At 37.5% G+C, this 72,089-nt stretch overlaps 2 protein-coding genes across 3 annotated transcripts; both read right to left on the reverse strand.

The window, feature by feature from the left end:
- Positions 1–4,162: 4,162 nt before the first annotated feature.
- On the reverse strand, positions 4,163–33,213 carry LOC127976920 (protein FAM214A). The gene is made up of 12 exons (XM_052581499.1): positions 32,409–33,213; positions 10,906–11,090; positions 10,336–10,538; positions 10,125–10,250; positions 7,706–9,230; positions 7,443–7,559; positions 6,994–7,082; positions 6,708–6,804; positions 6,316–6,474; positions 6,059–6,127; positions 5,237–5,427; positions 4,163–4,986 (listed from the first exon to the last, which is right to left on the reverse strand). The coding sequence occupies exons 1-12, from the start codon at positions 32,518–32,520 to the stop codon at positions 4,833–4,835; spliced, it is 3,027 nt and encodes a 1,008-aa protein (XP_052437459.1). The 5' UTR covers positions 32,521–33,213; the 3' UTR covers positions 4,163–4,832.
- Positions 33,214–37,072: 3,859 nt separating this feature from the next.
- On the reverse strand, positions 37,073–47,518 carry LOC127976985 (hepatocyte nuclear factor 6). 2 transcript variants are annotated; one of them, XM_052581587.1, is made up of 2 exons: positions 46,207–47,518; positions 37,073–42,306 (listed from the first exon to the last, which is right to left on the reverse strand). In XM_052581587.1, exons 1-2 carry the CDS (start codon positions 47,279–47,281, stop codon positions 42,014–42,016), a joined length of 1,368 nt encoding a protein of 455 aa, XP_052437547.1. In that variant the 5' UTR covers positions 47,282–47,518; the 3' UTR covers positions 37,073–42,013. The 2 variants fall into 2 exon arrangements, with proteins under 2 accessions (XP_052437547.1, XP_052437546.1); XM_052581586.1 differs by having other exon boundaries at positions 46,192–47,518.
- Positions 47,519–72,089: the final 24,571 nt, after the last annotated feature.

Genomic DNA, 72,089 nt, shown 5'->3' on the forward strand with positions numbered 1-72,089 from the left:
GATTGTTAAAGCTGATTTCAGATGTATGATTTAAGGTTTGCTATTGTGTTTGTATTTTATTAATGGTTTTGTTTATGGGTTTTAGAAACCAACAATTACCATCACTGCCATCTGTGAAATGTCTACTCCTATATGTCAGCACAAATAAACTGGGAAAAGTACTTGATGACTGAATGAGTTTTAATGGACCCACCATTCCAGTAACAACAGCCAAATCATCCTAAATTTCTACATATATATATAATTTAGTTATTTTAGCAAACTTTCCGATGTTTAACAAAATAATTGAAAAATTACACGCATGCGCAGTATCATCAGTTCATCGGTTCTTAAATCGGACGTGTCCGAAAGAAACGGTTTTTGGTTTAGTGTAGGCTACTGGTGATCCGAAAACCGATGCAACCGAGTACCAAAGACAGCAGCAGCAACCAACAGATGCTGCACAGCTCAGCATTGCAGGATTTGCAAGACCAGAACTGACCAAACAAGCAATGCAACTTTATGATGCAAGTTCTCCAAGACAATTCCAAGAAATTCATAATGTCATCATTAAGGATCTCCTCATTTGCTGCACTTTTCCTCTGTCAAATGTGGAGGAGGACAATATAGTGTGATACAATAATAAAACAGGTTCATTTGTATTTTCATGCATTTGTAATACAATAAAACCTTTGAAACCTTTTTTGATAGGAAACTAGTTCTGTTGACATTAAATAAAAATGTTCAATGGCAATGACTAGATGTAACAGTGGTATTTTTTTAATTACATTTTTATATTGCCATTGGTTAATGGGTTAAAAGGTTAAAATATTAATAGAATGTAAAAATGTACAATACCAATTTATAATCTTTTTTTAATTTAATTACTTTTAATTTAATTACTTTTTTAAATTAATGGACTCGGGCGGACTCGACTCGGACTCGGCCTTTAAGAACTCGGACTTGAGTCCAACTCGGCCCCTTTTGGACTCGGACTTGGACTCGATGTTTGTGGACTTGGTCTTGACTCGTACTCGACAAAGGTGGACTCGGACCCAACTCTACCTCAGACCAAATTTTAAATATAGCTGTCCAGTAATCCAGCAGTCTGGGACAAGCCCAGAACATATGAGCAAGCTCTGCTTTCAGCAGAGGGACAACGCTCACATGTATCAGCTACATTTGCGTATATTTTGGACAGCCTTGCTGTAATGAAGTCTGTGGAGGACCTTGAACTGTATTAAACCCAAGCGAGTACAGGAAGTTGTTCCATTCTCTCTAAATAATGCATTATTCCAGGTTTCCTCTTATATATCCACTGCCAAATCCTTTATCCGTTCTGCCCAGATTTAGAATAATATTTTTTTTATTGACATTAAAGTATTATATACATTATACATTATTCCCTTTAAATGTAAGGGAATGTTTAAAATTGTATCCAATCCTGTACTGGGAGGAATAGATGGGTATGTGGGACAACGATTTTGTATTAGATGACGAACCTGAAAATATCTAAAAAGGTGTTATCTTGGCAGGTTATATTTTGAGGAGAGATTGGAAAAAGGGGCAAAAAAATGTGAACAAAAAGATTGCTAAATTTGACAAGACCTGATTGTTGCCACTGATTGAAGACAGAGTCCAATTGAGCTGGAAGTAATATGTGATTCTTGCATATAGGGCTGGCTATGGAGAAGTCTTTGAAACCAAAACATTGTCTAAATTGAAACCAAATCTTGAGAGTGTTTGCGATGATTGGGCATAGACTATACAGTGAAATGCAAAGGGGCAATTTAGGTAAAGCTAAAGAAGGAAGGGATGATGAAGTACAGGAGTTTGCCTATGAAATACAGTACTTTTGAAATATTTGCAGCCCAGTAATAATACCTGAAATTAGGAAGCGCTAATCTGCCTTGAGATCTCTGTCTTTGGAGAAATTCCTTCTTAATCCTAGGTGTTTTACCACTCCATATAAATGATGAAATATGTCTGTCTAAGTTCTGAAAAAAGGATTTTGTTAAAAAATATTGGAATGCATTGAAACAAGTACAAGAACCTTGGTAGAACATTATTTTTACACAATGAATTCTACCTGCATGAGAGAGAAATAACAAATTAAATTTTTTGAAGTCAAGTTTTAACTTGTAGATCAGGGGAACAAAGTTCTCTTTATATAGGTTAGGGAATCCCTGTGTGATGTTTATCCCTAAATATCTAAAACCTGATAAAGACAACTGAAAAGTTATATCGGTATTTGAAATATGGAGGCCCTTACTATTTATGGGGAAACAAAATTCACTTTTTGCAAAATTCAGTTTATAGCCCGAGAAAGTTCCAAATTGTTTCAATATTTGTGGAATACCTAAGATACCTAAGATCTGATCTGAGAGATACAACAGCATATCATCTGCATATAAGGATACTCCGTGTTCTATGCCCCTACTGCTGATACCAGTAAAATGTTGTGAGTGTTTTAATGCTATAGATAGGGGCTCGATGGCTAAAGTAAAGAGTAAAGGACTAAGAGGGCATCCTTGTCTTGTACTCGGTGATAGAAATGCTTTAAACATAATCTATTTGTAATTACAGATGCTTTAGGGGAAAAGTATACTAACTTAATCAATGAGAGGAGATGTACCAAACCTAAATCTTTCCAGCACAAAGAATAAATATTTCCACTCCAACCTGTCAAACGCTTTTTCAGCATCTAACGAGACGACTACCTGAGGGACAGGGTCCTGAGAAAGTTTAGAGGAGTGTATTACCCCTAACATCTCCGGATATTACTAAAAGAATGTTGACCTCTGACAAAACCTGTTTGGTCTTTTGAAATCAAGTTCTCTATTACTGTATCTAAACGTAAAGCGAGGATTTTTGCCAAAAATTTTTACATCGGAGTTTAAGAGAGAGATCGGCCTGTTTGAGATACATTTCAAAGGATCCTTTCCAGGTTTTAGTAAAAGCATAATGATTGCTTCATTCAAGGTTTGTGGCAAGCTACCCTTTTCAAACGAATCCACAAACATATCAAGAAGAATAGGGGCTAATTTATCTGCAAATTTTTTATAAAAGTCTATCGGATAGCCATCAGGACCAGGAGATTTTTTGCTCTGCATTAATGTGACAGAGTTTAAAATTTACTCTATTTGTATGGGCTGATCCAGAAAAGTTTTCTGCTCAGAATTGAGGGTGGGTATATCTATATTGTTTAAAAACTCAGATTCATTTTGAGAGTTAGAATCAGGGTTTTCAGAAGTATACATATTTGAGAAGTAGTTCTTAAAAATTTTATTAATTTCAATTGGATTAACTATTAAATCATTATTACTATTACAAATTTGAGGTATAAGCTGAGAGGGGGCTTTAGATTTTAACTGGTGTGCTAGAAGTCTTTTCTCCATGTTCATATATATATAACCTTAAGAACGTAATAGATACCATTCAGTTTTATTTGTTGATAACAGATTGTATTGTACTTCAAGGTTCAACCTTTCTTTGTAAAGTTCAGGTGAGGGACATGTGGACTTGAGGTAATCTACCCTTCTTATAGAATCAGTTAAGTCGTCCAGTTTTTGTTTACGTTTTTCATTGAGAGTTGAAGTATATGAATTTTTTTCTCCCCTAATAACTACTTTAAGTGTCTCCCATAATATAGATGCTGTAGTAGATTCGGACCGGTTATGTAATAGGAAATTATCTATGGCTGTTGATACAAATGTACAAAATGCAGGATCCGATAACAAGGCCGTGTTTAGTTTCCATATAGGCCGTTCGTTATACCTCAAATTGCAATTAAGGTCTAATTGCAAGGGAGCATGGTCTGATTCCATAATAGGTAAATATTCGATTTGTCTAACAAAAGGGAGGAGGGATTTATCAATAAAGAAATAATCAATTCTTGAATAGGAGTGATGAACATGTGAAAAATAGGAATATTCTCTTTATATTCTCTGCCGTCTTTTCTTGAATTTTTATATAACTTACGATAAAAGAATAGATAGAGAGTCACCTTATTGCTTGAAGTACATTGTTTGTGCCATGTTCATGTTGTGGTATTTGGTTTGTGTTTTGTTTAACAGGGAAGTTAAAGGTCCAAAAATGTAGGGAATACCAGGTACACACACACACACACACACACTGCTGTTTGCATTTTTAAGCAGTCAAAAACAGCACAAATGTATGGTAATTTTATAGATATAATATATAATTCTTTTATTTAAGATCTGAATTTGAAAGACAAAAATATGTGGTATGATTGAAACATAACTTGCACTACATCAGAATGTTTTGCACAACAGGCATCACATGTGCAGTAAATGAAAGTTCAATTTAAATATTAAATAACTGACGACAAAAAAGTAAATATGTAAACACTAAGCTAGTAATAAGATATTTGTTTTTCTATTGCAACACTTCCGATTAAAGTGGTTTGGTAACAGTACAAAGAAAGAAAAAAAAGTCAATTAACAAAACTCATTTTTTTCCAGTTTTGGTGGGAAAACACAGTGCTCTTCAAACATCCTTGCATTTATTCAGTTAATTTTTTTCTTTTTAAATGGTCCGTTGATTTTGTTTTTCCTGCATAATATCTGCTCTCACCATGCTGAATGTTTGGAAATAAGTCTCAATGAAAACTCCCAACCATCAGTTGTTATAAACCTAATAATGTGAAGCACTGAAGATTAATTTGTGGGTATTTCAGGAAAGGGGACATTAATGTGAACAGTCCGTCTGTGCATGTGCACTTTAGTGAGTTTCTCTATTTTTAATTCCCATACAAACACATGACAGATTTTGATTTAGTAAGGCCCCTATGCTGGATTAAACCAGAATAGACTTGGCTAGACTAGATTAAATTAGCATCTGGGGGAGAAAGGGGGGTCGGCAGGTGACTCTGTGAATGACTTGAGCTCATAGGCAGCACCACTGTCCACTTCCATGGATTTACGGGAGAAAAGGAGCCGGATGTCCCGATGGAGGTAGATCTTTCCAGATTTGGAACTCTGGAACCTATAAGAGTCCGATGGAAGAGAGAAAAAGGGCAAAGAGTTAATAAGGCTCACTAATGCATAGAAAACAACTAATCAGACATAATTTGCTAACACAGCTTGCTAATGATAGTTTTTTCAAGTGGGGTCTGGACCAAAAGCACTTGACTGCATCATCTGACAGCAAACAATGAGCATTTAAGCCCTGTATTCCAGAATGAAAATCCTCAAGTGAGCACTCAAGTTGGTCAGCTTCACATTATGGTACCCACCTCAGATGGACGAGGTAGCGGAGGGTTCGTCCTTGACTTGGCTTTTTGTTGTTTTGTCCATTGAACTCGCGTTTGACTGGGACTGAGAAAGTTCTCTGCCGCAGGAATGTCTGATGGCTGGCGGGCATTTCTCTCAGATCATACATCACCACAAACATCTTCACCACTGTCTTATTGGGGTTGAATAAGGTCTGACACATAGAGAAAGAAGACAAAACATCCGCTGAGCGTCAAAGCTACAGAAAACGGAAAACACAAGCACGACTCCAATCACATTTACAGATGCAGTCAGTGAGCATTTAATCAGAAACAGATGCTAATTATCGGAGTGGGTGGAAATCCATTAAAACCGCTATTAAAATAACAGTTTTATTTTACTATCATTCATTAAAAACACTGCATCAGAGTGATTGGTTCGTGACTAATGCAAATCAAAGACTTTAAATGAAGCACAGGTACTGAAAACATGTGGTGTTTGAATGTCAATTAACATGAAAAAGCCGGCTCTTTTGGAAGGTTTTTTATTTTTTATTTTTTATTTATTTTTTAACACAGGCTATGAAAGGACTAAACTGGAGAGGTTAGTAGTCGTTTTTCTTTCTTTTCTTCTGTTTAAATAATTTAATTCCTACACATTCACCAGTAGAGGGCGCATCTGTGAATTATTTGAACGGTTGACATTTTCCTTTGTTCTCACAATGCAGTCAGCTTATTACACATACATCCGAGTAGTTATTATTCATTCCAAAAAGTGTGTCATGACCATGACACACAGTTTGTAAGCTTTTAATTATGTGATGTATAAAATAAGTTGATGCTTACCACTTGAATGGTTCCTGAAGGAGGTACTCGATATCCCCTTTTACCGAGAGACTCCAAGTTTATGACACCCTAAAGAGAAACAGGAGAGTTCAGTATGAGTCTTTTAAGTAACGTAACATTTGTTTGACTCACAGGTGTCACATTTCTGTATTTAAACAATTGTACTAAACAAAGAAAGGGGAGTAAATGTAACATGTAGCAAATGTAACATTTGACAAGAACACAAAATATTCAAGTAACTCAGCTTGGGTCATTACCATGTAGGGAGAAGGTGCGTTATCATCAGAGACGCTGTAGAATGACACGTCAACAGGTAAGGTCATGTGACTGGGGCAGAAAGTTCCGCTGGCGCCAACCTCTGCTGTGAAACCCTCGACTGTACCCGATGGCTCCAAACGATAATTCAGAACACACTCCTACACACAGAAACATCTATCAATCCAATAAGGTTGAAATTACATTACATTACATACAAAAGTGTAGTTTTAACATTCATTACTGACATGGAAATTTGATAAAATTTGAGGCATATGGCAAATGTATGAGCAGGGCAAAAAAAAAGCATTAGACCAAATATAGAAAGAGGGTATTGAGACAACGGATTGTTCACTAATTGTGTGTGTGCGAGTGAAATTATTTGTTTATTTACCTCAAAGTTTCCCAAAAGGCTGAGGCTGGCCGGTGGAGCGCTGGCACTAAGGATCTGATGCTGAGACTCATCACAGTCTTGTGATCTTTTCAAAACCCTGCAAACACACACACACCCAAAGTTTAGTCAGCCATTTTAGGCAGTCTGAGCTTTAGGGATAATTCTAGTAAATGTGTGCACAGCAGATGGCAGTGTATGTAGGAAAGCCTCAGTTAAGGAAATGGCACAGTGAAATATGGAACAATGACGCTACAGCAGGAAATAAAGTGAGGAAAGAAAGTCATACCTCTTATTGGCGACCCATGGAACACCTCTGCAATGAATCAGAGACGCGTCTAAATTAAAATATCCCGTCTGGCTTTTTCTTTGAGGAACCTGAGGGCAGGAAGGAGGAAGCAGATGAACACATTTACATCTTTGTTTAAGCAAGCTTGTGACCAATTGCACAATTGTACTTTATATAATTATCTACACAGATACAACATACTGTAATTTTGTACATAAAAAAAGCAGTACATGGTACCCTTTTTGTTTTAGTGTGGTCATGTCTTGCAGAAAATTGAAAATTGAAAATTGCAGAGGCATTGAAACTCTGTTGACAGCATTTGAGACAAACAAGAAGTGATTCAGATGTGAGAGTAGATGAGTCACAGACAAAGACCCCGAGGCCCTTTCAGTAAGAAACTGTGCTACAATCTCTGTGTTGGAGAGTGACAGAGAGATCTATAGTCTTACCGGGCTGGAGAGGAGAGGTAGGCCTGTGGAGGGGTGGAAGGCTTTTGTTGAAGTTCCATCTATGGAGTGGCGATTCTGTTTTTTCCAGTTACTGCATGACTTCAGTGGGGAGGGTCTCTGTTAATACAAAGACGGAGAGGAGAAATTCAGCAGCGGGTTACAATTAAAGGTTTTAAAACACAACAAGAAACAAATGCATTTCTATAAACCCACTTGACCTTGACATTTACACAAAATGCATAAGAGAGAGACATTCAGCTCACAGTGTGGTTGCTCTGGACAGGGGCAGGACTGGAGGTGTTGCAAGTTAAGTTGGCTGATGTGCTAGAGGAAGAAGCCCAGGGCTCCTGGTTCTCATCCTTCCCAGGACCTGTGGACCCATTCCAGACATCCTTTTCTGCTCCTTTCTCACGGTTTGCCTCTTGGGTCTTGAGGTATCCAGTTCGGGTCAGGCCATTCTCCTGAGGAAAGCTTGCATGGCTAGAGTTGCTATTTAAGGAGGTCCAGGACTCTCTACTGGCATACTGTTGCTTATTAGTTGCCGTTAAAGGCTGTGATTTTGTGACGCTGTGGTCTTCAAGTTTTAAACCGGCCACATTTTGTGAGTCAGGAGATCTGCAGCATTTTGTTGCTTGAGAAATACGAGGGTCTGTGCTCGCCTCACCATTGGGTGCACTTGAAGACTTCTCATTGCTTGATGACACAAAGCCATTTGTCTGCGCTCCGTGATTGGTCTCAACCTGTTTGGTTTGAGAGGTCTTCAATTTACAGGTGCCATTCAGGAGACTGTAGGAATGTTGCAGTCGCTCCTGAATCAACCTCGAGATGTCCTGGACTGCATCTGCAATCAGAGAACCCTCAGCAGATTGATCACTGAATACCAGGCGCCTACAAGTCGAAGTTTTTGATTCGCGGTCGACTCCGTCCAGCCGCGTTCTGCTTCTAGGGCTCAAGGGGGTGTCAAAGAGAGAAGAACGGCTCCTCTCAGGGATTTCTGGACTGGTTCCATTGTGGTTTTGAGGCTGGGGGACTGGAATGAGGGGCTCTTTGGATTTTTTCAAGCCCTCCTTATCCTGCGATGAGTTCTGGGTTGTTTTGTGTCCTGGCGGTTCTTGAGAAGTGAAGAGAGCATCAGGGAGATGGGGAGCTGTAGGGTCGCATAAATTCAGTCGCTGAGCAATGCGAGCAATGACTTCCTGTCTCTCTTGAAGCAGAGAGCCAATGAGGGGGTTGGTTTCACCTGAGATGAAGCTGAGACTTGGGCTGGGGGTAACTAAAGGGTCAGTGATGGAGAGGGATTTAAAACCACGAATTGGTGACTCCACTCTTGAGGTCTTTGGGCTCTCCGCCCCATCAGTACATGAGTTATATGCCTCTGTAGGGGGGGTGTCCACACCGCCATTCACCCGAGAGTAAAGCCACTTGATGGCTTTGCCTGGTGGGAGAGGGGATTCAGGGCGAGGGAGGTATTTACGGGTGTTAAGAGGGCTTTGAGGAGGTGGAGAAGGGCGTAGAGGCCTGGAGAAGAGTGGCGATCCTGGCAGACGGAGGGAACTGCGATTCTCTCCAGGTTGGTTCCTACCTTCTCCACGCTCCAAGTTTCTCTTGCCCAGAAAAGCTATACCTGAGTGGATGCTACATTTGAGTATGGGGTATTTGGGCTGGCGGGGCAAAGACTGAACTCGCACTTTGAGAGCGACACTATGGGACACGTTCGGGACAGGGAAAGCATGTTCAGATGGTGTTTGTGAGAAGTTCCATATCAGTTCTTCGTCAGCTGCACTTATTCTGCAAAATACAGCAAATGGGATTGTTGATAAATCCATTCTTATGCAAACTGTTGCACTGAATCGATTGATACAATGTATGTAAGGTAGGGCTGCACAATTAATCGGAATGGAATCGAAATAGCATTTCGACAGAAACTGCCATTGTCATGCATATCTCAGTGAAGCAACGTTCTGTGATCAGCAGTAAATCTCCATCTAAAGGACAGAGTTAGTATTATTATGATTTCATTAAAATAAAGTATATTTATAATGCAATGCCTTTATCACTGCTTAGAATACTATGACATATGTTGTTGTGCCTTATTCTGTGTTAGAAGCCACATCATCTAACAGAAGGATTTGTTTCAAGCACTCGACTGACATTTTGAAGTGAGTTTGGAGTAAAAATATGTTAGTAAATGTGGTATTTTCACATGCTTTTAGATGGAGCAGCATTTACTACAGAGCCATAGTTCACTGAGAAGCTACACAGACAGCTTTCATTATCGCAAATTATTTCTTTGATTTCATAATCATATAATAAAATAGTCTGCAATTTTTTTGCAGAACTTGTCAGTGAACTACGGATCTGTGTTGTAAATAACTTTCCATCTGAAAGCATGTGATGATGATTTAATTCCATACCCGGCTTTACTAACAAAATGCGCATGACAATCGCAATCGATTAATCGTGCAACCCTAATGTAAGGTATGACTTTCTGTCTTTCTTCCTTTCTCTCTTGACTTCCCTGACTTCCTGTCTCTTCTGAAACATTCCTACAGTACACATAGAATCCTACCAAAATGTAATATAGCCTAACATTTATCCTTTACAAAGATGGCAAGCTTTTTGAAGGATAAATGTCATAATTTCTTCCTACCCTTGAAAGTGTTTGTGGGTAGAGTATGTTACCTGTATAGGATGTTTCTAGGTACAAGTCCGTGAGAGGCACTGAGCCAAGCGCTGAGCTGCGAGAAAAACACGTAGGAACGCAGAGCCAAAAGCAAGGTTTTCTCCTCAACAAATCGATCTCCACTCCTGTAACAAACACAAGCTTTGTTACAATTCCCTAGACCTCTGGGAAAGAATGTGTATTGGAAGTTCTGTAAAGAGTGAGTCTTACTGTCTGGGCACTGGCTGTAAAGTCCATCTCTCTAGTAAGAGCGCATCTTGCTTTATTGCTGGATCATTTAGGTCTGTGCAGTCTGTGGTCGGACCATCATCGCTATAGCAACAGTCGGGAAGCAGCATCACCTCTATCATGATGGGGATGTGATTGCGCCAAAGTAACATGACCTCTGACCTTGTTCTTCTTGCCTGACGACACTGCATTGGGGAAAACGTTTTGTTGTTACTACGTAAAACCGTCTGACCCGTAACTGGTTTTGACAGAGTACTAGTGACTTTAAGATGCAAAATAACAAACATTATGCACAACAACCTGTGAGTCATTAACCTAAAGGTGAAGCGTACATTTTCTCTCATGAGCAAACATTCTGACTGTTTCCAAACAGGTTTCCAAATAGAAATCCCTTTCTGTCCTCATTAATAAAGAACAGCAAGTTGAAAAGATAATGTCAGAGATACACAGCTGTAGATGACAACATAAGGACATAATTTACTGCTTGTAAACAATGAATTTTACTCTTACAAATTGTGGGTTAAAAAAAAAAAAAAAAAGGTGTAAACCCACCTGTGGTACTTTGTCGCTGCATTCATGTTTGGTAAGGACAGGCATAGCAGACTGGGCAGGTGGGCAGTGAATACCCTCTGTCCGCCCCTTTACGGAACATTCTGGAGTCCGTCCTTCTGTGATCAGGAGTGTCAGGAACACAAGGAACTCCTCAGCATCATACTCAAAGAACTCCTCTGCTGCTTCTAAACAGAAAGAGGTGAGACATCGCTTAAGTTAGTGACTGAGTTTTCATTTTATTCTTCTGAATAGCCTCAAAGCCAATGAAAATGGACTAGAAACCCACAAAACTTCATTTCATTTTGATTTAATGTGGTTTATTACCAATGGTTACTGAAACATCAAAAGTAGATTTAACTTCTGTTTTCATACATCCATAAACACCTAACCAGTTTCACAGTTCCAGAGAAGATAACACTGTTTATGCATAACAAACAATCTTGGCTCTGTTTACCAGTGAAAACTGGGATAAGCAAACACCCAATCACCAGCATATTTTCCAGCGGCAAAACATACCTTATCAACAGTTTAATAAGAAACCAGCTGTCCGGATTAAAATGGAATGTAGAAATGTGTGTTAAATGTGACACACCAGATTCTGAGTCAGAAATTCCAAAACACAGCTGGGTTTGACACACACAACCTGTTTGAATTCCAACACTATCGTGTATACGTGTGAAAAATACAGCTGACAATTCAATGTAGGACTCGTAATAGGTAAAGCATTTGCTGTCATAATCATCCATTAAAACTTGAGGTGCAGGTGAGTCCACATAATTTGCTATTACACATACGGAGCAGTTCACAGTATTAGATGTGTTGGTAATTATTCCATGTCTTCAGAGAACCAGATAGAACTGAGATTCACGAAAGTAGGTTTATCCATAGCTTTGAGCTGCAAACAAAAGCGCCTACATGGCAGTTGAGGTCCGTTACAGTCGGCCAATGGGCCTATTGTTCTCATAGCATCAGACTCCCAGGACAACAGGGCCAACAGAGATTATCCCTTCCCTGAATGCACAGCCCTCTCTCTCCCTCTCTCTGTTATCATCTAAAGGTGTGTGTTTTCATAGTTTGTGAACCAAAACAGTATTCCATAGAAATGACATGAAATCATATCACAGCATTCCACACAAAAAGTGTTTTGCCAAGGAAATGTGATTAAAATGTTTGTGTGTGTGTGTGCTCTTGTTTTTGTGACATATCAGGACACAACTCTGTATAATGACATGGGTATGACACAGGTATTACAAGGAGAGAGTGACTTGTGAGGACATAAACCATGTCCCCATTTTTCAAAACACTTATAAATCATACAGAATTAGTTTTTTGAGAAAGTAAAAATGCACAACGTTTCCTGTGAGGGTTAGGGTTAGGTGTAGGGTTGGTGTAGGGCCATAGAATATACAGTTTGTACAGTATAAAAACCATTACGCCTATGGGATGTGTGTGTGAGAAGAGTGTTAAATATTAGTAATTTAAGTACTAAACTAATTTACTTAATTCATTTAAAAATCATTGGTGATGTGTTGGTTGTTCTGCCACGTATGAATATACTTTCTAGCAACTGAAATCTAGTTGTTAAATATCATTCTCATGACGGAGTATTACATGTTCTGATCTAAATGTTGTTGTTTTTTACATGAGGCTGAAAAGGCACAGCATACACATACACATACATGGGGTGGAGTACACTCAATATATCTCTGCAAAGAGAAAGAGTCTATTGATGCTCATCGTTTTTGGTAGGGTTGTGTCAAAACAATACTGATGCATTCAAGTCTATTTCAGGAATCCTTTCGTTACTCCAATCTGTCAGTGGATTGGAAACCACGTTTCACAGCAGGGCTCTTATGGTGTCTGGCTGACCATGCATGAATGAACCTTTTTTCCAGTTCCATACTGGTGATACTTTTAGCCAGAACATGTCAGCTGGTGTTCACAAAGTGAATACACACACTGTGGTTTCTTTGTGGGAAAAATAATACTATGCAAACCAATTAGGATTCAGAAAAACAAATGGGTGGAGACACAGAATAGCTGTTGGACTATTAGACCAGGAAAACAACAACATTCTGCGAAGAACTGCTCTATAAACCACTTTTGTGGAACTAATATACTCACATTCCTACTTCTACAAACAGAAAAATAAACATTTTCTTCAATATATTGTCATTTGTTCATGAAATTAAAAGCACAGTTTACCAAAAGCTACAGGAAAAGCCCATACAGGACTTTTGCTAAGGGTACTTACATTTTGGAGTTGTTAGACTGAGATAAAGTCTTTTCTAAAGTCACGTCAGAATGAATTTATTATGAGATGAGTGGAGGAACACTGCTAAATTGTCATATTCATAATAAACTTGGATTTCCTTGACCCAAAATCCCAAGTTAGAGGCATGTCAGTTCATAAATAATGATTTTTTATTCAGTAATGACGATAAATTGTTGTTGTCAGAGACATTGCATTGTGGACAGTGCTAAAACCTTAGCAGGAACTTCTCTTTTCCAGTTATCGGAATTCAGCTCAGTTTTGAAATACTACATTAAATGTGTATTAAACAAAAAACATAAAACAACAATAAACAAACCAAGGTTCTAAGATGTAGAGCTCTAGCAAGGGAAGGGACATTATGTTTGCCTGCATTAAGCAACTCATGACATCATCATCCTCTTGCTTGTCCACATTTCTAGCACAAACACAGCTCTAGAGTCAATAGGAGGGGCCAGAAAACTTCTGCCCAATCAGCACTTTACAAGCGCCTGCCAATCACGAAAGCAGCACAGGAGGAGGAGAAAAGCCACATGCAGTGCTAGCGTCACCTCCAGCGAACAGCTGATAGTTAATCTCGCGTGACTTTGTGAAACAAAGAGCCAGATCTCTGCACCGAGTCTGTGCTGGCAATACCCTGACAGCAGATAATGCTGTTTGTTCCTGTTTATTAAAGCCATGTTTACATATAAACTTGTCAGCATTACGTAAACGCAATCTTATAAGAGCCTGGGGAAGCTCAAGGCTTTTTAGGTTTGTTTAGCGGGAGGTGTATTTGTCAGGCCTGTTTTTTCACTGCACTGGCTGGCTGTTGCAGTATGTATTTCCATATGCGTGTGTGTACACACATTCTTACAGGGAACTCCTCCCACGTGCTAACTGCATGTAGAGAAACCACAGACAACAGAGAAAGAAAGAAGGGGGTTGGAACTGCCAGCTGAAAGGGAGGAGTAAAAAGGGGGAGAGAAAGACAGAGACAGAGTATTTCCATCATGTAGGTTAAAGGTAAAGTTTCAGCAGGGGAGGAAAGACAGAACACTGGGTTCAGACAGGGAGGAGGAGCAAACGAGAGGCAGAAAAATACAACACAAAGGAAGAATAAATTAACAGCACCCTAAAGATTTATTTTTTGTTATGGACTGCCTAAACTTATTCTCTCATGCAATAAAACAATAAAAATAAAAAAATAAAAAAATTATATATATATATATATATATATATATATATATATATATATATATATATATATATATATATATATACAAATCAGTCAGCTTGATGAGACTGGAAAACAAACAAACAACAACAACAAAAATAAAATAAAATAAAAAATAAACCATAAAGAGCTATCCAGTTTTCCATGATATGAGATGAAAGAAGCAAAACAACACAACTACAAAGTGCACACCACTAATAAGTGAGCACAGAACACAGTACTGCTGACAGATTGAGCTCTTCAAATCTTACAGAAACACCCGTCTTGACCCACATTTACGGCAAACTCTTCCCGCTCTCTGCATAATCAGATGGCATTGTGGGTGCTTGCCTGGTTTCTCCTGCTGTAGATTAACCCGGCACTGCAGGAGAGAGTTAAGCTGTTAATTTATATAACCAGCGGCAGCAGAGGAGAAAAAAAAAAAAAAAAGATTTCTGGGAATTTTCTGCTGTACTGAAATTTCTCTTAACGGCAGCTGGGATCAGAGTGAGCAGTGTTCTGTAATTATGAGGACAATTTCATGTCCCATCACCCCTCACTGCAATACTGATGACTGACAAGAGAGCAAGAGGGAGAGAGAAAGAGACTGTAATGAGATTACAATAAAAGTTCTATCTTTGTCATAAAGAAATGATTAGCTAACATGTGTAATGTGTCCATTAAAGGTGACTAAAATCTTCACCTTTTATTTGCTATATGTGATCCTGGACCACAATACCAGTCTAAAGTCGCTGGGGTATATTTTTAGCAATATCCAAAAAAAACATTGTATGGATCAAAATGATAGATTTTTCTTTTATGCCAAAAATCATTAGGATATTTAGGAAATATCATGTTCCATGACAATATTTTGTAAATTTCTTACCGTAAATAGATAAAAACATCATTTTTGATTAGCAATATTCATTTCTAAGAATTCATTTGGACAACTTCAAAGGCGATCTCGGCCAAACATTGTCAGATGATGCATAAATCTCAATTTTGAAAAATTGACACTTAAGACCAGTTATGTGGTCCAGGGTCACATATACAGTCTATAAAGAAGAAAACAGCAGGGAGTGTAGGGAGTGAGCTATTCTGTGTAAGTTCCCTCCACGATGCTAGGGTTTTGTTATGCGGTTGCTAGGGTGTGGGTGGATACAAGTCAAAAGATCCCACCACCTGTGATTCTATTGTATTCTGGCTAATTAAGACTTGGGTCTCTCTTCACCTTTAGCTGTTTAGTATGGAAGCTTATTTCTGCCATGGGATAAATAAGTAAAAAAAAAAAAGAAAAAAAAAAAAGGGAATTACGGCTTTTTAGCTCACAATTCTGACATACATATATAAACTTGAATTAGAACAAAAATCAGAATTGTGAAATGTAAACCCAGAAATTTAAGAAAAGCCAACATTGCATTAATAAAAATGCACATAAAACTGAATTCTCAATTTAAAATCAGTAAGTTTAAATTGTCAAAAGCAAACAAAAAAAAAATAAAATAAAAGCATTTGTACAATTGTCATGATATCTTTATTGTATATCTTAATATTTTTTTGTAATAATTTCTTAGAATAAAAAAAAAATGCATTAAAAATATGAATGCATGAAAAACTTGTATTATCTTTTGGCTTTGAGTTGTGAATGTGAATGTTACAGTTCATCTACATAATGCATCAAAAGAGCACGAAGAATCCTGTTTGCCATGATCTGAGAACATCACACGGTCAGGGGGAATTCATTTCTTCTACACAATGCTGATTTTGTCAGTCACAGTTTTGCACTGCTGGTTGAAAGAATTGATTGTGAAGACTTGTACCTGCACAAGTATGTATGCAAAAGAGGTTTTATCAGACTACATGCAGTGCTGGTGCAATAGCAGATTACAGATGACTCCGGCATTGTAAATCTGCTTACAGCCTGCAGCAGAGAGATCAGTTTAAACACTACAGTTCTAGGCCAACACGTTTTTCTGCATGAGGCTGTGTGCACTGATAAGGCTCTGTGGTAAAAGGTAAAGAGCTGAGAATAACTTTATATAAAAACTGACCTTCAACTGCACCAAGACCAGCATTGGAGATACACATGGAATACTATCAGGTGATGTCTCAGATCTTCATGATATAATCATAAAAATAATAATAATAATAATGTTAGCTGTCAATGCTAAATTAACCAATGTGAGAATTGCAATGGTTGTAATGTGCTTTTATTTGTCCATTCAATTCCTGGTTTCCTAAAGACTCTTCCAGAAGACCTTCGAGATCTAAAATGCACTGCTCATATTAAAGATTTTTATGGTTTTGAAGTCTCTAACGCTCACCAAAGCCACATTTTGTAAAAAATACAGTATTATTAAAGTAAAATGTTTTATTTTTATTTATAAATATATATTAAAATGTAATTTATTCCTGATGGATTTTCTCAGTCTTCAGTGTCACATGATCCTTCAGAAGCCATTCTAAAATTCTGATTTGCCGCTTAAAGGTCCCATGACATGGATTATTTCCTTTTCTTTAAATGCTTTTTAATGTTTCCTTAGGTGTATTTATATTGTTAGTATGATTTTTACAATTAAAATTTAGAAATAAAAAGCATTTTTAGATCCTGATATTAGCCCTCTGGCTTGATTGCTCTGTTTGAAGGGGCGTACCTGCTGTGAGTCTCCGAGTAAACCACAACTGTTGTGATTGGCTGACATCTTTGCATTCGAAATGCATATTACATGTGAAACCCCTCTCAATATATATATATATATATATATATATATATATATATATATATATATATATATATATATATATATATATATATATATATATATATATTTTTTTTTTTTTACCATTACAGCTGTCGAGATTAACGAATCGTGGAAGTGTTGATTATATAATTATTTTTTCGATCTTTTCCCATCACATGAAAGGCTGCAGTGATGAGCATTGAGTAGACAGAGTCTGTTTATCACGTGAATGCAGTGATCTCGTCATTATTGCAACACGTTTTCTCTCACAAAATGCTTTCACCACAGCTAACAGCAAACACATGAATACAGTAAGAGCTCCGTTGTGCAGCATAACAGCGTCATTCATTGTAATGGCAGTTTGGGCAAGTGTGCAGATATACTCGCGATGTGTAACAGCTCCAGAAAAAAGCGAGCGTTCTTTGATCGCTCTCTGTAGTTAAATCACAATTTAAATAACAGATTTGTTTCATGCTACTAAGAGAAACAACGTGAAGTTGATCATTTAGTCACTGGCTTGATTCACTGATGAATAAACAGTATTAAACGATTTAGAAAGAAAGTCTGTGTGAACTTGAATGATTAGCTACCCATCAGAAATCACTGATCACAGATCAGGCATTAATGAACACTGTTACTCACTGTTTGTGCCGGTGCTGTCAAATCCATATCATAAAAGTCTGTTTGAAACGCCTGTGCTGACATTGCGACTGAATTATATGTAAATATTTGGGCGGGCAAAGCAGAGAAAGGGGAGGTAACAATTCTCGTTACAACGTCACAACGAGGAGATTCAAGATCAGCCCGGTTGAGCTTCCATTTTCTCAAAGGCAGAGAAAGATAGAAAAATCTCAATTTACACCGATTCAAATTTCTAGAAACTTTGGGAGCATATACAGGGAACTCATATTAATGTTAAAAAACCTCAGAAAGTTAAATTTTCATGTCATAGGACCTTTAAGAAATATAATGTGTTAAAACACAGTGTTCCTGTAGCTCGATTGGTAGAGCATTGGTAGAGCAAGGTTGGGGGTTCGATTCCCCGGGAACACATGATAGGTAAAAATGTCATGCACTGTAAGCCGCTTTGGATAAAAGCATCTGCTAAATGAATACATTTAATTTAATTTAATGTTTAAAACAGGTTTTACTACATTAACATATTTCCTCTCATCTAACACCATCATGCCATTGAGACAGATATACAAAAAAAATACAAAAAACCTGTGAGTCAATCTAGGATCCACACACAGTTGACGCACATGTCCCAGTGACCTAAAAACACCAGTCACATCACCTAACTAATAGAATTGCACCATTTATTGGTTTTATCCAGTGCTGCCTGCAGCTTATCTCATATCTCTCAGCTGTGGGAGGTTTTGCTTTGGTGCTATTGCTCTCCTGTGATGCAAAGCTGAATTTTTCAGTAGCCATTACTCCAATCTTCAGTGCACATGATCCTTCAGCAATCATTCTGATTTAACTCTTAATGAACATTATTGTTATTATTATCAAATAAAACACTGATAATATATTTTCAACATTGATAACAATATGAATGACTATCATTAACTGAGCACCAAATAAGAGAGAAGACTGAACTCATGCTAAAAATTCAATTTTGCCTTTACAAGAATATATACCGTATTTTCCAGACTATAAGTCGCCATTTTTTTTATAGTTTGGCTGTTCCAGCGACTTATAGTCAGGTGCGACTTATTAATCAAAAGTAATTTGACATGAACCGAGAGAAATTCACTAAGAGAAATGAACCGAGACAAAACATTACCATCTACAGCCGCGAGAGGGCGCTCTATGCTGCTCAGTGCTCCTGTAGTCTACACTGAAAACAGAGTGCCCTCTCGTGGCTGTAGACGGTAATGTTTTCTCTTGGTTCTTGGTTCTAAATAAATGCGACTTACAGTTCAGTGCAACTTATATATGTTTTTTTCCTCATGACGTATTTTTGGACTGATGCGACTTATACTTAGGTGTGACTTATAGTCCGGAAAATACGTAAATATTTTTTCTTATGTGTTAAAATTGAAAGCACTTATTCTAAATGGTAATATTTCACAATAGTACATTCAAATGAATGCAGCCTTGGTGAGAAAAATAGACTTCAAGTTCAAGTTTTAACTGGTAGTGTATATGAAGTTATAATGTAATCCCTAATCCTAGTCCTGTCTAACGTTTCAATCAGTATGTACATTTAAATATGCATAAACGGAGGCACACAAGTAAAAACAAAAACACACATCCACCCAAACATTGCCACATAAACACACAGAGAGGTGAGAGATCTGATGTTGGCTGGGTTTTTGTAGGGTCAAGAGTCTAAATTTGTCTTGTCAGGACACATTGGTGGGGGTGAAGAGGAGCTCACTACCTGATTTGGTAACACACACACACACACACACACACTAAAACCAACAGCTCCATATGAAAAGTCAAGAGTCAAACAACCACACACATATGGAGCAGGGCTGAAATGGATCTTAGAGAAGGTGCTGTGTTTTTCTTTGGACAGGCAGTACCTTTAAAACAACATGAAATATAATTTGCAATCTATTTTGCTTCCATAAAGTGATGTGAATGCCTCATTTACATCCTGGGACATTTAGGCCCATTTGACTGAGAATTAGAAAGCTTTGGTCTAGATACCAGTATCACATCAAAACTGTGAGAGTTGAGCATGGCATCTTCATTCTCTGAGGGATGTCGTTCTTAAAAAGAAGAACAGACCCTTCATAGAGATTTGTCTTTCTTAATGTCTCAGTGATGCAAGTTACTTTAGTCAATACTGCATCTGTTGGTCAGAACAGAAGACAAGAGGAATCCATCATGTAGAGGGGGGAAAGGCTGGGAGGGGACAGAAGAAGAGGATGATGTCAGTTTAGTGTGAGTGGAGAACAGATGAGGAGTACTGCAGTGTGTGTCACCCATGGGAGACGTTAAAGGGCGCTGGCACTGATCTGACTGGCACAAAGTGGCATTGCTTTAGACTTCACTGACCTTAAGACATAAAATAACATTTTAAATGAAGTCATTTTTCTGAAGTCCATTGTTAATAAATGTTCTAGATGGACGGCAGGGGCCTTTTAAGAGTCTGGATGCCAGGGTGTGAAGGGCAATCAGGTTCCACTAAAATAATTTCTCAAGAACCCACAGCAATGATGAAACAATACGAATGCAAGTTTCAGCCTTATATAGCCATTTTTACTCCAACAGTGAACAATGATGGTATCAGATGGTCATTTCATATATATTCATATATATGATATTAAATAATTCTATATATTAATGTGGAATTTACATTGGTGGCACTGAATTGTTTTTAGAAAGATTGCACAAAAGCATACAAATGTGAAAAGAAAAAAAAAATTGGTAGCATCATGGTACATTTTGGCTGATCCAGTAGGCAAATGACCAGACAGAAATGGAAAGAGAAAGAAAGACAAGACAGTAGACAGACAGGTCAACTTCACTCGCTGATCTAAATGCATCCCCATAATTACCTCCTATAACAGACCATGAATAGAAGCCGACCACACCATGATGTACTTTACAGCAGTCTGAGAGACAGAGCAGCTTTCTTTTCTTTTTATAAACCCTAGTGAGCTGCCATGCTGTCTACTGCCTACACACGCAGCTACCTTCAAAAGGCAGCATGAACCTTGTGACTGATTTGCAATGCTCTACATGGGCTGCAACTCTATCACACAAATAGCACACCTCACTTGAAGCTCACTGAAAATGATTCCTAAATAATTTGAGCATGTTGCTAAAGCTAACAGCATGATACACTAAAATTACAATTCTGTTATCATTCACTCACCTTTACCACAATTTTCTTACTAAACTAAGTTATTTAGAAGCATATTGGTATATGTATAGGTATATGTTTTGATGGCCAATGACAAAAACACACAAGACATTTCTCAAAATATCTTATACATATTCCACCTAATAAAAAAGTAATACAGTTCTGAAACAACATGAGTGTGAATAAATAATGACCAAAATTACACTTTTGAACTATCCCTAATATTAGTGTACTCAGGCCTTATGAAAATTAACCATGGTTTTATTGTAGTAAAAGTGAAGCAACCATGTTTTTTAAATTGTTTAAATTGTACATTTTTGTAAGTGTTTTTAAGAGAATCATGCTGTTAGCTTAGCAACATGCTAACATAAAACAAACAGAATTTTAATCCATTTACTGTATTTTTCGGACTATAAGTAGCACCTGAGTATAAGTCGCATCAGTCCAAAAATACGTCATGATGAGGAAAAAAACATATATACAATGCACCTGACTATAAGTCGCAGGACCAGCCAAACTATGAAAAAAAGTGCGACTTATAGTCCGGAAAATACGGTAAGTTAATCAACATCTTTACTTTGAACTATTTGTCTGTCCGCAATTTTGGATGCATTTTTTCAATGCAATCTTGCATTATGGGACTTGCATTATGGGGCTGCTTTAGACGATAGGTATCTTAGAAGCTAAAATAAATATGCTCTCTGAATTATCCTAAATAGGCAGTTCAATAGGTTTTGGGACAGAGTTAGTGTGTGTGTGTGTGTGTGTGTGTGTGTGTGTGTGGATGTCAGTGTGTTGTAATTGTCAGTTTTTTCCCATGCCTGCCATGGCGTCTTTGTTCTCTGTTGTAAGTACAAAGAGACTTTATCCATTCAGCCTTCTGCACTCTCTCCGTGCCTGCTTTTCACCAATCCACCCTGTACACCAAATCCTACACAAATATCAGAAGTCTGATGACTATTTACTTGGCCTTATTTCTCATGGGAGCTGAAATGTTGTCTTTACTTCTGTTTTTGTCTGTTGAACGGCTGCAGTCTGCCACAAATATCCTGCCTCGTTCCACTTTTCGGTTGAGAAATCTGCAGTTAAGTCTTGTTTTTCTAGCAAACACTAAAAATCAGCTCAACACGTGCATAAGGAACCTTTACCCCTCAGATTTACCTCACTAAACTTTCCTCTCAGAGTTCAGTGAGGGCAGACTCCAAACTCACATAGCAACAAGCCTTGTACTGTGATTGGACAGTGGCTTCCTGCCAAGCCGTGAATACAGTTTCCTGTCTCTGGGCCAGAGAGTGTCTGTGTGCGAGAAAGCAAACACACACACTCTGTTTTGGAAAGATGCGCAGGCTTTGTGTAGATGATTGCAACCCAGCGGTTTCTCAATGTATACTTTGAGAACATATGTTAAACTTTTGGGTGTGGGCTAGAGTGAACCGGGGAAAAAAAGCTCCATAAACTCATACAAACACGGCTGCAAACACACTAAGATTTATTGTGTACTTACAGTGAGCTGAAAACAATTTGTTCTCTACCATTGCTATTTAACCTGAGCTTTTAATCATGCTTGCAAACAGTCGGCAGGAACATTACGTAAAGGGTTCTGAGGACCGTGCAATTTCATTTACATAATTGAACAATTTTGTGGATCAGAGAACAGCCAGTACACAAAGAACCCAAAGACTTCCACTAAGGAGGGGATACAGAGGAAATCTTAAGAAAATATAACAGGAGTTTACCCAAATGCCACTTGTGAACTAACCTATTAAGAAATAGAAAAATGTAAGCACATGTAATGGCCTTTTGCCAGGGCTATAACGGTCTCCACAAAGACAGGAATCTGAAAAACAATCATCGACCACAACATGTGATGTGTAACACATGTAAAACACCATCTGAATGCATTTGAACTCTATTATATATTACACTGCTTTTATCTGTTTTCAGACGTTAACCTTGAGTCAGTGAGGCCAGCCGTAGTGTTCAAAGACGCTTTTGTGAGAACTTGTTCATGCATTTAGAGTTTGAGTGGATGCGTGACCCTGCCATGTGAAAACGTGAGGTGAGAAAGAGACAATGGAGACAAGCGTCGCAGTCTGAGGGCTTGTGTGAGATACCACAATGAATCACATCTTTCATGTGCTGGGTTTGTAACAGGATCAATCAACAACACACTTACTGACAACAACAAAACCCAGACAAAAGAAAACACACAAAAGCTGTGGGTATGAGGCAAAGAGGGCCTGAGGAAGATGACATAAACTTCATTGTGTGACTGATAGATGGGGAGTGATGAAACGGTTGAATTCAGTTGAGTCGTTGGGCTTAAGTAACCTAAACCCCCCAAAAAAGACACTGAAATGCAGAAAGTTTCTACACAAGATGTAAGTGGTGGTAGCTTGTGACAGCCAGGATGAAACTAAACAGTTGCTAAGGTGCTTGCTAGGTGGCTGCATATGTCAAAAGAGAAAAAAAAAATTCTAAATTACATTCTGCTCCCTAAATATGGTTTGGATCCCGAAGGATAGAAGGATAGCTCACCAAAATTTAAATCTCTGTCACCATTTAGTCACCCTCGTGTAATTCTAAAACAAATTACATCATAATCTTCAATATACTTCAATTTTTTTCAGAAACGCAAATGGAGATACTTTTAATGAAATCTCAAAGATTATGGTCTCTACATTGAGCATTTATTAACCCTTTATTCAAATGTTTCATAAAACGTAAAAGTAATCTGTATGAATGTAATAAGTAATCTAAATAGTATTCTAAAGTTAAATCAAGTATTCTGAAGAGAAATTATTACTTCATATGATGAAATGACAGGTTCACATATAGTATAGACATTAAGCACATCAGCTATCATAAACTTTGTATGCATACAATGTGTGTATATACAAACCTCTTCGATTCGCGTATTTAGCTACAATATTTTATTTGGTTTACTGTATATGTGTTGATGAATGTTTACTGTATATGTGAATAAAAGCCTAAATTAAACTTGTTCATCATATAAAGCAATCATGTCTTTTCATAAGACTCGGATTAAACTGCTTTGACTCATATGGATTACTTTTACAATGCCTTTATAAACTTTGAAATTTGACAGATGATTTAACTGACCCTACACCGGGAGTTTGATGAATGACTCATAACGCCCAATTGGCCATTTTGTCCGAAACCAAACACGGGAGTAAATTAACAGTGGACTCAAACTTGAAATATGGTTTATATATATATATACCTTCTGATGTTCACTCATGTTTATTTTGTGCTATAACTGGTAAAGTGGAAGAGATGATTTGTTCACATGCTGCTTGAAAAGCCGATATGATTCTTTAGGGTCTTAATGAAAAGTCTGTACCATAGTTTGGTTAAAATTTCTCAATGGTAGTGTAAAAAAACCACCTTTTTTTTACCCTGTCAAAAACAGCTCTTTTCAGAGCCAGCCGTTTTCTAGCATTGTCCCTTAAATGTTAATGAGCTCTGCTGACCCCGCCCCTCTCATCCAGTCGCTCTCAGAGAGACGGTTTACATTGATGTGAAAATCTGAACTGTACAGCAGGTACCCACACGTGAAACCTTGGAATTTTAAAGGTCAAACATGCCCCAAATCAGTATGAGCTCAAAAAACACACCAAATTCCTGAACTCAACCCTTAAACAGCCTGCAGGACCCATCAGCTTACACGAAGGTTTACAGCAGATCACACACACCTGTCCTCAGACACACATGCTTCGTGCAGCTATGAAAAACAGAAGCCTGTTTCACCAACAGTGTCAACTGAAGTACGACCTCTAAAATCTGCCCTTAAATCAAAATTAATAGGAAATCAAAACAAATAATGATCAGTTTTGAAACTTGGTCAAAACTGGACTTTAAAAGGTCTTGGCTTTAAAGTCAATATTGAATGGCATTTGACCTATTTTTCTTAGATAACAGTATATTGAAATGCAAAAAAGCACAGGGTGGGGGTCCGTTTTATCCACTGGGAACTGACTGGATCATGGAAAGTTTCTACTTTTGAGAAAACCTTTTGTTAAAGCAGCTCAAAACATCCCAATGGCGGCGATTTTTTTAAATTTAGTATTATTTGCCATTATAGCATTTATTATTATCAAAGCAACACAATGTAACATTTTCTGTGTGCAAAATGTGTGCATTTCTGTTTATTAACCGCTAGAGCGCCAGAATTTACCTAGTGTTGCTTTAACTGCTATTAAATTATGTATAAACTATTTGGCTATTGGGTAACATTAACCAATAGCTAGCTTGGTCTGGATGTTTTAGAAGCTGAGAAATTTGTTGAAAGATTAAACAATATATTTTTTGGAAATGCATAAATTAATAATTCACAATAAAAGGAACATGTTTCAAGAAAGTAAACGTTCAGTTCTGATTTCACGCTAGAAAGCGGAGCAGTGAAGGACTTCAGGTTAACAAAACCAGTGCATCAAATAATTAATAACAACCTATTTAATATGAAAACCACAGAGCGCTGGATCAGACTTTTAATATGTGCCCAAAACAGAAACTACACTCAAAACTATTGGCTAAAACATGCATGTCCACATTTATGCTCTGTGTTGAAATATCCTGCCACAACTTAAAGTGACCCATTGTCAAGGGAGCAAGTGTATATTTTCCAGAGCACTTGATCAGCTGATTGGAGTGAGTATTTGAGCTGCGGACAAACCAGGCCACCAGTGCAACTGATCCTTGTCGTCAATAGCAACAGAGGAAATGTAAACACTGTGACTGTGAACAGTGCAGATCTGCTTTTACCGTGTTTTGCAGCAATGAGTAACAGAGGATGATCATTTGTTGGTAATTTGAGAAAGGGGGGACAGATATACCCTCAGGTAGACAGTATGGGAGAAAAACAGCCAAGACGCTGAACCACATGTGTGACAGGGATACTGAGGGATCCAAATCTGTGTTCAGTGACAGGACAGGTTTAGAGCTCTATATTTGCCAAAAACAAAAAACAAAACAAAAAAAAAAAACACTAATCATAAGCCTCCACTGAATCTCAGGACAAAGACTGGTCAATCTCTATTCTTGTGGCTTGTGTGGACAAAGTTTATTGAGAGTAAACGAGATATTTAAAGTCTGACATACTGACATAATTTTCACTCAAAAATTAAACAATTACACACATTAAAAAAAAAAATATATATATATATATATAAGTAAAAATACTGATAAAAGACTTGACTATAAAAATATATTAGATAAAAACCATGCTAATATCAGGATGCTATGTCCATGGCACTTCCTTATTCTTTTCTGAAGAGAATTAAGATTTCTACTGAAATGCTCAGCCACACAATTTTTCCTATCTGAGATAAAAGCTTATTGATTGATTAAATCATATATCAATGTTACCACAATGAAACAGAATGCTGCTGTAGAGTAAGAGCAAATTAATTGTAACAGCACTTATGCAATGTATTCCAATATGGGTCACCAACCATCAGAGAAATCGAGTGTGAAAAAACGATATGTTACACAACTTGCCTTCGCATGCATTTGTCTTTGCTGACAATTCCGCCTTAGCATGTATCCCAGTCCATGAGAATAAAACAACAACTGTCCCATCTAGTTGTCCAGAATGGCTTTACGCTAAGAGACATAATTAATAGTAGTAAATTATGAGCCTGTTACGATCTAATCCAGCAGATCTAAGGCAATGTTTTGAACACACAAGAGCTCGTCACAGATGAATTTCAGGATGCCTGAAAGACAACCTCACACTTTTTCTTAACATGTTCCCCCGTCTGCTTCACGCCGGCTTATTTCAAACGAGAGCAACAGAAGTGCAGCAGAGGGTGGAAAATCTCACCGTAAACCAAAGATGTTTACCAAAAAAAGCACTCACTGAGCTGAAAAATGAACATTAAACTCATGCTCTGCTTTCAAAATACTGCTTCATTTGAATGCAGATGACATGTTAAGACCATAATGAAGGGTTTCCCAAGTTAATAAAAGGTTGAGAGCTTTTAAGGACCCCTGAAAACCAATTAGAAAAGTATTTTGAAGCGTTTAATCCATGTCTGTTAGATTTAACATCATCTATATGCTTATGCAGTCCTATTAGGTTAACAAACAGACTTTTGGTAGATATATACATACCAAAAGAGTAGCCTTTGTTTCAAAATGGACCACTGATATTGATTACAGGTATCTTGTTTGGTTGTATAGAACAGTAGTATCCAGCTGACCAACCAAATCCTCTCTAGAATAACAATGTCCCTCCTACGAATACTTAAATAGTTAGAGCAAATAACAAATAATAGTTAAGACTGTTATATAAGGTTTAAAAAAAGCCAATTTCTTTACATAATTTCTTTACAATTTCAAAATACATAACCAAAAAAGGAAAACTGAAAAACTCATGTATTTTTATTTATCGCATTTTTTAATGATATTAAGCTTCTGGTCTATACCAATAGGTTAAATACTAAAATCTACACCAATAAATTACAAAATTAAAATAAAAAATGTGAATTTGAGCATCACAACATTATAATCTCCAGTTAGAAAATAATATACTCATTATGAGCTTTGCTAAGACTACATTTAACCCAATGTCATTAAATTATTAGTACTTTTAAATATTAACTTTAAGTGAGCATTAGATGATGCCAAATGTCATAAAATAAATTATTATGTGCAATTTTATATACATGACTGGCTGATGACCAATGCATATCACATGCATACATATAAACAGTGAATGACAAAGAATAAGGCTGGGTTTTGCCAAACACCTTCTAATATTCTACTCATCACGACACATGTTATGATTCATACTATGAGGCATCATGATATCATACTTGGACTGCAGCAAATACACAAAAATGACCCAACTTTTCCAACAGAGATTCAGTTTGAGTGATCAGTCGATTTTTATTTTTTAGATTTAGTTTGTTTAGAAACTTCATTATGTACACTGTGAATAAATAATAAGAAGTGAATTACTGGATCTAATATACTGATACAATATGGTGTTAAAACTAATCAGTATATGATCATATCAGCACTGCTAGACAGTTATTAGTAACAAGTGTGACGGGTCCAGCGGTTCTCAAAAGTTCATGTAATTCATCATGACAGAACTCAAAAATGCAAATGAGATGCCACTCGTTTTATTTGCATAGCTGCTCTTCTGTCCGTACAGGAACAACTTGCTGAGTTATTAGCTCACTCAAGGTGCTCAGGTGTGGTCGGGTTGTGTTTATGCATACAGCTTGTACACATTCCAATAATAGAAACACCGATGGTGAGTGTTTACAGCAACAGAGAGAAAAGCTACAGGTCCAGATGGCCCTCTCTCTTCACGCTGGGTCTTCTGTGTGTGCAGCTATTTGAGTGAGAGCACTGGTCTAGAAACAGTTCTGAGCCTGACTTTCCTGAACCTGCCCTTCACGCGGTCAGAGTGAGCTGAACCGAGCCATAGTTGTCATCACTAAAGATCACAGGCATACAGGAACTGATGTCATCGCACCTGCCTGCCCCTCAGCTCCCTCAGCTGAAAGAGCAAATGCTCATGTGAGAGAGAGGTTATGCAAGTCTTCTGTTCTGACTGTTTTCACACTGCAAAGACTGATACTGTGGGGAACAGCAGAAATATTAAAATATTAAATAAATATATCTTCAAGAATCGGCTTAAAACTCATCTCTTCCATCTTTATTTGACCCTCTAACTTTAACACTCACTATTCTAATTATTTTCTTTAAAAAAATCTAACTACCTTTCTAATCTTTTTGTATTCTATTTTCTTTTCAATTATTATGCAATTGTATATGTATGTGTGTGTGTATGTGTAAAGACCTCTAACTAGCTTGCTCTATTCTTTTATTTTTTTTTTATTCTATCTGTTTTCTTTTTATTTATTATATTAGTTAAAATCCCATGCTACGTGTACTGTGTTAACCTAACTGAGACTTGTTATAGCACTTATATATCATTGCTCTTTTTGTTGTTTTTGATTGCTTTCACTGTCTTCATCTGTAAGTCGCTTTGGATAAAAGCGTCTGCTAAATGAATAAATGTATAAATGCAAATATGCCTCACTTGGGTCGATCTCACAAAACCTGTTAATGACATGTTCGAATCATATTTCACCTAAAATTTAAGGAACAATATAGGGTCTTATATTTACATTTTGCTTAAAGAAAAATACGTTTTTAATATATATATATTTTCATTGTGACATTATTTGCATTATAACACACAATTAATTTAATGTAATGCAATGCAATTCAAAATTAAATAAATAAAAATTTTGTAGTGCCACTAATTTAGATTTTAGTATAGCAGATTGCAACAGTCAGGTCATTGGAAATATAAAATATATTCATTATATCCACAGGTTCATTTTTATCAATAATTTTTAACTAATAACTTTAAACCTTTAAAGAGATGTGTGTTTTGAGCCAAGTCATTTCACATTATTTAAATTTATTTTTTAAAGAATCGTGTAAAAACTGCAGTCTTTGTGTTGACAAACTACATTACTCACGATGCTGTGAAGAAAAATCCAACAATCAGTCATGGCAAGCAAACTGAGCTAAAAGACCTTGGCGTGCCTACTCTCTTACAACATGAATTATGAAAATCAATTTGGCCTTGATATGCTTTTAAAATAACTAAATGTCTGGGTGTCTGTGTTTGTATAATACATGCATATTTTGCACCAACTGTAAACTATATTGTTTTTATATATACAAAACAAAGCTCAATGAAAAATGTTTACATTTAAATAGATTATGGAATTTTTAATGTTTCATGGGGATTCCTCATAAAAGCCATTCAAGTACAAGTCTTGAATGTTTTGGTCCAATTTTTTAAATACTTTTTCTTGCTTTAAATTAAAGTTTGTAATGTTGCAATTCACCTTATCATTGGAATCCTTTTGGTAACAAAATTGGAATAATTGGAATCATTTTGGTAACAAAACCATGGTAAAAGTGGGCAGCACTGTTGTTGGGTGCAGCTACTGGTGCTGAAACATACAATGCTTCTTCTTTTCTTTTTGCCAGTTTTGTTGTTCGGAATGTGATCTGGACAAGTTTTCTAGATTTAGATGTGTCGTGCATAATTTGGCTTCTAGCGAAACCTGCCTACAGACTTTTCAAACAACGCTACTGCTCTTACGAAGGATTTCAAAACTGGTTGGTCCAACCTCTGGTAAGCCAAAACAAAGATGCAAACAATGTGCAAGCTAGAAACTATTAACACACCTAATTTCCCATTGCATAGGGTGTATATACACATCCATGCACCGCCCTGCTCTAGGGAAACTGTGTCATAATCAACAGCTGTTCGACTTCAAGGCTCTCTCAACTCTCCCAGCTGACTGCAGAAGACCTGCTCCAACTGGTTATTCCAGAACTCTGACAAACATATGACACCATTTCTCCAGAGAACGTGTTTCCACATGGCCTTCACAACTCAAAGTTCCTGGATCTACAAGCAGCTTTCCACCTCATCATGACATCATGGATCAAGAAATCTCAGGATGATCATCTGAATAATTTATACCATTAAGCTCTTGTATGAGATGGAATGGATTTTTAATCATGGTTAAGACCCAGCATGATCTCTTAAAAAATAATAACCAACCCAAGAAATTATGTCACTGAGTTTCATGTTTTTCAAAATATGTTTTGAGCTTTTAAAAGAAAAAAAAATCCACTTTCAGAGTAGCAGAATTAATAAACTTCAAAACCAATGTGTTTCACAAAAGAAAGTGATATGGATCAGAATTATACTGTTGCGAGTAAGTGATGACAGGATTTTTTGAGCCAGCAATGCCTTAAACAGTCAAATAAAACTGATCAAAACAGCTAAAGATCAGTGCTGAATCAATAATGGTGAGCAAAGATTAAAAAAGGAAACAGGTCAAACAAGAGATGTTTATTGGTGTCAGCACCAGACTAATCGATTTTCAGCCGCAATAGAGTCCAGAGGAAGCCACATGATCCTGTTACATGTCTGAGTTGATTGCGAGTGTCATCCTAGTGCCAGAAACAAGAGAGAATCTCAGAATCCCTGCTCAAAAACGTCACCTTTAAAAAGAGAGCCCTTTAAAGAGATATTCCAAATAATATGGAAATATTTTGGTGCATTGTTTTAAGTTCCAGAGTAAAGAGGAAAGAAAGCAAGAGAGCGCTAGTGGAAGTGAACAACCTGCTATTTCCATCAATGGAACAGTGTGTTACAAATAACAATAGCACAGAAGGGATGTCATATTTACTCCATAACAGTCTTTTGTCGGTAATCAACTCTCACTCTAAAAGCCAGACAGACCAAGAGGTCTCTAATCCATGAAGAGAAATCCAATAGAAGGAAATGACTCTGAAAGCACCTAAGCAATGCAACCAGTTCATTCCACTTTAAAGTTAATTTTTGTGTTCCAACAAGAATATATCTGGCTAGTCAGGCCTGTTTGTTGGCTTTTGTAAATTGGCAGTGGCAGTAGGGCAAACCACAGTCACAGGGGCCAAATTACATCCAAACATGTCTTCAGCCTGTCCAAACATGGAAGCTTAGAGGAGTACAGCAGTTAGAAATATCTCTCATCTAGACATAGTAGCGATCTTAAAATGTGGAGTTACAAGTAACCTTTGAGGGCGGTATATGATACATTTCTTATCTTTTGTATCTGAAATAAGAGGGACAAAGAGTTGACATGCCTGGGGGAGGGAGTGAGGACAGGTAATGTCATGCAAATCTAGGCTTAATGCCTAGTCACTACTGTAACGCTATTCACTTTTTCAGCTGTTTTTCCCCCCCAAGTTACTTATTCCCGAAGAATTAATAAATCAGACGAGTAACTGACATAATGGTTTTGCTCTAACTGCTTTAACAGCCCCCCCCCCCCCCCCAAAAAAGTGTGTCCAACTAAAACATATGTAGCCAAACAAAACAAACATAAACCCAAATACACAACAAAAGCAAATATGTACCTGACACAAAAAGTGACAAAAACAAACCCATACCCAAACAAAGACACATACCCATACCCAACAAAAACAAATCAAACCCATATCCAACGAAATTAAATATGTGCCTCCAAAAAACATCAACAGTAACAAAGTAACATGTACGTACAATCGCGTTACAGTAACTGTAGTGAATATAGAGCACGCTTTTATATAATAGAGCGGACAATTCTAAAGATTGTGTATTGTGTATGTCTGCGAAAACAAAACAAAAAAAACACACACAAACACAACATACAACACGCACACATATTTGAACTACGACGCTTTGTTCCACTCAGAAAGCGACAACCAAAGCGTTAAAAGCGACAATAAGACCGTGTTGCAACATATCATCTGAACATTATCAAAACACATGCATGAAACAAACACACTTCAGCGCCGTGACGTCACGAGCCAGGGACCGATGGCATTCAAACACTCATGTTATCACGCATTTTCTCTTTTTTATTTTACCTCTGTCAGGTTTCATGTTGGTCACAGACACCGTGATCCCCTCCAGGATGCCTGCGGTCCGTCTTCCGTCTTCCGAGCTTTGTTTAGACTTTAAAACTCGTCCCTTAGACATCGGTTAGCTATCGATCTGGCCAACAGCCATTCGGATATTACTGATCTGAGAGCTGTATGATCAAACGTAGATCCACACGCGACTGTGTGTTAAAGTCCGGCGGTCTGATGAACTAGTCCATCAAAACACCACCAGAGTTCTACCTAAACAAGCAAGCAATGAGCATCTCTCGTCTCGATCAAGCTAAATATCCCAAACCCCCGCGGTTTGTGGACTCATTGCCGATGCCAAACGAGCTCCAGTGCCAACACACCAGTCTCTGCTCAAATCAGTGCCACTGATCTGCTCGAATTAAAGCCACACGAGACGCATCGGGATCCCCTGGATCATCATCACCAAACCTACCGACAGGCAGATCAGACACTACCAAAGAACCACCAACAGCATCTCCTCCTGGAGAAATGTTACGTGGCTGTGATAAATCTGACTTTAGCCGGCAAGAAGTGGCTCATAGCTCTAAACCCCCTTTTCGACCACTGGCTCATAAACACTTCGCATAAAAACACTGGAGACGGAAGGACTGAATTAACTAGTTCTGCAAACTATCTACACGAAACGACTGTCCTAACCTAGCGATGACAACCTCCACACCGAGGTGTTCGAGCTGTCTAAACGATATCTCGGAGATTAAATTATCAGCAGTGACAAAGCTCATGTTCTCCCCCTCTCTCTCTCTCTTTGCTTGTCAAAACAAATGCAGGAGGACAGCCTCTAAAGTCATGTGTCCCAACAACAGCTCGCCGAGTCCCGCCCCCATGGTAGACGTCACTTCCGCCCCGCGGCACTGGCTTGAACTCGTTACCGCAGCAACGCGTGAGCGCAACCCACTTATCTTAACACTTTCAGCGTTATCCTTTCTTTTACTGTCTATGGCTTTAAAGCGTCTATCGTGGCCCACTTTTGTTTATACCTGAAACGTGTTTTAATGCATAAATTAACCCCTAAAAGTCAGATAATTTAACCTTTATTGAAGTCAGTTTATTGTACCTTTACACAAAATAAAAATAAAATAAGATCTATCTAGCTATCAAGTTTGCATGTTTTGTTACATCAGACTTTTATAGTCCATAGGCTAATGAGAGTAAGTTACTCTCAAAAATAAAAAATATTAAAAAAATTATAATAATAATATATATATATATATATATATATATATATATTAGCAGTAGCCCTCATTTTATTATATAGGTATACTTTCAAAGTAAAGTACAGTATCATTGTACTAGTGGTATATTTTATGTATGCTTGGGACTAAAATGTTTAGAAGAGTATGCTATAGGCTACTTGTGTATGTTACAATAGTACATTTGGAGGACACAACTGGTAGGAAAAATCTAAATGCTTAATTTACTAGTTTTTATATTTGTTTTTATATCATTTATTATTTATTAGTATTTTTTGTTTGATATACTTTAATATATATCACAAGTATAGGCTATTGCAATCTATCTTGAACCTAAAATCATACCTATTGTTTATATATTATTTTTCACTTTAAGTATGTCTACCCATCCTCTAAACCAGTATTTCAGGTCGGGGAGTCCTTGGAAGGATGGCCAGTCAATCACAGAGGCGACTGCTTAGCGAACTAAGCACAGGGAACATTCACCTGTTGTTCATGCACCACCTAATTTGCATTATGTGTTCAATAAAATACCCAATACCCAATCCAATTCACTGACAGTTTTCCCCAGTGCATGCTTAAAGTGCAAAAATAATACACACAACTGCTAAAAATTTAAGTATTTGCATGGACTTTAATTGTATATGCATAAAGCAAACGTAAAATATAGTTAATATATTACTGTATTAAATGTTACTGCAACATTTATAAAGTAGATACTGTGCAGCATTTAGCAAGATGTAAGATAGCGTCAAGTCAGGTGCATTGCATTCTCTCTCTCTTTCTCTCTCTCGTAAGGGAAGATATTTGCTATTTGCTAAAGCAAATTATTTGTACAAAGTTCTCAATTAAAAGGTTCTTTTTTTGTCTTTTTTATTACTAAATGATTATATGAGATTAAATAATTTTATGTAATGAATGTTATATAAATTATTATTTTTTTTTTAAATTTATTTGATTTATATTAAATTTCGATACAACATACATGCAGAGAACACTTTGAAAATAGGATTTAGAATTTAAATTATGTAAAAATGTTGATTACTGAAAAAAAAAAAAAATGTGTGTATGTTTGTGTGTGTGTGTGTGTGTGATTTTCTTGCTTCAAAGCACAAGATGATCTTTGGATCTTAAATCTTGGTAAACATGATCATCAAGTTTTGCCCAAGAAAACAATTTTTTTTAATTCATACTCATTTTTCAACAATTTGTTGAATGCTCTATTTCGTCTTTCCACTGTTTAGTTAGTAATAATTAGTACAAGTGGAGTTAGACTCAAGTGAATAGCAGCTGAATGTTACCATGTTTAATCTCTATTAAATTTAATCTTTCCCAGAGGTTCAGGCCTCATTACAAAACTCTCCACTGTCTTTTCACGTTATTAGATAATGGCACACAGGTCATGGTTGATTGATGGAATAGAGCTTGCATAAAAGAACAAATGAATACTCAGAGGATCAAGCTGACCTTCATTTTCTTTTCTTTTCATTTTTTTTTCTTTTTGAAGCACATGACATATAAGGATATAAGGAGACTTATGATTTACACACAACCTCATGCGATTTAACACACTTTCTCATGTTTTAAAAATATTACCTTAGAAAGAGCCCACCAGTCAAATATTGACATAATTTGTCTTTGCATTTTTAGTCACGGATAGCTATGTACAAAGACAAACAGGAAGAGTACCAAGAGCATTTCAGTCAAAACATGTCGAGATCTATCCTGCTTAGCCAAATAAGGTCAGATTTGCAAAACCTCTTGTGATTGAAGTGTTTTCACTTGACACAAGAGGCGCAGATTCAATATTCAGTACAACAGTTGTACTGTGCCATCTAGTGGTCTTTATTTAGAATCACAGCTTGGAGTGGTGTACGGTTTTCTCTGTAATACAGAACATTTATTTAATTGCTTTAGAAAACATAAAATCGTGTGTTCAGTGATTAATCAGCTGATTGCCAATATAATTAACTGTGTTGTTGTTGCAGCAAATGAAATTTTCAAAAATTAACCAATGAAAAAAAAAAATACCTTTATTAAAAAATATTAAGACACACACACAAAGGTGCATATTAGTAACTACATGGTACATATAAGTACCAAAGGTGACAAGTGCCCCATTGACAATTTTGTATTTTTTTTTTTCTGAGAGTGTATAACAGCAAAAATGCAAAAGGTTTCATACAAAAAAATGTCAAACCAACCGTGTTTTTACTTTTATAAAAAGCCAATGATAAATTTTACTTCATTCTTGTTCAACCAGTAAAAATTAGAATTGATCATGACTCATCAGTAAAGTTATAGCATATTAAATATTTAAACACAAAATTGTATCTTTGGTCTTGTTTACCAATACAATATCTAAACATCTTATTAAAACAATATATTATTATTATTATTATTATATTTTTATATTGTTTTATATTATTATAATATATTATTTTATATAATTTTTTTTACTTAGGGAAGAAAAATAATTAGCAGAATAATTCAATTTCGAGTTGTCTCCACAATAGGATTGTGTATTTGTACATTTTACATCTTTTCTCGTTCAGAATCTAATTCTGTAGCTTTACAATAAATCATGTTTAATATTTCACTTATTCAGATGAATTTCTAATCCAAAGTGTGACGCCATTTCCTACAAACCAAGGATTTTAAACTCACCATATTCTTTGTATTAGTTTTGCAGTATGCAGTATAAACATTGTCTGCAGTATATTTTACATTTAAAAATCTAATAATAATGCAAAATAACCATATATTTAATTTCAAGATTAAATTACGTAGGACTAGAAATAAAATGTAGCGCTCCAATCAGAAAAAAAGTTGTACTGCAGGTGCGTAGAGCCAATTGCATAGGAATAAACAAGAGGAGTGGCTAGCCGTGGCATAATAGACTATTCTGTTTTTAACCCACATGCCCTTTGCACCTTTTTGCACGATGCAATTTTAAAAATAAAATATTTTTTGTAGACTTCCAGTCTTGAGTGGATCAGTGTGTGGCCAGCCACTCCTCTTGTTTAAGATTAAATTACACAACATGTTAGGTCATGTGATAACAGTGTAAAATTACTTTTTGAAATATATTTGAAATACCACTTTATTAAATCTTACTGCACAGTTTCTAAAGTATATGCTGTGCAGCATTTAACAAGATTTAAGATAGTGTCAAGTGCTTTGCATTGTGGTGTACAGTATTGTCTATGATATATATGGTGCACATTTTGGTCAATGTAAATGTTTATTTTGGGCATTGCATAGATTCCGTTGAGGTGTGTAATACCTGGGAAAACTGTCCATCAGAATGACCATTTATCTGAATGGCAGTTGCTTGGTTGTCACGTAAGCACTCATTCAAAAACATTTGTTACCACATTTTGTTGAATACCATGTAAAGATTGAATAAAAGACAAGAAAGCCAATAAATCTGGTTGTGATGTGCTGGAAAACCCAACCTTTTTATTTTCTACATTTTTGTGACTACAGAAATGCTGAAACATTTTAACACTGAAAAAAGCATGGTGACATCATCACTTGCGTCTTTTTTTTTCCTTTTTTTTTTCTTGCGTAGCAAACACAGAAGATGATATTGCACGGCATAGAGAACAGTAGCTAACAGGAAAGAAGAATGAATGAAAAAAAATTGTAGATCAGATTTGAAAATGAAAAGCATGACGCATTACAACCTGAGAGTAATACCTACTGCATTCCTCCACTGAAACAGACACAACATACAGAGAAAACAGAGAAGAAAAAAGAAAAGTGTAAAAACAGAACCAGCTTGATTCAAGATGCACTGTTCGAAATGGAAACAAGCCATATGTTTGTGAAAGAAAATGTCAGCAAGTTTATTTTTCAGTTTATCAAAACCTTCCTCCTTCTTTATAATAATCATCGCTGGAAGTAGTCCCTCTTGGACCTACAAAAAAATAAATATAAAAAAATGAAAAACATGATTTTTGTTTTCCAGCTGATTGTCTTAGGCGCTCTCAGTATTATACGGCACACAGAGCCAAGCCTTTCTATCAAATAGGAACTCCTTTTCCACGACAACCAACTGGGATAGGAATTAATGATTAGAGCAATCCCAACATTCACATACATCGAGCTATCTAAGCTAGACACTACATTAGAGGGGTGGGTCGGGACGGAGCGTAGGGTTTGGGAAGAAAAAGGGTGAGAATTCTGATGCAGAGAGCTTACACTGTGATGTAGGAGGGATTCTGGGATTTACGCCAGTCTATGCTGCCATACAAAACAAATCCTAAACGGTGAACCTGGATCATCTATCTGACGTCCCATATGTGAACCACAGGAATCCCACAGCCAGCAAACCTAATGCAAGAAACAACTCTGATTGTACAGCATAGCGAGACAAAAAGCTCTGCTGTCATGGGCCTTCTCTTTAATCCTGCTAAGGGACTGCATCATTCTTGTCATGGTGTTTCCAATCAGACACACAAAGCACCCAGTTTGAGTCAATAATGTCCGAGCCATTTGCAGCATCAAACAATAAGGGAATCAGTTTGGTGAAATAATACAGCTTGAAACAATGCTGTGATTTTGAAGCAGGGGGTCCAGATTCAACAGTTTGGCCTTATGCAAAATTCAAATATAGTTTAAAAGTAGGCGCACATTCTGACAAATCAACATATAAGTGGTAAAATTGTCATGATATGATAGCACATGTTTTGCCAATAACAGAACTAATTTAGAATCCCATAGTCGTTATTCTGAACTATGGCAGATTGGCAGTTATGGGAGTGTTTTTAAAGTTGTTTGAAAACAATTCAGCAATTCTGTTTGTTGCCGCTAATGGACCAGAAATGAAACTGTCACCATTAGACTCAAACGTCTGCCCTCCCCATACATGCACAGACCAATTCCTGTTTTCTTTACAGATTTATTCGCCTTTGTTCATAGTCAGTACACATGTTCGAAAACCAAAATTGACATATTAGATGGATCTAAGCAGCAGTGCCACGTCAATTAAAAACCAACCCAGCGACGTGGCCCCGCCCATGGCAGACCTGCTGCCCCGCCCACGCTCCACCCACTCAGTGTCCGAAACAGGAAAGTGAGCAGGACTTGTAGCCCTCCGTCCCAAAAGCCACAGATTGTACTGTTTAGCAGTATATGCCTCCAATGAGTTGAACTAAGCTCGTCTACATTGTCCCACTATGTTCATACCCGTGCTGACAGCAAAAGACCTCACAAACGCCAGTGCTTATGCAAAAATTACACTACTTTCTTTCATCCCCACCTCCCCCCTTCCCACTTTTTGGTTTGGTTAGAAAATCTTTGGATGTGCAGCAATACCCATAAAAAATGATTTGAAATACAAAGGACAAAATCATTCTGGACATTTAAATAACATAAAAAAAGGTCAAATAAAAACATCATACACTGCTTTTCTTCGCAGGTCTCCGTAGGACCGTTCGGATCTCTGGCAGTGTATTAGTACATGGACCAAAGTGGCATCTAACATACAAACACAGAGGAATTGAAATTCATCGATATATCTACACTTCAGACATAACGCTGTAAAATAAAACGAATGTCCACTTTTTTTGTTTTGTTATTGTTTTGTTTTTTCCAAAAAGCCTACTATGTACAAATCTATATTTTCTACAAATACATAAATTAAAACATAGGTTAAGCGATACAAAAATGCAATTAAATTAATGTAAACCACAACACAGTAATAGAAGAAAGTGAACGAATAGACACAGAATCACAGCAGTTGGTTTTACCCTGTAAAAAAAACAATAGTCAAACATCCTTAGAGTATCGGAATAACACAAGGCTTTAATAAAAAATACGCTTCTTTTCCTTCCTGCAAGTTTCAGTCTGCTATCACAGAAACTCGCCTTTGGTAACCAAAACGGAGCACTTTAGCCAAAGCCGTCAAAATAAATACTCATAAAGCTTTTTTTTCCCCCGAAGTCACATCAACGATTACCAAACTAGTTCAGTTCTGCCTTAATCACATAAACTCTCTATACAACAGAACTGTGAAAATTTATTACTATGAGGTATTTAGATATTGGTAGAGACGTGCACGGCCTAATCGGTGGACGCACCCACGGGCGACGTGGCGAGGGGTCGGGGCAAGTGGCAGATTTGGCAGGGCCTTTCAAAGGGAGGTGGCAGGAGCTTTGGTTTGTCAGCAAGAGTTGGAGAAAGCAAGAGAAATTCCTTTGGTATGTTTTCATTGCATGGTTGCACTGGCAAAAGCACCACGGTGAGAGAGAAGAAATATTCCATTTTTTTTCTTCATCAGTGGCCCTTCCACAGGCTGAGGTATTCCGAGAGTTAAAAGGTGGGTGTCGAGAGGTCAACGGCGGTTTAACACTTTGGTTCAAGCAAGGCACTCGTCCTGTGAGTTTAACACATGTCTGCCGAGGGCGCTGTTACATAAGCACGGATGAGTGGTAGAGAGCATTAGAGCGAAGGAGAGGAAGAAAAAGGGGCAACACGCCATCTATCCATCCACCTTATCATTCATTTAGGCCGTGCAAAGAGAACAAATCTTTGGTATTCTTTGGTATCATTACGTTGATAGAAATCACAAATGGAAACGGACTGAGGTAGCATCTTTGGTTCACACTAAAATATCAGCAGGTCTAAACATGTTTTTTTTTTTTTTTTGGTCATTTTTTGTCTTCTTTTCTACATGAGCAAGCAGCGCTCTTTTATATATGCTTCGATGTTGTAATAGTCGTAAATACCAAATATATTTGTAAAGCTAAAACACATCACAAGAGACAACAAGGCCAGATATCTTGTGAGTTTGAGTGAGTCTGTTATATGAAGCGAACACATCACCCTGCTTCAGTCTCCATAATGCTTTCTTCCTAGTTGTGAAATGCATAGAATGCGCTCCCTCTCTCTTACTGGGGTATTGGGTTCAGGCCCGGATGGGGACTCTGCGGTGGTGTTGATGGTCAATGCCGTGAAAATAATGCATTAGACAATGAAATAGCCTTCTATCAAGAGCTAAATGGGAAATAAACCCAATGAATCTAATATGACGGTGCATGGCTTATGGGTTTGTGAAAGCATCCTGACAGCCACCGGTCAATCGAACTTTTTTTCTTCTGTACATTACCATTCTGAGCATGAGAAAGCTGTTCATATGCAATGAAAGTTTGAAATGAAATGTCACACAAAACAACCTGAATTTCCTCCTGCTTCCTCTAATGACAATTAAAAGCGTGTGCATTAGCCCCAGACAAAGCTAATAATGATAAACAAGAAGTCTCTTCAGCCTCATTAGATGAGAGTCTGCGAAACTAAGTTAAATAAGCTGTGTTTGAATGATGGATGTGGGTATGAAACAGTGACAGGTGCTGGTTGTGTGTAAGTTTGTCTTTGGTTTACAGCAACTGGCATTGAAATATTTAAAATACAGGTATAAAAAAAAAAGGCAGGTTAAAGCTAGCAAAAATCTCCCTGAAATAATCACAAGAAAGGACTGAGGCAGGAATGGGGTGCGGGTAGAGCTGTGTCCTCACAGAGACATGTTTGGCTAGTGATTGAGTTTGTTTTAGGACAAACAAGAGAATGAATTATACATTAAATGGCTATGGAAACCACAGCCCATGATAAATTTACTGAGTCACCTGATTAGGACAGTCACAGGGGTCTTGTTAAGAGGAATAAATATAGTTTAGTCTGATTTAAAAAAAAAAAAATACATGTGTTTCTTTGGTTTTACCATCTGCGATTGATAAGTAGTGAAGATGGCAAGTTCACATGTATTTTTTAGGTTTCTATGTAACTTTTCCAACAATTAGGAAGAAAGCACTATCCTGAGGGTTACATTCAGGCAACTTTTGTCAAGATTCTACACAATCTAGTTATATTTGGCATCCCTGGCAACATCTGGGATGCCTTTAGAGGTGAATGTGTGACGTCAGGCTTTACACCTGCCGATCAAGCCCCTCACTGACGTCGCAAAATCTGGAATCTGACATCAGAGTGAATAACAATCACTCAACGTTAATGACCAATCATTCATTGATGAGACAAAGTCTTTGAAAGCAACCAATCACATGAGAAAGAAAGACTCCAGTTAGGGGAGTGTGTTGAGATGAGGAACGACCAGTGATTGGAGTGTAACCTCTTTTTTTTTTTTGTCTTTTTTTTTTTTTTTTTTGCAGAATGTCAGACATAAACGAAGAAAGTCCTAGATGGGGATCAAAGCAGTCTTTGGTGTTTTTCTTTGGATATTATAAATATCGGTACTGTACAAGTTTTAAGGGCAAACGCTGTCTAAAATTGTCTCTTGTTAAGTTTTCTTTGTTTAAAGCTTTTCCACCGAAGTTTTTTTTTTTCTTTTCCCATAATGCAGCCACTACTCCATCATGCTTTGGTACAAGTGCTGGAGGAGGAGGAGTTGGTCGAGTTGGAGCTGCCGTCATCCAGCCACTTATCGAGGCTCCGCCGACGCGCGTTCATGAAGAAGTTGCTGACGGTGGCGAGCTCCAGGCCCAGCTGCTGAGAGATGGTGATTTGTAACTCTTTGGACGGGCGCTTGTTCTCTTTGAATATTGCATGTAAAGTCCGACGCTGGACATCAGTGAAGACCAGCCGGGGCTTCTTGGAGATGCTCCCTCGCTCACATTTACCATGCTCCTGCTCCTTTCTCTTGCACGCTGAAAGAACAAAAGATTCACATGAAACAGTGAGAGATAAATGCCTAACATGTAAAAGAAACAGACTAATTTGTCACGACACAGTTTGAGTTTTTGATAAACACTTTATTTTACAGTGTCCGTGCTACATGCACTTACTGTAGCCTTAAGAGTAAATTATGCATAATTACATGCAACTGACCCTAAACTGAACCCTATTCCTAACCCTAATTAATACTTTTACTTAAATGTATAATTACAATGTAACAAGGACACCTTAAAATAGTGTTTCTGAAATTGTTCTCAAAGCAAATCAGTTAAAAACATGAAACAGACAAAACAAAACAGAAACACTGATGCTTTTCGGAGGGTTTGTACTGAAAATTTCACTATATGTTCACTATACCAATGAAGTCTCTGGAACTGTCCGTGGTGCTTAAATCTAACCACATGCATTGCAGATACACTATCACAACAAATAGAACCACTTACTGCCAGCCGATGAATAAAACAACAACAACAATTGTTTAACAAAACTAAGCAGTAGCTATTTAAATAAAAAAAGGCCTGTGTTTTTTTCTGTCTTTGTGAAAAATCCTAATGGGCGGCATTTCTGTTATTAAGAAACCACAAGAGGGCGCTAAAAGACGGTGCGAAACCGCTTGAAGCAGGTATTTACTTTAACCGTAACACGCACGCACACACACGCGTGCACGATTCGTTAACAGCTAACTTATTTTCTTAAATAAACCGGCTCATATCATTAGTATGTCAAGCACAGTTCTGCGTCTAAGTTCTATCGCCCATTATATAACACATTGCCGTTCCACATGCAGTAGCACACCATTAATACTTATTTTAATATTTAAGATTGATATGTATTAAGCGTAAATTTTGAATGTTATTTATCATATTTAAATAAATTATATATTTATTTAATTAAATTATAAATATCCTAAGAGTTTTAAGCCAATAGCCTGTCGTTTTTATAATGTAAAGAGGTATAACGTGAATAAACATTTAATGTACACGCTAGTCCATTCGTGTAAAAGAAGAACGAAACTATGCACAGGTTTTGAAACTGTGGGTAAATATTAACAAAAGGCAAATGAGCTCGCTATCATGTGTCATAAATTAAAACTGTGTCCATGCACAAGGCCGTTGTGACGAGTTCCACGCAGATTCCCAGGGAAAAAACTGCGAACCTCTTTATCCTTCAGCACATTTGATCATCACATATAGGTACTGTTTGTCTGCAAATCATTAGACAGGCGCCAGATAAGCGCGCACCCGAGGCCAAGGCTCGCCCACGGTCACTCATTTCACACTGGCTCCATGCAGCAACAAAACAGAACCTAATCTACGCTCAGGCCAAAAATATATTAGCATTATTTAGGCTACCATGTAATTATATAGAGCCTATACAATATTAGAATATATAATAACATATAAGGAATTTAGATTACACATGCTATTGGTTATAGAATATGAATAGACAGCCTATAAAAATTCCGTTTCGTTACATTCCTATTTAGAAGTACATCAACTACTGGTCTGTTAAGCGTTTTTTGATTTAATAATAATTTATTAGTTATTAATTTAGCCTAATGTTATGAAGTTTAGCGAAACCGCATTTGGGTTCGGATATAGTTTGAAATGACTATATATACCTGAACAAAATGTCTCTTAGCTTTTTATATGACATTTTAGATGTAAAATTAGACAATTTGTAATATATTATTTGTATATATACTTCCATATCAACTTTTATTTTTATTTTTATAATAGTACAGTAATTTCTTCCCAAAATTATATCAATTGCAAAATGATTAACAATTATGGACAAACAGCTTAAAGCATGTCGCTTTGATAAAAGTAAAAGGTTATTTTCATTTATTACCTTGTTACAAAATTACGCAAATACTAATTATTTAGGCATAATAATAATAATAATAATAATAATAATAATAATAATAATAAACAAACAAACAAACAAACAGCTAATGTCAGTTTTTGTTTGCTTGTTTCTTCTTCTAGTTTTCTTTTTCTATTAAAATTAGACTAGGATAACTTTTCAACAAACAACACATTAAGCCCTCCTCATAAGAAACCATATGCTAAAATATAAATATAAAGAGCTGAGATAAAATTGGCGCGCATGGCAAATTCACGGCATAAAAATCACGAGTGTGTAAAAGGTGTAAAAGAGCAGTATTGTGAAAGACTGCTGAATGGTCTACTGTCTTACATTACTAAGGAAAAGGAGAAGGGAACTGAATTTGAATAATCAATATACCAATTCTATATATACCTCTCAGTAGGCCGATCACATACCCTCAACCATGTGCACTCAATCAATAATATACATCACTGTGTCTGAAACCTTCACTAATTTCAATATCCTTTAACTGAATAAGAAAATAATCTCACTAAACCAAAATAAGCTAAATCTAACTGTCATGTAGGCTAATTAGAATTGCAATAGTTTATAATAATACAAATAATCAAAAAGATCCAAACATTCTCTGGATTTCTTTTTAGTTTATGTCAACCAAAAGAAAAACGAATAGCCTACACGATATATATATATAAAAAATCGTAAACATATTCCCTTTTATCCTGTTCTTTGCAGAAACTTGCGGAAATAAAATGGTATGATGCAAATTCATATTTGACAATGTAATACAAAAACGTGGAGCAAAAAATCATAACAGAGCAAGGCCGAGTCTGAACTAAACAAAACCAAACAAACACCAGCCAAACATCAGCATACTGTACATGTATGACTGCATAATTAATATGATATTAATAATAAAAACGAAACTTCGATACAGGAAAAAAGAAAAATCGAGCGTAAGAGGGTAAAATAAAAGTAAACTACTTTGCGGGTGCCAGACTGTAGTGACACACAAAGAGAGCTTAAAAATAAAATCGACACAAATATTTATTTCTCATTTAAATGATTTTTTTGCCACGAAAAAATTTTTTCAGGAAAGAACGTTTGTTTCAAAGTATTTTCCCCCCAGGTGCATAAATGAATTATTGATAGTTGTGATAAAATGTATGATGAACTGGTTTAAAAGAGAGAGACATTCGCATTTGAGATGCTCTCTCATTTTCCCCTCACTGCTGGCTTTGAACGGATCAGTGGCCTCCAAAGCCGCGCGCCAATTGATTCTAATTCTCGTGAGGCAAATTAATGGAGCCCCAATCAGTTAATTAAGAAAACCTACACAGAGAACACGTCACTGGAGGAGACTGAAGAAGAAAATCGTGACCCTTTCTTACAAACCCAAACACACACTGCGACACTCATTCAGCGTCCATTTCTGTAGTCCGCACACATCGAACACGGTAACATATTTACGCGCACTAGTTCAAAAACAAAATATCTCCACGATACACGTGACCGTGTTTCACTACAGCATGTGGTAATGTTCTAAAATAAAATGTAGATCAGTGGTCATAAACGTGTTGCAAAGGCAAGTGGACACTGCATCCATTTTCACATAGACAAAATGGGACTGTGGCTACCGAGGTTAAGAGATATTTTGGATCAGACTATTTCTGTGTGCTCCATGTAACTAAGTCTGAAGATAACAAATTGCTCAATCAAATAGCTCAAAAACAAACAAGCCGAACAAAACAAATCCATTGCGCTGGATCACTTTACCTAGGCGGTCAATATTATGCATCGAGAACGCAACCTCAAGTTTGAAGGTATCAGTGAAAATCAAAGTAGCACAACGAGCGCAGGATAAAATCGCACAACCACAACAAAAAAATTAAGCTAAGTTGGAAAACTCCAAAAAGCGCAAAAACGTCGAATGCTGGTCACTCGTGAAATGCATTTGAAGGAAATGAAATGAGAGTGATATACTGAGGAGAAGAGAAGAAGTGTATTACCTATTGTTCTCTCACCTGCGAGCCTGAGCGCGGACATTCTCTGGAACTCAGGCTCCTGCAACCATTTCCACATCCTGCGAAAGGTTTCCCGGCCAGACTTGAGCTTGCTCCAGGGCTTAGGGTTCCGTAGCAGGTCCGAAAGCGTCCCTTGCGAGCGGCACAGCACCCTCTGGGCGAAGATAGCCTGCGGGATGCTATATCTTTTCAGTTCCGTGGTGATTCTTTGGGCCACTTCTTTGGTATTGACCTCTTCCATCTGTCCCGAGCTGCTGCCGTTGTTGAGCTGCGATCCGGGCACAGATGAGTGGTTCTGCTCCCTTGTGGAGCCCAGCACCTGACCGTGACCCTGGGCATTGAGATGGGCGTGCGGGTGATGGTGGATGCCGTTGAGCTGCACCATGCTCGCTGAAGACGCGCTCATGTGCTGCTCCCCGTGTCGAGCCAACATCGCGGGGTGGTGTGCCTCGAATCCGTTGGGTGTGAGCATCTTCTCGGCGGGCATGGTGGCCCCGGGGTGCGCGTACGGCGGCAGTCCCTGCTGGGAGTTGTGAATGCCGCTAAGCCCGGATCCAGACAGGGGCGACAGGCTCTGTCCCATGCTGGTTACGTCCTTGTGGTAAGGAGAGTACAGGTTGTTCATCGGGGCCAGACCCCTATCGTCCCTCATCAAGGTGAAGCTCCCGCTGACGTTCCCCGGGATCCGCTGGTGCGGGTGATGGTGGTGGTGGTGGTGATGGTGATGATGGTGGTGCGGGAATTTGTCGGAGACGGTGGAGATGGGCGGTAAGGGCTGCAGCGGAGTGAGTGTGGTGTATGTGCTGCTCATGCTCATCCCGGGGGGAGCCTCGCACGCCATGCTCATGGCCGGGTGCAGGTGCGTGGCGAGCCCGGGGTGCTCCGGGGGCCGGTGATGATGATAGTCGCCGCTGTCCAGGATTGATGCCATGCCCATGGAGCGCGCATGGGCTGACAGACTGCTCCGATGGCTCCTGTGATGAGCGCTGTCTCCGATCATGAGATCCGCCGCGCTGGGTTCATGGCTCACTCCGTGCAGATCGCCAATGTTCTCCATCGACAGCTGGGCGTTCATTATACGTGCAAGCGTGTGGACAAATCATCTATCTGATATAGCGGAGCAGTGTCCACAGAAGTGCTCTCATTGGAAAAGTTCTGTTGTTATCTTGACTATTTTTTCTCTGCCTTCTTTCCTGATTTGTTTTGTTCCCTTTTTCTATGTTTTATAGAGTTTTGTAATTTTTTTGAAATATTAAGGCCCCCGTCCCTTCAGCAGTGCATGGTGTCAGTGTGCTCGCGTCCCTCGCCATCTCTTGCCATATCTGCTGTTGTTTCGCGCACTGCTCCGCGCTGCGGCTGCCGCTCTGCTTGCCGCGCATGCGCGCTGATCGCGCCTCATTTGACGTCACTTTTTTAAGGAAGTTGCACCCCATTGCTATTAAACAGGAATGCCTCTTTCTGGATGTATAGCATGACCAACCTCACGCAACTGTTATACCGAAAATAACAATGATACTAATAAAAATGAAGGAATTTAATGGAATGACGTGTTATACCGTTGATGCTTTATTACAACAATTCCAACAGAGGACCATATTAAGTCTCATAATACGCGTGAATAATTCATGAATAAATACAATTAGTTTTGCAGAGCCCCCTTAATGCAATGGTTGTAGGAAACTTCCGGGTTCACCTGGGGGCTTCTGCTTGCATTAATATACATATAGCCTACATTAGTTCCTGCTCCGAACTCAGAGAAATGTTGATGCATGCACATATAACTGCAGATATATCAACATAATTTATATAGGCTACACATCGTCATGAGATTCAGTTGAGATAAGAAAGGTCTGACACACAGAGTAAAAATTTTTTTTACATTTTTTTTTTTAATGAAAAAAAAAAAGAAAAAAGTATACAGATTGCTGAATGTAAGTCATCCTGTACCATGCAGAGCAGTTTTTTGCGATCAAGGACAGACGGACGGGTAATAGGCAGAGAAAGGCTGGACAGATGTTTCTATTGTTGTGCTATTAAGAGTAACGAACCAAGCCATCAGGAGTGTGCCCAGCTTCCGCAGCCTGCCAGTATAATGACAGAACACATTAGGTTTCATGGGTGAACTTCATTCTGCCCACAAATGAATAGGCAAAACCCATTTCTATGCCAAATCAATGTTACAAAAATAAGTTTTTTTATTGGATGTACAGTGATTTTACTGACGAGTTAAAAAAAGTTTCAATCCGACATCCGAAATCCTACAGTTTACAAATTAAATCTATATAAACACAATTAATGCAGATTGTGTAAAAGATAGGAGGCAGATCAAAATCTAACACAATTAGTCCATGCTGAATTTGCACACAGACGTTTTTAAAAGAACAAAAAGAACCTATATATATAGGCTATATATATATATATATATATATATATATATATATATATTTTTTTTTTTTTTTTTTTTTTTTTTTTTTTTTTTTTTTTTGGGATGGCAAGACAAAAATTACCAAGGCAGTTACAAGATCCCCCACCACACCCCCCACACATACATTAAAGAGATATCACTTTGCACGACTTCTTATTGTTTATAGTTAAAATCGACTCCAAAAAGTCAGTTTCATGTCCAGTCAAGCGAGAGAACGGGATAACTGGACTGTTAGGAGCCCGGCGAAGGCGTCCAAGCCCGGGTGGGGCGACAGCTTGACAGCTTGCAGTGGTCAGTCCTGGGGCCCCCAGCCCTGGGCCCCCGCTCGTGCGCATATAGGGGACATGTCAAAGGTGACGCTTCAAGACTCCTGAAGCTAACAGCTGCGGGGGAGGGAGAGAGATTAACTTTTTCAGACTTTTCCTTGTTTCTTAGCGACCTGCTTAGTGACAAAACACACATACATCTGTCAGGGTCAAGAACAATGCCATCCGGATTAACGAGTTAAGAAGAACAGAAACAAATGAGCAAGTTAAATTATGACAAATTAGAAGTCAACTCGGATCACTTGTGATGATTTGACAAGTGGTTAACGAAACAAGATATGAATAATAGTAATAAAAATACGTTTAATGATAATAATAATACCAATAGTCAAATTGTTATTGTTCTTAACTGCTGAAAGCATTTGCAATTAAAATAATCAGAAGTGAAAATGTCAGCTGAAATAATAAAACAAACAAACAAACAAACAAAAAATAATAATATTAAAAATCACATGCATAACAATACATATTTTACAGCTCATTATGAATTCAGGAATTTACAGTGGTAAAAAAAACCTCTCTGGCTCGCGTTATAATTTATTTTCACATAAACAAAAAATGGCAAGCCATACACTGCAGGTCACAGACTTTGCGTTATCACCATCGACCATTAATGTGATGAAAAAAGATCGTATTCAAGCACGAAATTTAGCAGCCAGCCACATCTGCGCACATTCTCATAGTGGTCGATATTTTTCATTCGCACTCTTGTCTCCGTGACGTGCGCAGCGGTGTGTGTGTGTGTGTATGTGTGTGTGTGTATGTGGGGGGTTATGGAGGGGTTTTCGGTTGAGGCCTACCTAGGCGTCTCTTCTTGCCTATAAAACCAGCTTGTTTATCTATTAACTATATACAGCAGTGGTGGAAAGATAGTTAACATTATAAAAGCAACGCGTAGAAATCACAAAAATGCGCATGGGAACATGTAAACAACAGTCATAAATATCAAATTATATTTCTTATAAATAATTGTTATACCTAGAATTAAATGTGAAACTGATAATTTATGACGACTGTAGGCTACAGTTAAAGTAATTTATTAAACGCATTAAAGTACAATTCATAAAAAGTATATTCGAAGAAATCTGCAAAATAAAATAAAAAGAAATACAACCATAAAACTAATTTAAATTCTTAAAGTAAGATTTCATGAGTTTTGTTTGACTGCATTTTACTCTAATTGAAGCATACAAAGGTAGCACAAGAGAATATTCAATCATTTAAAGACTTTTGCCCCTGAACTTTACCTCAAATCGTTAATTGGGCGCCTGTGTTTTCATATGTGAAGAAGAGTTTTAGAACCTCTTTACTTGAAACGTGAATCAAAGGCAAACCTCAGCACTAATGCCACTATTTGAAACAAACAGAAGCACAAATCAATGCAGAGTCAAATATTAACACGACGGGTTGATGGTAATTTATAAATAATCAGAATTGCAGTTTGTTTTCAACGACATTTCAGTAATAAACCAGCGATTTAAATGTTTACCCAAAATAACATGGTTCGATAAAAAAAAAAAAAAAAAAAGAAGCAGCAGCAGCAGAATCAGAAAAAAATAATGTAATCAGATGTAAGGTTTTAAAATATCATATACTGTAAAATGTGAAGAATATAAATGTGATGTTACGTGAGTGACGATACTCTCTTTTAGTATTTTAAAATATCTCCCAAATAGCCTACTGTGTTATCCAATTATCAATTATGCAGGCATACATTTGTAAAAACTGCTTTGTTTAAAATGCAACTGTTTAAACAGATCTAAATAAAATATTATTTTATTTTGAAATATGTAGGCCTATTATAATTATTATCATTATTTCCATTTTTCGAATAATATTATCCCTGCTCCAGAATTCTGTATCTTAAACGTTTATGAACGGATATATTACTATACATAGCCTTATAACGTTATTTAATGCCGAAATAGATTTGCCATAAAATCATAAAAATAAATTATTATTATTATTATTATTATTAATATTATTATTATTATTATTATTATTATTATTATTAAAGACTTACCGATCTCAGAGCGTTCTGCGTAGGGGATGATTGAAATATGCAACAATCGATTCTGGATAACATTAGCGGATCAGTTTCTTTCTTAAAACTGAAAGTAGAGTGAAAAGATACAGTTACACTTAGGATGAAATAGGTAACTTAAAAGTGTTAATTGATTGTTTTAAGAAGATCAGTTGGATATAATTTAAAAAGAAGTTGGGCCACCAAAGCAGTAACAAATTCAGCATGCCAATTTTTATTTAGGACACCCCCCTCCCCCCCCCCCCCCCACACAGGCCAATTTCTGCACGCGTGGGATCAATAAATCGATTAAAATGTTTATTCCATTTCCAAGTGTTAAGCCAAGTACGCAACAACAGGAAGTCGAGATGTTGCCTGTAACAAAATAGCATTTGGCCTACGTTTTATAAAACGCGATGAATAATAGTTTTTAAAAATTATATTTGTATTATAGCCTATATGTATAACATCTATGAGAGACGGGTTTGCTTTTAAAAAGGCAAAGATTCTCATAAAATGTAACGCTATAGAATTTCTCATTGCTCTGTCTTAAGGACTAAATTTGGACTTATTATTTAATTGATCCGTAAATAACATAAAAAAACGATTAATTCAAAACAGACAGAACCCCTATTTGCACTTGATTGGACATTTCTACAGCAAATGTATAATTTCTTACAACGACCAGAGATTAGTTATCGTTCATAATTATATAAGAACTGAATTTTAGCCCACTTTCCAGCTTATTCAACTAGTTTCTATCTGTAAGCATCAGCAGGTTTATTTTGGGGTTTAACATTTAAACAAAACTTGTGTCGTCAATGTAAAATTATTGATACATAATGTTTTAATGTTTATAATTTTAAATATTCCATTTTAATATGCGATTTTATTTCTAGGACTATGGTTAGCCTTTCATTGAAAAATAATAATATGCTAAATAAATACACGTGTGTGTGATTTAAAGAGCGAAAGAGCAACTGTGATAACACTAGCAGCAGACATTATGATTATTTCATGTCATAATATTTATAGAAGAGGATAGATTGTAGAAAGGGCTTGTTCGCCTTTCAAGCTCGAAATAGGATATTTTGTTCGACAATATGTGGCAAAAAAATAAAATAAATAAATACTGTTAAATGAGTTTATTAAATTTGGGAAGCATAACTGAGGGGGATCAGCAACGATGATGGTCATTCTGCATTAAGAAAATAATTCAAGTAAACTCTAAACTACTTTCCTAAACTTACAGTAAGGTCAGAAGTACCATGATAGCGTAAAATGGGCGGGGAAAGACAGCCCTGCATCCAATCAGAGAGCCTACATAAACACGCGAGCTTTCACTTAATAATTAATTCAAATAATTAATTAGAATTACAGGCGACGTTCAGTGCGTCAGATATTTTGAAGGTAGCATCATGCTGTTTATGATCTAATTATAACGGGGCAGTGAAACATAAACATATTAAAGTACCCCATATGAAAGAACAGATATGTAGCTACTGTGTGTGGCACATTGCGGATACACCCAACTCTACAGTCTGCAAACACAATTCAATGCATGAATGCAGTGCTAAATATAATGTTGACATGATTATACTGTCATTATTTTCATTCAAGTTTATGGGAATCACGGCATGGCATATGATTTACAGCACTGGGGCAATTTGACAGTGCATAAAAGTGACCCATGACTTTAACCTTGTTTTCAAGTTCAGTAAACTCCGCAGGGCGCCAAATGTCACTGCATCCAGTAAAACAACATATACACTCATCATGCAGTGATACTTTGCTTTCTCACTCTATCTCTCTCTCTCTCTCCACACACACACACACGCACGCACCGTTCATTTCAACCTACACGATGCGCTCTTTACAATAGGATTCCAGTCCCATCGCTAAATATATTATCATTGCCAAACCATGCACATACATGTACCTGTAAGTTCTGTGCGTTATCCACAGTTTGTCATTGAAAGCAATCGTTTGCTTTAGTGCGTAATTTGTTCAGAGTTCAGCTCCGCATGCACGGCGCATCCAGCATCCATCCGGCGGGTCTCGTCCAGCAGGATAATCGCTTTTCCACCGTTTCCATGATCGAATCACAGCATCCACGGGCAAAAACTCCGTCTCGGTCGGCGTTGTTTGCTTGTCTCTGGGCTCTTGATTCTGCCTTATCCGTGCATTTAAAGATGCGCGTGCATTTGAATAGCCGCGCGAGCAGTTATGGATCCGGCTCGGGCTGAAAGGGAATCAGTATGCAAATTATTTCAGTAACAATCGAAATGTTCGATCTGTGATCTGCGCACTAGCCTCTCACTCGCTCTCTCTCTTTCACATTCATAGCCCTCTTAAAGCATATTTCTCTAAACATAACAGTGCGTGTGTGTGTTTTTTAAATAAACATTTTAAATATTGGCTGTATACTAAAAACAAACAAACAAACAAACAAAAAATCTGTCAACGTGCTAATGATTAAAATAAAATGCTGGATGGAATGAATCGTTCTGCTTTAGAATGTGTGTTTTAAACGTATTTAAATATTGAAAGACATCATTTAATCATATATTTATTATTTAACTTATAATAAGGAGAATAATACAGCAAAGACTCAAAAATATGCAAACAGATTATTGTAAAACAGAACACGTACACGCACAAGAACAACAAAACAATACATTTAGCCTCGTTTTCCATTATACAATCTATCCCATATACAGTACCAGATAACATAATTATATTCTTGGTGTTTTCTGTTACAGTCCACTCATTTGTTGAGAAATACATAAAACAAACAAGCAATACAATGAATGTTCACCTGTACAACAAAATATGTTTTATATAGATTATTTCTGATGTCCTTTTTTAAAAATCATTTTAAAAATTTGATTAGATTTATATATATAACCCTTATATTTTAGAAGAGGTCATCTGCCCCTATATAATCAATACTGTGTGAATAATATGTCTATATATTTATATAGCTTCTTTATTAAAAGGAAAAATGTGGTTGCAATGCATACATTTGGTGCATCATAATAAATAAAGAATAAAAATGTATACATTTAATATATATATATATATATATATATATATATATATATATATATATATATATATATATACATACATACACACACACACACACACACACACACACACACACACATATATATATATATATATATATATATATATATATATATATATATATATACATCCTAAATTTGCTGAATGCAATCTAAATAGTGAGATGCCCCTGGCCATAATGTATCATGCATTTATTATATTGAAATAAATTGTACTTTTTTTTTTGTTTGTTTGTTTTTTGATGTGAGTGGATTGCATTTGAGGACTGATATGACTAACAAACACACAGAGTCAAACCCAACATTGAACTGTTACATGCATTTGAGCTTCATCTTGGAGCTGCAGGCCATCTGCCATTGAGATGGGTTTGAGGATGATGGGTCAAGGGTCACTAGCAGGGTTCAAATGGCAACTAATGGTCACTCCATTGGACCGAGTCCCCAGTTCTGCTTAATTTAATGCTGATGGTCATCTTAAAAGTTAGGTTGTTTTACTAAATCATTCATATGAACACAATTCATGTTAATTACTAACACGGCAATTTCACAATCCTACTGCATGCAAGGATTGAGGGAGAATTGAAATTTGGATTTAGGGGAAATGTATAGCCCACACACACTGAGCAATGTTTGAATTATTCAGATTTGGTCACAGAGCTGATACCGGTGCTGTTTCTGAACCACAGTGCGGTTTCCGAGCAGACCAGAGCTTGTTGATAAATCAGGCTTTGGCCATGATAATCTTTCATCATTAATATTTAATTAACAGGAGACAGCTTGGTGCCTGAGCTGTACAGAGACTTAATTTAGCAGCTCTGTCCAGCCTTACAGTCAGTGGCAATGTTCAAGAACTTTTACATAAATGCCTGAACTATATTATTAATTGTGTTAACTGACAGATAGATAGATAGATAGATAGATAGATAGATAGATAGATAGATAGATAGATAGATAGATAGATAGATAGATACTTGTTGATCTGCTAACTGCTAAGGGTCACTATAGTGTGGAAAATATTTTTTGGTAACATTGAGAAGGTTATTTTGAAAAGCATGGCCTCAGGTGAGGGAATATGGTGCCCAGATGCACACAATGTCTGTTAAAAAGAGAATGAAGGGCTTTCAAAGCCACCTGACTGCCATTTATAGACATATTGACACACACAGAATATAGATCTCTGTTTAGTATAACCTTCATTAGTGAAGACGCTATCTCAGCCACTGCTGTGAGCTATGTGTAATGTGTCAGAGGTATAACACACACACATTCTGTACTTACGCACTCACCTATATAAATAAATCTGTTTGATTTGCTGCATTTCCTGTAAATCAGACTTATTTCCTGGATTAATTACAAGTTAAATTGTAATTATAACGTGACAAAAATCTCGTAAAAAATCTCACGTTGCCTCTAGAAATCTTATAATCTTATTCTAACATTAATCTGTGCTCAGATTTGTCAGGATATCTAAGTATGCATTTAATAGTCAAATTATAAATGCACAAAAAAAGAGGAAGAATTTATTGTTTTTGACAAACGAAGTGAATAAAGACATTTTTCATTCCCTGTCACAGCAGAGCACTCGGAAACCACAGAGCATTCCTGTGAGCCGAAAGTGTTTAGAAAATCAGCTTTCCAAACAATTACCTACAAAGCCCTGGAGATAAATTATCACTCGGTTGCTCGCCTGCATGCAGAAACTTTACTGCCGAGAAAACGAGACTCTGATGGATCTGTCATCGGCAGCACACATCCTCAAATTTATGTGAGTGTTCAGCTCTGCCCACAGGTGTCTCTGAGCAAACCCTGTTAAATGCTGCTATCACAGCATTCATTGTTTTCCATTGTTCAACTAATCTGTGTGGTGGTTAAAGCATTACTAAAACAACTCGTGGCAGGCAAACACACTGAAGACTGCGTGAAGTAAAAGTTTCTCACTCACAGGGGGGCAACTGCTTTTGTGAGCTGCCAAGTCTAAGAATTACTCCATAGCTTATATCCCAGTCAAAGGATAAGAAAAAGTAGAAGAAAAGTATGGGACGTTGTTATGATTTGGATCCAGTCCTACGAGGACTTGATACGAATCTGAATTGAAAATTTGCTTATCCACAGCAATGATAAAAAAAATGATTTATTTTTTTTAAGATGAAATAATCTCTGTTCAACTTTTTACGTGGACATAAAAGCACAACAATGACTTAATCAAATATCAACAGTGAAAATTTATTTCCAATATTAGTTATCCGTGAACCTTAATGTAACCTGAACACCTGTGAACCATTAATTAATGAGTTATAAACATCAATAACTTGTGAAAGTAAACCTAAATGTAAAGTGGACAGCTGTGAACCATTTATTAATGAGTTATGAACATTAATAACCTGTAAAAGTGCATGTTAAAGTGGACACACATTAAATGTTAATGAATGTATATATAAATATTATACTTCTTTCTAGTGAAATGTATTTTAATGTTGATGAAATATATCAGTAAACACAACTTTAAACTTAAAACAACATAACTTAACATGGAAAGTGGCTTATACAAGTAAACTTTCATTAAACTATTCAGAAAAAAAGAACACTCTACCAGAAAGTATTGCACCAAATTATAAGGAATTTCATTAAAACCACCATTTTTATTCATGCATTTATAAATGCTTATCAATGATTTATAATTTATTTGTAAATGAGTTATTAGTCATTTATGAACACATTTCCAAAGCCTGGTAATTAATGGTAATTATGTTACTAAAACTGTTATTATAATAAATTTCTGCACTACATGATGACAGCTTTGTCTGAGAAAACATTTGGACTGAAATTTAAGTAATGAAAAAGAATATGGTAATTATGGAACTAGCTGCTTGTGAATCCTGTAACCAAAACATTACAGTGTCAAACTGGTTGTCTAACTACACTATACTTCATTGAAAAGTTGCATTAAAGATGAGCACATTGTGTAAACAACATGGAATGGGTTGCCAACTTTTGGACAACTGATTAGTGAAGACAGAAGAAAGATAAAGGAGCATGCAAGCTGAGAGGACAGAGTTAACTGTTTGAAAAATCATCTTTGATAAAAAGCTGTGTGCCAATTCAAAGGCTCCATCCTTCGAAGGCTGCGTTTGAAGACCATCACAGCATCACGACAAAGACTGTCCCATTTCAAAGGTCCCTTCAGTTGCAGCCTTGAAATACATCCTTCATTTCCCGGGCCACAAAGGATGCAACTATTGGATCCTTCACAGCCCAGATGATCCCAAGACTCATTGCTTGCCAATAATGACAGAAAATTGAGCATTACACTTAGATACTGGGTTTCAACTTACTTAAAAAAAAAAAAACGCACACACACTTTAAAGCAGTTCAGTTGTTAACTGTGCAAATTCACAGACTCCTGAAGACCACATCATTTGAAAGATGCAGTCTCTGAATTGGGACACAGCCAAAGACTTCTGGAGAACCAAGATGAAACACTCATATTACTGGGGATGGGAGAAAATAAGGAGGAAAAAGTTCCACCTGCTAAGTAAAACAGCCACCCCTTGTCCAAATACCCAAACTTGTAATCTTTGCACTTGACAACTTGACTAGTTATATGACATATTTCCTGTATTTGGCCCAAGTGTTCAAATGAGCATGAAGACCACAAGTTTGTGTAGAACTTTTCATTATCTGATGAGACACACATAGCGCTGTAAAAATGCAAGTGTTTCATTTTTATTTTAAATTCATTGCGTTTAAAATATCTGTTCAGTAGTTCCTATAACATTTAGTTCCTAAACACAATTTAATTTGTGGTGCTTCTAATTAAGTGATGAAAAGCAGTTACAAATGTACAAAATAAATATTACCGCCACTCATCTTTCCACCAATAAAATGTGCAACATTTAGTTTTTCCACAAAATGATTTATAATAATATTGAATTATTATATTCATATTTAACTTACATTGGAAATGTTTCTGTTACCTCTCAGCAAAAATCTCACAATTTATTACAAAAAATGATGCATTGTGGGATACACAAAGCCACTCCAGAGTGGTATTGGAGATAGTGAGGATTTAGTGTGCATTAAGGGCACTGCACTGCACAGTCTTGCACACTTACTTCCTGTCGTACATACACTCTCAAGCAGCCAAGACCGCAAGTGTGGGTATTTGACACAAATTCCATAGTAGCTGTGATTGCAATCTAGTTGCCAGCCAAAGTCCTGAAATGCACGCTTAAGACTGAACGTGGGCATTGGCCGAAATATACATTTTTATAAACACTATTTGAGCATAAGAAAGAACATTTATGGGCCAGATTCTGTAGCTGTTTTGAAATATGTTATTCATGAGTGTGGCATACTGTGTGGTTTCAGAATGCTTTAGTGTTTATTTTTGTTGATTTAAAATGCTGTAAGTTGTGGAGAAATTTGGGAGATGAAAAGAAACCAATAATGATTCTTGAAATAACTATTAAAAAACACATCAGACAGATTTTAAGGCTATTCACAATTATCACATTCAAATTAAATGACTTTAAATTCTATCCTCCTGCCCCTGTTAAAGATGAACAGATGTGTTTAAAATCTGACTAATTAGCTTCTGAACTGATGCAGACTTGTTGTTGAAGCAGGTTGACGGGTCCGGAAGGTTAATGTAAGGTAATGTATAGTTCTGCCCCCACGGCGCTCAATTAGGGCTGATGCATCCATTTGTCACCACAGAAATACATTGGAAAATGTGGGATGCTGTTAAGCTCCAGCGGCTCATCATTACATAGCCTAACTGTCTGCTGAAGCCATATGCTAAATGTCTATGTTTTAAAGTGGACGAATATTTACTTACTGAAATCTTAGTCTGTTTCTCAAATGAGGATTGAAGGTGAAGAGTTCCATGAAGTTTCTTGAAAAGTTCTCCTTTTGTTTAATTCAAAAATAGCATCATACACATTTGGAATGACATGAGGGTAAGTAAAGCAATTAGCTTTCACTTTTCCTGCTCTTTGTTAATGTTTGCTTCTGCATTCGGTGTTGGACAGATTATGACACAATGTATTGTCAGATGTAAAATCACCATCACAGATTCAAGGTTTCATTTTAAAATAAACCATAGAATAGTGTGAACAGAGTTAAATGATACTGCATGTCCTGCGTTCCTGTGAGACAGAGAGATGTATGTTGCTTTCTGAAACTAAGGCGCACATGCACAGCTTGTGTGTCTTTGTGCCACAGAGATGTTATTTTTCCCAGAAGGGATGATAAAGCCGATCAATACACGCATACCAGCCTGCAGGCATTCAGTCTAGAGTCCACTGAAATATCGAGGTGGACCAACATGTCTGGATCAACGCTGTAGAGGCAGCACTGTAAAACATTCCAATGAAGAAAAATCACAAAACCTTTACATTAAACAAAAAAATGGCATGAAGCAGAAATAATTTATTTTTATAATGGCAAAGTTGGTCCCTATACCAATAAGCAACAATGTGCAAGATTGTTTGCTGACTTGCAGTTGATTGAATTAAAATGACTGTTACTTGTGCTTCTAATTTGCAGTAATTCAGACTGCAAAATCTGATCTCAGGTCGTTTTTTTTGGTTCTTTATTTTTTTATTTATTTTTTTTTATATAGGCTATATCCGGTTCTCAGAAGCCTTTGGGCTGTTATTTGAATTAGGTATTACACAAAATATGTAATAAGATTTTAATTGAAATGAATGTATCTATTTTGGTTAGTACTGTGAATGTGTATTTTTGTTAAGAAGTCTGGGATGAGTGAGTTTTGAATAGCTCTTGTTTTTGGATAGTTTCAAGACAAGTTTGATAAAATGTTGTGATAAATTCAATGATTTTTGTTCTTGATATTCATTTTGAGTTTGAGGTATGTGGCAAAACAATGATGCATTAAGAGAATAGATGGAGTTTGAGGTTTGATTTGGATGTGTTTGAGGTGGATTTGGGCCAGGGTATTTGAGATAAGATTTTTGGATAGCCTTGGGATTGGTTCAGTATAAGTTTGGGATAAAAAATACACACACACATATACACACAGTGTCCTCCATAAGTATTGGAACAGTAAAGGCAAAATTGTTCTGTTTTCTGTGGAGTCAAGAAATCTGTAAATAAAAGATGAATATGAGACAAAACTACAGAATGTCACATTTTATTATTGGGTGATTGAACACAAAGATGTTTTATTAGCTAAGAAGATCACCACTTTTAGTATTTAATGTCCCATTCTGATGTGAGCATAAGTCTTTGAACAGTTGCCTCACAGGTCTTTATAAGTGTTCAGCTGTGTCATATTGCATTAATTCTTCAGATATTAAAAGCAGAGAATGTGTCTTATCAGTTATATCCATTGCTTCTGCATTCTAAGTCTTGCATTCAATGATGACACACACAAACCAGGATGAAGACAGGGAAGCTGACTCTGAAAGAAAAGAAAGCAATTTGCATGATTAAAGAAAAGAGGAAGTCAATTAGAACTATAGGAAAAACAGTTTGGAAACTACCTACGACATCAACAACCAACGATGACCCGATTGGCTGAGAAAAACAACAGTAGTTGATGACAGACAAATCATAAAAACTGTGAAAATACATGTCTGTAAAATCACCAACAACCTCCAGAAAGCTGGGGTGATGCTGTATCAATCTACAGTCCGCAGGAGAATTTGACACAGAATTATAGAAGCTACACAACAAGATGCAAACATCTGATCAGCACCAAAAACAGAAAGCCAAATGTGAGCCAGTAGAGTTTTGGAACTTAGTTGATGGACCAATGAGACAAAGATTAACCTTTATCTAAGTGATGGGAAAGCAAAAGTGTGGAGAAAAAAGGGAACTACAAATGATTATAAGCATACAACCTCATCTGTAAAGGTGGGTGGAGGTGGTGTCATGGCATGGACATGCATGGCTGTCTCTAGAACAGGACTTCTTGATTTTAATGATGACTTAATGTATGATGGCAGTAGCAGAATGAATTTGGGAAGGTACAAAATCATCTTGGCTAACAATATTCAACAAAACAAAGGACTTTATCAGGGCAAAGAAATGTAAAGTCTTAGATTGCCCAAATCAATCTCCAGATTTAAATACGATTGAAAATTAATTTCACCAGCTGAAGTGGAAACTAAAAACAGAAACTTCCCAAAACAAGCAGTAGTTGAGATTGGCTGCATTAAAGGCTGGGGAAAAGCATTTTCAAAGCATAAGACCAAGAGTCTGGTGATATCTATGGGTTGCAGACTCTGCTCTGATGCAAGGGATCTGCTTATTAGTTAAATATTAGCTTTTAATCTCTTACATCTGCCTTTAATTCAGCTGTTCCAATAGTTATGCTCATATCAAATAGTGGGATGAACTCTAAAAGCGCTGTCCTTTTTATTTGGTAAAACATGTATGTGTTGAAAGACCTAATAATAAAATGTGACATTCTGTAGTTTTGTTGCATATTCATCTTTTAATCATATTTGCAAATGTCTTGACTCCACAGCAGAGAATGCATTTTGGTCTTTACTGTTCCAGTACTTATGGAGGGGAAATATGGAATTGTTTACGAGTGTCTGTTAGGTTTGGCATATACTTTAACAATATTGTTTGTAAATGAAGTTCAGAATGGATGAGAAAAGATATCCATCTGTCGAGAAACTGCATTAATCATCAGAACGACCAGCCTGTGGCATTTCTTTACCAACCCATTTGTTTTTTTGTTAGTGCAGCATCATTTATAGTGGCCCTGATGCAACTACACCAGGAACAACAAATAAATCTCTCACAAAAAGTCCATGTAACCCCCTTTGTGATTATCTATCATGATGCCATGGCCAATAAAAAGGCAAAACACACACTGAAATGCTGAGCGGGTGGAAGAAGCCCATCTATTTCCTGCTGTCCCTGCGGTGCTCAGTCTTCCTGCCAACAGAGCGCTTCCTTCCGATTACACAATTACACATCTAACAGCACTCCAGAAATGCTAATCTCTGAAAGTTCTAAAACAATTCAGTTCTTCACAGCAAGTCTTTACATCTCAAGTCTTGGGATAGCCTGCTATCTCCACCAGAGGAAGAAGCTGGAATTGCAAATGATCATGCTTAAACACAAACCGAACCTAAAAACAACATTACTTCATGTTTGTTGGTGCCAGACGGGCTGGTCTGAGTATTTCAAAAACTGCTGATCTACTGGGATTTTCATGCACAACCATCTCTAGGGTTTAAAGAGAATGGTCAGAAAAAAGAGAAAATATCCAGTGAGGGCGAGTTGTGTGGATGAAAATGCTTCATTGATGTCAGAGGTCAGAGGAGAATGGGCAGACTGGTTAGAGATAATAGAAAGGCAACAGTAACTCAAATAACCACTCATTACAACCAAGGTATGCAGAATACCATCTCTGAATGCACAACATGTCTAACCCTGAAGCAGATAGGCTACAGCAGAAGAAGACCAAACAGGGTGCTGTTCCTGTCAGTAAAGAACAGGAAACAGAGGCTGCAATTAAAACAGGTTCACCAAAATTGTACAAGAAGAAGACTGGAAAACGTTGCCTGGTCTGATGAATCTTGATTTTTGCTGTGACATTCAGATGTTAGGGTCAGAATTTGGCATAAAATACATGAAAGTATGGATTCATCCAGCCTTGTCTCAATGGTTCAGGCTGGTGGTGGTGTAGTAATGGTGTGGAGAATATTAGCTTGGCACACTTTGGGCCCCTTAGTATCACTTGAGCATTGATTAAACGCCACAACCAACCTGAGTATTGCTGCTGACCATGTCCATCCCTTTATGATTTCAGTGTACCCATCTTCTGATGGCTACTTACAGCAGGATAATGCACCATGTCAAAAAGCTCAAATCATCTCAGACTGGTTTCTTGAACATGAAATGTCCAATAGTGGCCAAATAGGTCTCCTGAACATGTTCCCCTTTTCCATTGTTTGGAGAAAAGGTAGTCCCATCTCAAACTCATGCACTGAATGTGGCAAAGTTAGATGTGTTCTAGCTTCGTTCATTGTTTTGTTTGTTAATCAACACTTGAATGTGGGTCAGTTCCATTAAAAAAGCAACATTTAGAACAAAAAGCTTTTGTCAAAGACAAAATTAGGAAAGGATAGAATGATGATCAGAACACGATAGATGGAGTAGATCACGTCCATCAACACCCCTCAATTTTTGCAAAGTCATAAGTAATGTTAGGTATTTTGATTTATATGTTGAATAATGTTTTATGATCACTTTATTTAACATATGCATCTCTACATACAAGATTGCAAGATTGTGTCTGCTTTTTCGTCACTTGCATTTGAGACAGAGATTTAGTACTCTTTCAGAAGATGTGTAATATTTCCTCTTACTACATAACAGTGAAAAAGACAGAAGAATGTGTTGTGTCATTAATGATGGAAAAATCTGTCAGTGGTGAAGAAATAGTTAAGATGTTAGACTGCTTAAATATACAGAGCAAGGTTTTCATAGTGTCACAAATGGAGTGATTACATTCTACTGGAAGAAGCATATATATCTTAGCATAGGCTAGAGAACATTACAGCACTGAAGACCATCATCTTGCACACAGTGATCAACATGTTTTGCAGTCGTGTTGGTGCACACTCTACACGGCTGCAGAAAGGGAGCATCAATCCTGGACCTGTCATTCTAATCAACAACCCAAACATCAAACTGTGACAAGCTTGAGTAGTGCAGTGTGTGGCTGAATTTAGTTGCCTTCACAATAAACAGAGAAAGAAGAAAGTATATTTACATTGAAAAATATACATGGCACCTTTAAAAACACTGTGCGTCATAGTGGACAATATATTGTTTTTTTTAAGAGCCTGGGGACTGTCCAATTAAAGCCAATTCAGTGTGTTTGTGTGTTGAGGAGCAGGTTCGCATCTCCTCTCTTCCACCTCTGTAGGGATGAGCTCTTATCAGTGTGGTGTGGCGTTGAAATCAGGGTTGTGACCTCTTTGCTCCACCTCCCCGAGAGCGAGCTGAGAGTGTTAACATGTTCAGAGTGTTCTCATGTGTCCTCAGCTCCAACGGTGGGGAAATTCTTGACTCAGCTCAATTCCAGTTCATTTATGTGTACATTAAATTCTTGCATTTCCAAATCTGGCAGCACGGTGACTGAGTGGCACTCTGTGGCAGTGTTGACCAAAATTAAGAAGGTCCTCAGAGTCCCACAGCACGAAGACCTTTCTGTGTGGAGTTTGCCTGTGGTTCAAGATGATGAAATAGGCTCTATCCCTCTGCGACCCTGCAAATAAACAAAGAAATAAAAAGGGCACTAGATTTGCCATTTTTTTTCCTTTCATAAAATGCATTATTATTATAAGATTCGTTAGCTGAGGCTGAGTGAGTGAATGAGAAAAGAGTGAAGGTATAGAAGGACAGCATTACAAAACAAGCCTGAGTGAAAAGAATCAGGCCTATATGACTGACTCTTTCTGGTCCTCACACAGTGAAATTAAATCATTGCTGTGCTCAGAGATGCTCAAGGGCCATGCTACAGTAATCTGCTGCATTTATAGCGACCCAGAGAGAAATGAGAAGACATTATGTGCAATCAGAGAGCGAGAAAAAGATGGGGGAAACTGAGAGCACGCGCATATGAGAGAGAGAGATATATATACTTGCACAGAGGTACCCAAGAGATGCAAGTGTTTTACTAAATCTTTCTACACAAAATTATTATTTTTTATTACACTTTACAATCTTACACTAACCATTATAAAATAAATACACCACAATATTACACAAGCCCTAAAATGAGATTAAGACTTTTGCTCTTACGATAGCATCTTTAAAAGGGACAGCTGGTCACCCTGCTGCCCAATGACCTCCGGGATCAAGGTCACTGACCAGACCATAAGACCAGTAAGGACACACAAATGCACACACACACTGACCAACGGCAGTGTGACCATGAACAGATGTAGTGTGCTGCTAAATGTTTATCTGAAAATAAGCAATTCGTAATTTAAAACAGAATGTTTTCAAATCAATATTTTTTTTGTTGGTTGTGTACCAAATCAAATTGCATAACTAATGCTCTATCTATCTATCTATCTATCTATCTATCTATCTATCTATCTATCTATCTATCTATCTATCTATCTATCTATCTATCTATCTATCTATCTATCTATCTATCTATCTATCTGTCTATCTATTTATCTATCATCTATCTATCTATCTATCTATCTGTCTATCTGTCTATCTGTCTATCTATTTATCTATCTATCTATCTATCTATCTATCTATCTATCTATCTATCTATCTATCTATCTATCTATCTATCTATCTATCTATCTATCTATCTATCTATCTATATTTGCCTGTCTGTCTGTCTGTCTGGTCTTTGAAAGGTATACTGTTTCAAAGTATACTGTAGGTGCAATTACAAGCACCCTGGGTACTGAAAGATGTTTATGCGATATGTTTCGGCTATGCTGCTGTGCTGATATCAGTCGTACAGACTGTGATGGCTGGTTTGAGCATTAGGCTGGTAAGATGTGGGGTTTCATCAGTGTAATGGTGTGTGTGAAGTCAGTGCGTATTGTAGAGAGAGAGAAAGCATGCTGGCAGCAATTCTCGATGTGTTGAGTGCTGCGAGTAGTCCTTGGAACATTATCATTCCATCATATAGCAATCATACACCAGTGAATAATCAACAGTAATCACAAAAGATTTACACTTACATCTTGAAAACAATACTGCAAAGAAGATTATGAACACATGAACACACACATGCACACGCAGTGCCACAGCAGTAGATCCGTGCTTGACTCAGCTGATTGATTACAGCAGCAATAGAGTATAGATAGATTGATTAGCTATTACAGAAACAGTGGCAGTGGAACCATTGATCAGTTTGATTCTTCCCTCAACATTCAATAGCACAAAACAATTAACATTTGGACCAGGAGAGGGGGATGATGGGATACATACAGTGCAAAATGGCAGCCTGCCATTTGGAAGATGAAGACTTCAGATTCTATCTCAGAAATGGTGCTGGAGCATTTTTTGAAGAGTACAGAATGAGAGAATAAAGGACAAAAAAACAAAAACAAAAAACAACAACAACAACAATAAATAAATAAATAAATAAATAAATAAATAAATAAGATACAGTGAAATTCTAAACCAGAAAAATGGAAAACCCTGCGGTTTAATACAACTTTAAAGGTTTACTACACCCCAAAATTAAAATGTTGTTGTACTGTATATTGTTCCAAACTATATGACTTGATTTCTTCCATGGAAATATTGTTTTTATTATAAATATATAAAATAAAAAAAAATAAAAATAAAAATTTGGGGTGGGGAATCCATTTAACAAGATATTTTAATTATTATTATTATTATTATTATTATTATTGTATATTAATCAGTGTAGTCATGTTAATGAACAAAGAAACATAGTAAAATAGAAAGCACTTAATTGTTGGAGTGTTTTAATTGGTATTTAATTCTGATTATTAACTCCACTGTTTATTTGGGATAGATATATCAAACAATAAATACATAACATGAAGAGCAGTGTGAACAAAGAGAAGGAAGATGGAGGACAACGAAGCGCGTATGTGTGTGTGTGTGTGTGTGTGTGTGTGTGTGTGTCAGAGAGACCTTAGAAATTATTACTATTGATTTCTATCCTTGAGACATGGAAATGTTACCGGATGGCTGCAGGATGATCATGGCACAAACCTACCATTTGTTCACTAGCTAAAGGATGTGAACTCCTGTAAATTCATCTATATTCCTTTTAATATGACAGGAAGTATATGTCTCTGCTTCAGAATGCTCACACTTTTAGCAGTTATTTGCTAGCTCATATCATAAGACAATGTTAATTGTGCTATTTTAATTTTTACTTACTCCTCATCACAAAATATTATCATATTATATAGTATTTATAGTATATATTATTATATAATTTTTACTCGCGAGCTGCCAGTCACATGTTCGTGTCTCGTTTCAGAAGTTCCCGCATTGCTCTGCCATGTGCCATGTCACCCGCCCACAGTATTCAAATTACAGCAACAATTCAATGAAAATTAAGTCTGCAAACTGGCTCTGGGTATGAATTACACAGAGGCACAATCTGGCAACTTCAAAACCCTCCCAAGTGGTTGGAGATGATATTGATTTAATTCTTACATGATTTCAATATTGATAAGAAGATACTAAACTCAGCTGAGTGATATGAAGTACTGGATGAGGGATTTATTATTCATGGGTAATATTTTAAATGCTCACTCAGCATTTGGTGTGTGTAAATATAATCCCTCCCCCCAAAATACATCTTCTTTGGAATGTTACTTTTTGGATGGAGTTTAACTTTAACAAAATAATTCATGAATTCAACATAAGACCATTTCTGAGACTTTCAGTATTTAAAAAAAAATAACATAACAAGTATATATATATATATATATATATATATATATATATATATATATATATATATATATATATATATATATATATATATATATATATTAGGTAGGCAAGTTCCTCAGGTCATAGGTTAGTTTCCAGTTATTGAGGCTGGGAAAACAAAACCACAACCAATCAATAAAACATATCTTGCAGGAAGAACCAAAATACTTCACACATCTTATTGTGAGAATGCTAAGAAACACAAAGTTTGATTTGATTCATTTAGACAGATAAGAAGCTGAAGTTAATTTCTAGTCTCTAACCAACCATGTATCAATGATTTAAAAGGCAACTTAAGCCAACCACTTTTATACATCATATTTTCCCTTTTCAAAGGCTAGTTATAGGTATAGTTTAGGTTAGGTCAGTTTCTGAGGTATGAAGAGATCTGACCAACCGAGTCCATTGTGGTGTGACTTAGTCCTGCATGGCTGGACCTTGAGCTGTGAGACTGTGATTATGAATTCTATTGTAGCTTCTCCACCAGCATTTGCCACAACATATATGAAAGATTTTGCTCTCCCTCCCCCTCTGTTGTCAAAGAGCAGTTTTCTTTGTTTCCATAGAGCCATGATTCTGTCAAAATCCCAGCGAGAGAAGGAAAGGGAGGAAAAATCAATCGCTCTCCATACAACACTGTGCGCCTCTGGCCAGTGAGACAGAAGGAGGAAGAAGGAAAAAGGGAGGAACACAAGAAGAATAAAAGAAATATAGAGCAAAAAGTGAAGAGAAGGGCAAATAAATGTAGAAACATGTTACTGTTCACACTGACAAAATGACATGCATACCCTATGTGTGTGTGTGTGTGTGTAAGTTAGGCATCGGCAGGGAGAATGATCCATCTTCTGTGGCATCACTTCACCTGTCTAAATCACTGTGTCTGCCCAAGGGCCAATATCACACACACGTTTGTCTTTTCATTTTATGTGTACATAAACTTTGTCATTATATAATCAGTCAATAGTACTAACACCACAAATATACAAATACTGTTAACTCATTTTTTTTGGAATATACAGTGTAAAAAGCCAACGTATGAATACATAGGTTTAATTTTTAACCCCAGGCAAAGAATGAACAGTGTGAAGCATAAAACAAGGCAATATAGGATTCCATTTACCTATGGTTTTCATTCTCATTAAGTGTTTGTCTAATGAGGGACTCATGAAAACCTAAACAAATGAAAGGTATGCCTGCAGATTGTTACATGTCACACTGGGGTTCATTGTAATCTCCTGGAATATTAAATGTCTTGCTCTTGTTGTTTTTGTTGGATACATCAACAGTGGTGTTGCATTTCTTCCATTTGTACTTTACCTGATGGTATGTTGGTGGACCCCAAAAGGTACTTTATAGGTTAACTGCTTATGCTTTATTATGTTGTTCTGCAACATAAACAATGATATTTTTACAGCAAAGCTATTTTTCATTCTTCACATGGAGATAAATAGTAATTTAAAAGGTTAATTTACCCAAAAATGATATTTAGGCTGTGCTGTGCACACTCCTGAGGCATCCTAGGTGTGTATGACTTTCATCTTTCAGTCAAATCCAATCAGAGTTATATTAAAAATGGTCTTTGATCTTTCAAGATCTATCATTGCACTCAGCGGTCGTTGCAATGCTTCAGTCCAAAAGAAGTTAAATAAAAAGCGCCCATCCATAAAAAAAGTGTCTCACATGGCTCTAGGGAGTGAACAAAGGCCTCCTGTAGTGAATATATGTGTTTTTGCAAGAAAAATATCCATATTCAAAATGTAATAATCAGTTGAATCTAGCTTGCACTCACTGTTGTAAGCGAAGAGACTAATAGAGCTTGAATGCTGAAAGACAATTTTTAACATAACTCACACTGGCGTCGTCTGAAAGATGAAAGTCATTTACACATAGGATGCCTCGTGGGTGAGTAAAACACAGTCTAATTTTCGTTTTAGGATGAACTAACCCCTTAAGGAACATGAGCAGTGGTATACAGTAAATGAATATCCCAGTGCTGTCAATGATGAATGCGTTTAGATGAATATGCAAATATGTGTTTCAAGCTTTCCTCTAAATAAAAGAATAAACACAACATAAATGACAGCAGTGAGAAAACAGCAGTTAAGAAAGCATCATACACAGACAGCAACATAGTATTGGCCCAGATCGGGTCCATATTTGGCCCACGTGAAATCCATGCAGGCCAGATGTGGGCTGGGTCTGGGCTGACACTGGATGCTGTCTGGGTAGCAATATCCGTGTCAACAGTATCACTGTCACTTTCAGAATAATTTTTATTTTATTTATTATTTTTTTTATTTCTTCTATAAAACAGCTCTCCAATTCATGTTTCTGTTTGTGTCTGACCTCAACAAAATGAACAGAACTTAAAAGGATACTCCACCCCAAAATGAAAATTTTGTAATTAATCACTTACCCCCATGTCATTCCAAACCAGTAAAAGCTATGTTCATCTTTGGAACACAATTAAACATATTTTGGATGAAAACCGGGAGGCTTGTGACAGTCACATTGACTGTCTATTAACTTACACTGTCAAGGTCCAGAAAAGTATGAAAGACATCGTCAGAATAGTCCATCTGCCATCAGTGGTTCAACTGTAACGTTATGAGGTGATGAGAATACTTTTTGTAAGTGAAGAAAACAAAAATAATGACTTTATTCAACAATTTGTCTCCTCGGTGTCTCTCGGCATTACTGTAGCACCATTTTGGAGAATATCAGCTGAGCGTAAGCAGCGTATGCTCTTCTGTGTCAGAAGACACTGCACGCTGCAGTGATGTTAATTGATAAAGAAAATAAATCACTCGACTGAATGCGACTAAATTTTACTCTGGGTGACTAAATGATGTCTATTGTTAGCCACTGGCTAATAAACTCTTAGATTTTACTCGCCAGTGTGTGTGTTCAAGGCTATTATATGTTTAGCACATATTGTGACGAGTCAGCTGCCTCCTCCCTGATTGTCACCGGCACCCCGTCCTAAATCGCCGCCCTTCACCAGGCTCCCGACTGGAGTGGGTGTGTGAGAGGAGGGGCGCTGTACGAGTCAGGGCTGGTGGCGTGTGATGGGGCACACCTGAAGGAAATGGAGCCTCATCACCGCCACTGTTTAAAAGCCCAACGCGCCTCTCCTCAGGAGACCGGTCTCTTCCCCGTGCATGCACGCTGGTGTCCTCGTGGGTCCAGGAAGGGTGCGTTGAGGGACTCCCGCGCCACAAGAGACGTGAGCAGCCGGACCCGCGATCCGGAGGAGAACCGCACCCGTTTACACGGCCGACGGGCCAGGATGCCGGGCCGTCCATCCCCTACCAGCGCCGCGGCCGACGAGAGAGATGCGGTCGCTAGAGGAAGCCGCCGCCCCTCGCGCCCCGGACCAAGGAGGGGAGCGCGTGCGGCCGCCGGACTCCGCCCCTTACCTGGACCCTTCCTCCATGAACACTGCCCGACCCACACGAACCCCGCAGCACAACGAGGACACCAGATTCCCTGTTATTTTGGACACTTTCCCCTTTTGGCCACTTTTATTCCCTGTGTTTTATGATTTCTGTTAATAAAAGCCTCTCCGAGGCCTGACGCCACGCCCACTGTGTCTGTCTTGTGCTCCTCCCGTGACACTGGTGGAGAATGCGGGCAATAGTGTGAGCTGGACACCGACAACCGACCCCTGAGGAGACCGTTAAAGCCACCCGTCTTGTTTTTTTTTTTTTTTTTTTTCTTTCCCCCTTTCATTTGTATCTGCTCTGTTCCCACAGGCGGCCGCTCCTCCCCCGGCATGGATGAACTGCTTAAGCACCTCACCGAGGTGAGCATCCGCCAGCAGCAGATAATGGAACACATGGCCTCACGTCAAGGAGACGCCGAATGTGAGCTCGCCGCCCTCCGTGCCGCCGCCCACCGCACGCCGCTGCGTGACCCCCGTGTCCAAGCCGTCCAGCTGATGCCACGAATGACGGCGCATGACGACGTGGAGATGTACATCCAGATGTTTGAGGCCACCGCAGTCCGGGAGGCGTGGCCAGAGGACGAGTGGGCCCGACTCCTCGCGCCGCTGCTGACCGGGGAAGCGCAGCGGGCGTATTTCACAATGACGGCCGAGAGAAGCCGGAACTATGGAGAGGTGAAAAAGGAGATCCTGAGCCGAGTAGGCCTTTCCCCATCTGTGCGGCGCAGCAGTTCCATGACTGGGAATATCGAGCTCGACAGCCCGCTCGCGCCCAGGCGGCCGAACTATCCCGATTGGCCCAACATTGGCTGTTGACAGGGGGTCCCTCCGCACACAAGGTAGCTGAGCGTGTGGTGATCGACCGACTCCTCCGCGCCCTTCCCCGCGCGTTGAGGCAGGTGGCTGGCATGAGGAACCCCACCGATCTCGACGGGCTCGTGGAGGCCATTGAGCTGGCGGAGGCCGCCCAACACCGGGAGATGGGGGAGCGAGCGCCGCCTTTTCCCCGAAGGGTGGTCCAGGAGCGACGCTCGCCGGAGGGCACCCAGCGACCCGTGAGCAGGCCTGCGGTTCCCGGCCCCCAGGACGAGCCGATGCCCACCGAGCCGCCGCGTTCCCCAGGACGGAC

The sequence above is a fragment of the Carassius gibelio genome, chromosome B18 (assembly GCF_023724105.1).
Source record: "Carassius gibelio isolate Cgi1373 ecotype wild population from Czech Republic chromosome B18, carGib1.2-hapl.c, whole genome shotgun sequence".
NCBI lineage: Eukaryota > Metazoa > Chordata > Actinopteri > Cypriniformes > Cyprinidae > Carassius > Carassius gibelio.

What these genes read in the sequence shown, in the direction of transcription:
- LOC127976920 (XM_052581499.1), bottom strand. Translation starts at nt 32,520, where the DNA reads ATGTCTAAGGGACGAGTTTTAAAGTCTAAACAAAGCTCGGAAGACGGA. An exon ending in GCAGCGACAAAGTACCACAG is followed by an intron (nt 10,539 to 10,905) that starts GTGGGTTTACAC and finishes TCCCCAATGCAG; the next exon opens with TGTCGTCAGGCAAGAAGAAC. An exon ending in CCTAGAAACATCCTATACAG is followed by an intron (nt 9,231 to 10,124) that starts GTAACATACTCT and finishes TGTATTTTGCAG; the next exon opens with AATAAGTGCAGCTGACGAAG.
- LOC127976985 (XM_052581586.1), bottom strand. Translation starts at nt 47,281, where the DNA reads ATGAACGCCCAGCTGTCGATGGAGAACATTGGCGATCTGCACGGAGTG. An exon ending in CGCAGGTGAGAGAACAATAG is followed by an intron (nt 42,307 to 46,191) that starts GTAATACACTTC and finishes TTGTTCTTTCAG; the next exon opens with CGTGCAAGAGAAAGGAGCAG.